Genomic DNA, 69373 nt, shown 5'->3' with positions numbered 1-69373 from the left:
GAAGTGGAGAGCATAGTAAGTGTAGTCCATAGGGCCATTGTGCTAATACCCACCAATCAGAGTTGGTAATGCCCCAGAGTCAACTGAATAGTGGGATGGCCACAAATTGAGCATATAAATAAATAAAATAAGCTGTACATGGAACATAGATGCCTGGAGGCCATGGTGGGTTGGCTGAAGCAGAGTCGGCTGAAGTTAAATCCAGCTGAGACAGAGGTCCTCTTCCTGGGTTGGCATGCAGAGAAACAATTGACACAGAGCCCATTTAAAACCGGTGTCTTCTGTCGGGAGCCTGGGTGTGATTCTGGATGAGTCCATTTCAGTGGTGGCCCAGATCATGACTGTCATTCACCTGGCATTTTTCCATCTGCACCAGACATGACAACTTCTGCCCTGTCTCTCAGCATCAGAGTTAGCCTGGGTGATCAATGTAGTGGTCACCTCTATATTAGACTTCTGCAACTCACTCTGTTATGGGCTCCCCTTGAGACTGCGCTGGAAACTCCAACTGGTTCAAAATGCAGCGGCATGGTTACTTACAGGGACCCAGAGGAGGGCACATATAACACCTGTGTTCACCCAACTGCCTGGACTCCAGATTGGAGACCGTATGAGTTTCATGTTTTTGGTGCTAGCTTTTGCAGTCCTAAACAGTCTGAGATCGGAGTATCTACAAATCTGCCTCTTCCACCATACTCCTCCCCCTTGAAGAGCATTGAGGTCACTGGAACAAAACCTGCTTAGGATCCCCAGGCCAAAGGAACTGATATTGGTCTCAACCAGGGCCTGGGCCTTCTCAGTCTTGGCTTCAGCCTGGTGGAACAGTCTGCTGAAAGAGATCAGGGCCCCGTGGATCTTAATCACTTCCGTAGGGCCATTCCTCCAGGGGTAGTCAAACTGCGGCCCTCCAGATGTCCATGGACTACAATTCCCAGGAGCCCCCTGCCAGCGTTTGCTGGCAGGGGGCTCCTGGGAATTGTAGTCCATGGACATCTGGAGGGCCGCAGTTTGACTACCCCTGCTCCAGGCCTACGGATTAGGCTCGTACAGAAGGTCAAGAAGGGATGGCCTCGCCGATGAAACAGAGGAGGACCTGCCCACCAAGGATTTCAAATCCCCCCCACTCAAATCAGACAGGGTCTACTGTGAGTTATAAAAATGGCTTAATGTTTTAACGTTGTATTTGGCTTTATTATGAGACGGATTGTTTTAAACGATGTTGTCACCGCTCTGAGCTTTTAGGAAGGGCGGAATATTAAAATAAAGTTGTTTTTGTTGTTGTTGTTGTTGTTGTTGTTGTTTTTGTTGTTATAGCAGCCAACCAATCCATAGCACATCTCATATAGGTGGAGTGTCCCTCTATTGAATCATCAAGGGAATTACAAGGTATGCCAACTTTTCAAGTCCTTGTTTGGTTCTTCTGTCCTAGACTGCTGTGGAGAAGTTCACTGCTTCCATGCAGGAGGTCTGTGGTTCAATTCCGCTGTGTGGTTAGATACTAGACCAGCCTTTCTCAACCTGGGTTTTGTGACGCTCTGGGGTTTCTTGATAGCCCCGGAAGGGTTTCCTGAATGGGTGGGGGTGAATTCCTTTTTTATATATTTTTAAAATTTGTTACCAGGTGATATGACCATATATGGTCACGTTGACCTCCCCCGCAAAATGGCCAGTGATGGGCCTGGAGGGGGGTGGGAGAGGGAGGGCCCCCAGGTGGACGGGTAGCTATGTATTCTGCACAGTGATGCCACTTCTGGGTTTCTCAAAGCCTGGAGAATGGTTCAGGGGCTGAAAAAGGCTGCACTAGACAGGCCTAAAAGGGATCCAGAGTTCTCCCTGCATCCTGTTGCTGGGTATGTGCTACCCGTGCTGATTGGCTGTCCCATGGGCCAATCATTTTGCTTGGCACCCTCCCTTTGTGGCTGTCTGTCCACTGCATCTTTGAGGATCATGGCCACTCGCTGCTAGATCCATCCCAGCTGCCACAGGGTGTGCCGATTACCAGACATTTGCTGAAATTAGCAGATGTTCATCAGATACATTTAGAAGGAAGGTTAAGTAAATATTGGATTGACTGCAACACAGAATTAAAGACAATCCAACACACATACAAATAACAAAAGCTAACTTTAACTGCCCCTTTCCAGGTGGTCCTCTTCTTAGTTACATGCAGCAAAGCCAACATCTGCTTAAAACAGGCCTTTGCACAGCTCTCTGGTCCAGAGATGTGAAATTCCAGCACGTTTCTAAATTCTCTTACCCAGGCCCACCTTTAACCCTGCAGCCCATGAAAGTCAAGTGGTCCCCAGAGACCCATCCAGGGATGACACTGATGGAAAAGGCCAGAATATTATATCACCCGCTCACTCAGTCGGCCCCCTCCCATCTCAGGTTCACAGGTTTTGTCCATGAGCAATTAACAAAGATAGTGAATGACCTTGGGGAGCTCCAGGGGAAGACCAATTTGACAACTGCAGCTTAAACCACTTCATATTCCAGGCGATAATTCAGAAGGGGAGGAGGGGGGATAAGCTACGCTTTGCTCCACACCAGCAATTCAGCACATGTCATGTAACCTGCACAAAAACAGGCACAGGTGTGAACTGATCCAGGTGTCTTATAGAGTGGCCTTAGAAACTGAGGTAAGCCAGGTGAGGTGGATTGCCAACTGTCGTGGTCCATCAAAGCTCATGTGCTTTGAAAGCACAGACTGCAGACTCACAGACTATAGAGCAGGGATGGCCAGATGGCCTTGGACTACAATTACCATGAGCCCCTGCCAATTGGCCATGCTGGCAGGGGCTCATGGTAAGTGTAGTCAATCAGTTTTATTTACAGTCATAGACCAACCAGTAGGAAACATAAAATTACAGATACAAAATCAATTATGAACGGATAAAAACTAAGAAATAAGAACAATTGTACATGGATCCAGTGTAAAAGTATTAGGGTATAGGGTTGGCCCAGCTCTGTCTTACTTTTATAGCTACCCAAGCAAATTTAGGAATAATTTCTGTTAGGTCTTTATTTGTGTCTGACAGTATTAGCTTAAGACGCTGTTTCCTCAGACCTCTTGGGAATTCTGCCAGCAAGGAGGCCAGTGAATCTGTATAGAGTCCACACTCAAATAGGACATGTTCAGCTGTCTCTGTTTGACCGTCGTCACAAACACACTTGCGTGTTTCTATCAGTAGCCCCTTGAACTTTCCTTCCAGAAAAGCGGAAGGGGGAGCATGATAACGGGGAAGAGAGAAAGTTCTCCTTTGTTCAGAATTTAGAAGATCGGTTAGATATGGCATCAGGACAGTCTTGCTAAGAAGGCCTTTTCCAAAATGTGGGTCCAAGATCTTATTAATATGGACATCAGGAGACCCACAGTTTAGCCACCCCTTGTAGAGGAACAATAGATGGGCTTCCCGGCTAGCTCAGTGGGTATCCCAGTGACCCCTTGTCTTCTAGACAGGAATCTAAAATGACCCCCAACCTTAGATCAGCTCCAAGATAGAACACCCAAGGGGTCTGTTGTTGTTGTTTTCCTGGCATATTCATCGTTATTTTATGTAAAGCTGGGTTCGGTCGAGGGAGCGATAAAGACATCTTCCTTGGGAATCTCCCTTTTTCCAGAAGAAAAGAGAACGCCTCGTCTTCTGGCATCATATGATCACAAGTCCCAAAGATCAAAATTCCAGTTTTCAAAATAACTAATACAGCTTGAATAGGCAAGATCTGTAAAGCCCTTATCGTTTCATCTGGTGTTCCCTCTGCAATCCCTCCTTCCCACCCTGTTTTTAACGGCCGTTTTCGTGTATGCGTAATTTATGGCATCGCTTGTGTATTTTCATTTGGTTTTATATGAACTCCCTATTTTTAAGCTTTGGTTTTCATAGTGGTTAACCTGATTATGCACGGTTCTGTTGGCCCTGGGGAGGGCAGAGAGGCACGGCCGCCGTGTCATAAATCAGTAAGAAATAAATAAATGGCCAAAAGCTGATGCCCGTGGGGAATGGATTTGCCTCTAGGAGAGCAAACAAGTCACCTCCAAAAGGAGGAAGGAAGATCGGGTATCTCTACACCTACGCAAGAGCACAAGGAAGCAGGAACAGTCCCTCTGAGGGAGAGGATCAGTCCTTCAATCCAACCCCATCCTCTCCCCCCTGGTGTCCAGCCAGGGGCCCCAGAAGGACCCACAAGCAAGGGGCCTCCAGTTATTCATAGACTGCCTCTGGACAGGGATGTTCTCTTGAATTGTCATGGCTGATAGTCAGTGAAGGGCCTATCCTTCTCGAAGGTCCTTTTTTACCTCACAGTCTGATGGCAACTGAATTCCCCAGTGCTGCAGGTGTCAGGATCAGTGCCTGCTCGCTGCCATGAATTAGTATATTGGCCTGGGTTTCTCCATGTTTGCTTAGCCTGCATTTTACCTTTCGCTTTTGGGTCTCTATGTAACCTCGACCCTCTATATTTTTATACTTGTCCGCTGTACCCTGCTATCATGATTTGCTGTGAACTATTTGTCTTTTGAACCGGCCAGCAAGGCCTGCTCTGTGTAACAAAAGTAGTTATCTTGTCAGTGGGCGCCGGGCAGCCCAAGGACGTGCAAGAAGTAACACTCCCTGGTTTATTGCACCTGGTGCTCCTCTCCCCCCTCCCTTGGGGCCCCATTCATTTGGGAACCACCCCACGGGGGGGAGGGGTTGAGCCTTCCCTCTGGGGGTCTCCTGACTTAAGGTGGCCACTGAGAGAATATTATTTGCCCTCTTGGAGGGCTGTACATGGCAGTCCCTTCCCAAACTCCACTCTTCCCAGTCTCCCACCCCAAATCTCCAGGAATTTCACAACCCAGAGTTGGCAAGATGATGCTGTGACCCCAAAGAGAGAAAGACTGGCTGCTGCTCTTGGCTGATCAAGGAGACACGGATGAAGGAAGTGCCAATTTTTTTATTGTAGAAAGCAGAGCTAATCATTTGCATGGGAGTTTTCTCATCTGGTGGGAAGCATTAAAATCGACAAGGTGAGCAATCATTGCTGAATCCACGTGAAGAAGAAAAAGATGAGTTGGTTTTTATACCCCGCTTTTCCCCTGCCCGAAGGAGTCTCAAAGCAGCTGACGTTCACTTTCCCTTCTTCTCCCCACAACAAACACCCAGTGAGGCAGGTGGGGCTGAGAGAGCTCTGGAAGAACTGATCTGTGAGAACAGTTCTAAGAGAACTGTGACTGGCCCAAGGGCACCCAGCTGGCTGCAGGTGGAGGAGCCGGGAATCAAACCTGGTTCTCCAGATTAGAGGCTACCACTCTTAACCTGAGCCAATTGGGAAGGACAGATTATAATAATTGTTATTATTATTATTACTGTTATTATTACTGCTGCTACTATTACTGCTACACCAAGATGGCTCTGTGGAGATTATTCCTCATGTATTAGGTTTTTTGCAAAGTCTAAAACGGCCCTCTGTTTGAAGAAGAAAGAGCAGCTTTCACCAAAACATCCCCGTGGATTGTGTAGTTTAACGCTTCCCAGTTCATCAGGTATTCGGGGACATTGGCATTGTTCCAGGCCATGCTCACCTCGTCAGGAGACAGCGCACGCCCCCACATGTTGACTTCTGAGATCTCCCCAACGTACGACTGGCTGGTGTCAAAGCCACCGCCGAACGAATCCTGCTCTTGGCCGAGGATGATGGATGCCTCATTGCTGACACAACACACTCTCTTCAAGCTCTTCCGGACCAAAGGTTGGCCGTTCATCCAGAACTCCACTAAACCGCTGGCGGCCTCCCAACTCACACAGATGTGGTCCCCACCAGTGCGACTGCTAAATTTTTCCGGAACATCGAAGGACACAGATTGAGATCTCACATAAAGAACGTATTTTCTGGGTCTCTCCACAAAAAGGAGGATCGCGTTGGCATCTCTCTTGGTGGCGTAAGAGAAGAGGCTGTAGCCGTGGGTCTTCTCCGTGAAGGACCTCATGCACACCGTGAAGCTATTCAAGGGATGTTTAATTGTGGCATTCAGGACGACATGGGCCGTGTTTGACGGCGCTGGGAAAACGAACGCCATGCCTTCGAGATCTGAGGAAGGGAAGGGAGTTAGAGATTTGTTTTATTTAACATCCGGAAGAAGTTCCTGACAGAGCGGTTCCACAGTGGAACAGGCTTCCTTGGGAGGTGGCGGGTTCTCCATCTCTGGAGATTTTTAAGCAGAGGCTGGAGAGCCATCTGATGGAGAGGCTGATTCTGTGAAGGCTCAAGGGGGTGGCAGGTTACAGTGGATGAGCGAGAGGGATGTGAGTGTCCTGCATAGTGCAGCGGGGTGTACTAGATCAGGGGTAGTCAACCTGTGGTCCTCCAGATGTTCATGGACTACAATTCCCATGAGCCCCTGCCAGTGCTTGCTGGCAGGGGCTCATGGGAATTGGAGTCCATGAACATCTGGAGGACCACTGGTTGACTACCCCTGTATTAGATGATCCAGGAGGTCCCTTCCAACACTACTATTCTATGATTCTGTGATTCTATGAACTGACAGAGACACCAGCATGGGGCCTCGAAGGCAAGTGAGAAACACAGGTGGTTTGCCTTGGGCTTCCTTGGTGGTCTCCCCTCCAAGGACTGACCCAGCTGAGTTTCTAAGATCTGATGAGATCCAATTCTACTATGCTGCTTTTAGGGTTGTGCAAGGCGGCGTCCGAATCAGCCGTTCCAGGCCGACGCAGCCAGCGCTGCCCCGCTGGGGGGAGAAGAGGCACGGGTGCCGGTGGATAACTCGGCACACACATACAGGAACCTGGAACGGCTGATTCGGACGTTGATACACACAACCCCAGCTGCTTTCCCTCTTCTTGGGATCTCACTAGGCATACTTAAAACCTTTCTCTTTTTTGTAGGGAGGCGGTCTGTCAGATTTCTTTAGGAAGAAGAAGAGTTGGTTATTATATGCCACTTTTCTCTACCCGAAGGAGTCTCAAAGTGGCTTACATTTGCCTTCCCTTTCCTCTCCCCACGACAGACACCCTGTGAGGGAGGGGAGGCTGAGAGAGCCCTGATATTCCTGCTCCGTCAGAACAGCTTTATCAGTGCTGTGGCGAGCCCACTCAGCTGGCTGCATGTGGAGGAGTGTGGAATCAAACCCGTCTTGCCAGATTAGAAATCCACACTCCTCACCACAACAGCAAACTGGCTCTTACATGATCCCTCTGACCTCAAAATTCCAAATCTCTCTTGGATGGTAGCAGCACAGGGGTGTGCAAAGAAGAAATCTCAGTCTATATTTACCCACCTCCATGTAGGATCTGGAGATCTCCTCGAATTAGGGGCTACTGCTTTGGAAGGTGGACCCTGCTTTCCTGACATTATACCCTGCTAGGGAAGCCAGCCCCCATGTAGGGCCTGGGGATCCCCCGGAAAGACAGCTTTCCAGATTACAGAGATCAGTTTCTCTGGAGAAAATGGCTGCTTGGGAGGGTGGATTCTGTAGCATTGTACCCCCTACTGAGACCCTTGTACTGCCCAGGCTCCATCTGCAAACCTCCAGGAATTTCCGAACTCAGAGCTCAGAGTCTTACCCAAACCCTTGCTGCGTTTCTTCACCCTTTGCCCAAACGGATATCTCAAAAACCTGCTTTTGCTGAAATCAGGAAGGGCAACGCCAGAAAGGAGGACTCCTTAATTTCTCTTGAGATAATTAAAATTAGGCAATTACTCCCCACCCCCATCTCACACACACACACCCCCAGCTCTTACATTTCTGTGGGACAGATTCTGGCTCGCTGGCCGAACGTAGGCAAGGGGAACAAAAATCTTCCTGCATGCTGACTTCTCTTGTGCCTTGGTGTAGCCTGGGAACTGTCATTCCTCATGTTCACCTTATGAAAGATTTTTTTTGGGGGAGGGGGTGCTGTGGCTGAAGCAGGGAGTAAGAGGGTCTTAACTCACCCACCCACTGCCTGGAACAGTTCGAGGGAGGCCAGTCCCTGGTGGGTCCTTGGGATGTCCTGAAATTATAGCTCGTCTCCAGGCAACAGAGATCAGTTCCGCTGGAGAAAATGGCTGATTTGGCGTGTGGATGGACTGCACAGCATTATACTACGCAGAAGTCCCTCCCTGCCCCAATATCCGTCCACCCCCGCTCCACCCCCAAAGTCTCCAGGTATCCCCCAACCCAAAGTTGGCAGCCTTAATATGTTCTTCAGTGGCCGAACCAGCCAGAACAGACCCACAACACATACATTTGGGGGGAAGGAGAAGGAGGAGACCCCTGCAAATCTCTAGCTTGCTCTAGATCTTTCCATGGAAGCTCAAAATGGATACACTAGTCTGAAGGAAAAGATTGAGAATCAGTGAAGACCTACGTCCCACCCAGGTGACACCCCTGCATGTACTGCTCCAGATGGCACCCACCTTCCCCGACCAGAGAGCCCAAGAGGCCGGCAAGGAGGATGAGAGAGAAGAGCATCGTCTTCATGGTGGCCGACCGCAGATTGGTCTCCAGGGAGATGGAGAAATGAAGCTCAGTCAGGTCTGCCCCAGAGTCTCCTTCGCTTCTTGTGGGAGCTCCAGAGCCCTTCCAAAATATACCCGTGAGCTGAGCAGGGTGTGTCTGGGAGTTTGGTCGGAAAAGTCCCTTCTGAGAAAGTATATTTTTCTTTCAGGAGACGCAGACGTAGATCGGCTTCCAGAAGATTAACATGCCCCACGCCCCAAGGAGGAAGCAGTCCCAGAGATTACCGCAGGAAGGACAGCACAGAATATGCTTCCAACCTGTTCACGGAGCTATACTTTGAAACTCCGCCTAAGGGGGCAAAACATACAGCAGCCTCTGCCCTGTGCAGGTAGCTCAACCTGGGAAGATACTGACAGTTAAATATTTGGGTCCTGAATGAGGGGTTCTTTGATGCAACAGACACCCTGAGACAATGGAGAAAGTCTAAAGCAACTTTATTGTGATGTGGCTGAAGAATCCTTCTTAATTACAAAAGTTACAAAAGCATTCTTCTTACTTCTTGGTGTAGTGGTTTGGAGTGCGGACTTCTAATCTGGTGAGCCAGGTTTGATTCCCTGCTCCCCCACATGCAACCAGCTGGGTGACCTTGGGCTTGCCACAGTACTGATAAGGCTGTTTTGACCAAACAGTAATCTCAGTGCTCTCTCAGCCTCACCTCCAAAACAGGGTGTCTGTTGTGGGGAGAGGAAAGGGAAGGTGAGTGTAAGCTGCTTTGAGACTCCTTCGGGTACAGAAAAGCAGCATATAAGAATCAACTCTTCTTCTTCTTCTTCAGCAATATCAGGGCTCTCTCAGCCTCACCCACCTCACAGAATGTCTGTTGTGGGGAGAGGAAAGGGAAGGCGAATGGAAGCCGCTTTGAGACTCCTTTGGGTAGAGAAAAGCGGCCTATAAGAACCAATGCCAAGACATCTTACATTTGTACTCCAGCTTATGTCATCTTGGCATCATTTCTATTCCACCGTTTAGGTAGTATAGCAACTCAGCACATCCTATAAGGATAGATTCAAATGGGCAGCCGTGTTGGTCTGAAGTCGCACAATAAAATCAGAGTCCAGTAGCACCTTTAAGACCAACAAAGATTTAAAGGCGTGAGCTTTCGAGTGCAAGCACTCTTCCTCAGACTAAGAACTCCTTGGCCAGCCGCCATCTTGGACCATGTGGCTGGCCACTGAATTCTTAGTCTGAGGAAGATTGCTTGCACTCGAAAGCTCACGCCTTGAATAAATCTTTGTTGGAAGGGTTTCCTGAATGGGTGGGAGTTTTATTTTCCACGTTTCCTCTTCTTATTCCTGGGGACCCTCCCAAGTTGGGACTCCCACATCAGGTTTTTTGGGATGGATTTCTGTCAGGGCTAGGGTGGTGCGTAGACATGCAGGGCCCTCTGACACTTGAAGGTGTAGGAATAGCTTGATCATTTTGTGTTCTGACACTAGCATGTGTAGGGATGCTTTAATCTTTACTCTCTGACGCTAGGATGCGTAGGAGGTACTCAGAGAAATCATTGATGTGTGTGTAGCACATAGGGATTTCTCTTCATTTACAGGAACACTCTGACACTTGTAGAGTTTGCACAGTTTGGTCGGGTATGTGTAGCACGTGCAGTGCGTGGTACGGACCCCGCACTTCCAGGGGCTGCACTGGGCCTTCACCCCCATGGATCAGGGCCACAGCCTCCCCCTTTCTTGTTAAGGACACTCGGAGTGACACACTTTTCCACTGTGGATCGCACAAGTATTAAGCCAAGTTGTGTCTGGGATGCTCGGCACAGCATGGAGCTGAATGTAGGCCTTATAGAGAGAGAGATTTAGTCACAGACATTCTAGTTTTATAGGAAAAGATTGCTCATATGTGGTTAACATTCCTCTTCTCGAGGAGGGCCCTTGAAAGAACAAAGCACGTCAGGTGGAAGAGTGTGAGACTCGTGTGTCAAAACAAACAAAATCCAGGAGGATTAAGCATCCATTAAGAGCAGACGGCCAGAGAGAAAGGGCAGCCGTGCCAACGTCTTAGAGTACACGGAAGGGACAAGGGTGTTTTCTTATAGGAAAGACAGCATTGAGTGATTAAAATCACACAAAACACACACACATATATATAGATATATAAGAATGGCTTCACTAGGCTGGAAACAGGGACATACCTGGTCATTTAAGGTGTTTTTGATAGAGGAGGCCATGTGAAGAGTTATATAACATTATATATATGGGGAATTTTTTACCAAAAATGGAAGGAGGTTAAAAAAGAGACTTTGTTCACTACATATGGTAATAAGTGTAACTTCCCTAAGGATGACTTGGAGCCATTTGATTTGGTCCTGAGGAAAAGGTGAAGGAATCCAGATATGGTTATTTGCCATTTGAGGGGATTTGATTGGATATTGGGGATGGAAGACCTTAGAACAGGGGTAGTCAAACTTTAAGCTGCTTTGAGACTCCTTCGGCTACAGAAAAGTGGCAAATAAGAACCAACTCTTCTTCTTCAGTAATATCAGGGCTCTCTTAGCCTCACCCACCTCACAGGATGTCTGTTGTGGGGAGAGGAAAGGGAAGGTGAGTGTAAGCTGCTTTGAGACTCCTTCGGCTACAGAAAAGTGGCAAATAAGAACCAACTCTTCTTCTTCAGTAATATCAGGGCTCTCTTAGCCTCACCCACCTCACAGGGTGTCTGTTGTGGGGAGAGGAAAGGGAAGGTGAGTGTAAGCTGCTTTGAGACTCCTTCAGCTACAGAAAAGTGGCAAATAAGAACCAACTCTTCTTCTTCAGTAATATCAGGGCTCTCTTAGCCTCACCCACTTCACAGGGTGTCTGTTGTGGGGAGAGGAAAGGGAAGGTGAGTGTAAGCTGCTTTGAGACTCCTTCGGCTACAGAAAAGTGGCAAATAAGAACCAATTCTTCTTCAGTAATCTCAGGGCTCTCTTAGCCTCACCCACCTCACAGGATGTCTGTTGTGGGGAGAGGAAAGGGAAGGCGACTGTAAGCCACTTTGAGACTCCTTCGGGTAGAGAAAAGCGGCATATAAGAACCAACTCTTCTTCTTCTTCATGCTAGGGCCTTCAGACCATGTTGGGTCATTCGCCATGGTGAAATAAAGTTGCAGTAGGGCGCGCCTGTGTCAGTTAATTCTTAATAAAAGTACAGCTGCATGATCACTTGAAATGTTTAAACTTATCAGATGTTCACCTTCAAATATCGCAGGACGAATTACTTTATACTTGCAGTTAACCCAAACTCTCCCTCCCTCTGAAAAACTGTGATGTGTTTTTTCAAAAAAAGAGTATTCTGCTGCCGCTTTTTAATAAAGTTTATTTGTTCACATCTTGGGGGTTTCTTCATTGTGTCTTAAAGAAAGGTTTCTCAGAACAAGGTTAAACGGTTCTGTTACCTTTAGAATATGGCTACCAGTAGAGCAGATGAGAGAATTGAGGATGGAGAAGCACAATTAGAAAATCAGGTTAAATGCACACATTTCAATGCCAACTACAGGAACTTGAAAATCAGATTAAAGACAGAGAGGTCTTCTTTGAAAGCCAATCTAAGAATAGAATAGAATCATAGAATCATAGAGTTGGAAGGGGCCACACAGGCCATCTAGTCCAACCCCCTTATTCTACATAAGGACAGTGAAGCCATAATAGAACTAGATGGCCTGTATGGCCCTTTCCAACTCTATGATTCTATGATTCTACATAAGGACAGTGAAGCCATAATAGAACGTCGGGCTCAAGAGCTAGACAATCTGTGAGCAGAACGCTTTGATTCGCTCAGAGACAAGGGTAATTATTCAACTGAAGCCCAGCAAACCAAAAAGCAACTTGAAGCAGCAGCAGCAGAGAAAAAGGGGACAGAATTAGAATGAAAACACATCCAAACCCAAGATGCTGCACAAAACTTTGCCATGCCAATTAAGGCCTGGCGTGCAAAAGTAACACACAAGGCATTGCCTTTGGAAAATCCAACCGTTTGAAAGACAGATAGGGCTCCAGATGGCTCCAGATGTATTAAGAGCAGCATTCCATGCACATCAAAACAACGAACATAATCCGCACAAGTCCACAAAATCTACAAAAACAAAATAATAGTTTTAAAACATGCTTAACAACAGGCCCAACCCTAATTAGAGACATTTCTTTTTTATATATTTTATTTATTTTTATTATATATAAGCATTTACAGAAAGACAGGAGAAGAAAAAAAAAGAAACAACCAGCTGTCAGAATAATCATTGACACATGTAAAAGCACAATCCGTTCTTGTCTTTAAAAGTACATACTCAGTTCCCATCGCGTAAGTTAAAAAGAAAAAGAAACAACCAGCTAGCCAAATAATTATTGATACATGTGAAAGTATAGTTTGCCATCCTCTTATAACGTCCATATTCAGTTCCCATCGCATATTAGTCCTAACCTAAAAGTTATTGCCGTCTTTCTTAGCAAAGTAATTGTTGATACATATGAAAGTATAATCTATTATTATCTTAAGTGATATAAAGTCAGTTCCCTTTGTATGTTGGCCCTAACCTAAGCGTTACTGCTGTCTTTCCCACGAAAAGCCAAGTAAATGCATTTCTATCATCAAAATCATTAACACCTTCTCCATTCTTAACATAGTAGGATCCCAGATATTCTCAGATCTCTCTACATTGTTCTTCTGACAGAATATTAATTAAATCAAAGTGTTTGTTATCTCTATTACCCCAGGTATTCAAATTGGGTGGATTCTTGTTCTACCAAACTTAGGCAAAATTCAAATCGGTAGCCATGTTGGTCTGAAGTAGCACCACAAAATTTGAGTGCACCTTTAAGACCAACAAAAATTTATTCAAGGTGTGAGCTTTCATGTGCATTTTTATTCAAAGTTTAATTCAAAGTTGCAATGCAAAGCATACCTCTCTATAGTTTCCTACAGGCACAATATTAATTTTTAAAAGCATTAAGAGTTGTGATTCCATAAGAGGTTGCGTTCAAAAAGTACTATGCATCTGTTATTAGATGCATAGGTGTTTAAATTGAGAAGTATTAATTTTTTAAAAAAATAGCGGGCATTGCAGGACCTTTAAAACATGGGAGAAAGGGGATTGGCTGCCTGGATTGATTGACAGGTGAAAGAGAGTCGCGTATAAAGCGCATTGTTCTCTTCCGCCAACACATTTTAGATGCAACTCCCCTCCACTCTTTCCAGCACTAGTTTTGTAGGGTAAAAAGCGCAAAAAGGTGGCAGACAAGAGCAAATCAGGAAAAAGGTGAGGAGGGGCCAGGAGGTGCAATAATATTTAGCACTATGCCATTCATCCGGCGCAATGCTATTTGTACCGATGTGCGGAAATGCCCTTTCTCTTTCGAGTTTCCCTGTTAAGAACTCAATTTGTCATTCAGTGACGCATGCCTTGTTCTCTCCCTCATCCAAACCACTAATCTATATAAATAAAGAACTTTAGCAGCACTGGAATTATTCTTCACCCTCCAAACCAGGAACCAGGAAGGGAAGAAGTTATTTTTTTAGATGCATCCCCCACCTCAGAAGGAAGAGAAGACAAAAATTTGCCCCATTTTTGGCTTGGAGGGAGAACCCCTGCAGGTTCTATTTTCCTTCCCACCATTCTTTGCATCGCTAATAAAACTTCCTCTTTGGGAGAAAAACTTTCCCTTCACTGTGTTTTCTCCTTCCCACTTACGTTTTTAATCTTTTTAATTTTAATGGGCAGCGAAAGCCTCTTTTCTTACCGTTTTCATAAGACCATTTTGTTCAAATATCTGTTTTGTTATTTGGTTTAAGGTTTGGGATTTTTTTTTTAAGAGCTTCATAAAACCTTGCATTTACACACTCTGCACAGCTTGACTCCCACCACCCAGAAAAGATACTCTCTGCACGCACAGAGGAACAGTCTTTCCCCCTTAAGAAAACAATCGTGCCGACATATTCTTGTGTGTCGAGACTCTGACGTCATCTCCCTGTGTCTTCTTCCTTCACTTTGTCCCACTCAGTGGGTAACATCCTCACTGCATCTGCACACAAGTAACTTTATTATTTTACAAAAAAAAAGCAATTGACATCCGATCAGCCTGGCCGTTATCAGCAGGCAGCTTTCATTAATTTAGCAGACAAGATTCTAGCCCTGGAATCTTAAAAGAACAATAACTTTGCAAAATTCTGTGCCCATGGTGGGAAGTAAAAAGCCTTTACTTCAGGGGTAGTCAACCTGCGGTCCTCCAGATGTCCATGGACTACAATTCCCATGAGCCCCTGCCAGCAACCGCTGGCAGGGGCTCATGGGAATTGTAGTCCATGAACATCTGGAGGACCACAGGTTGACTACCCCTGCTTTACTTAATACACTGTGCCTATAATGTGCACATTTAGTTAATTATTTGATTTTCTTTTAAGTCATTGGTTTCCATCACCTTTGCCTTTTAGATTTGTGTGTCTGCTCTAACATTGTTTATAGTTAGAACCTTTTGATTCTCTTAGACTGATTATGCACCAGGCTGATGGTGGCATGGCAGCGGGTGGCCCCCCCCCACTTACGCAAGAAGTTGCTCTCAGCCCCGCCCCCTCCCGGCCCTGGCTCGCGGTAGAGCCTCTGATGGCCCGCAGCAAGGCAACGCTGATTTTTCAGCATTCCCATTTTTGCCAAGGCAGTAAGACTTAAGCCTGTCTGCCAATGTCTGAAACGGTGATAACAAATGACTGTCGTGAACCCTTGGTTCCTGCCCCAATTGCTACATGCATGCGTTTATTATTATTTTCCCAATTATTATTTTCCCAATAGTTCCCGGAACTCCTGCCTGGCTCTGGCATCGCGGCTGAGCTCTGGAGCAGCACCCTCCCTTTGCCCCTCGCTTGCATTTCAAAGATCCCATCCTGCTTCCGCGGCACCTCGCTATCTCCCCTTCAAGGCTGTCTTCCCCGGATATCCAAAACAACAGATGTGTGAACAATTTTAACAACAAGCTATATCAAAGAAGGCTCTGGTCCTTCTTTCCTGTGTGATTGCCCGATTCTCACCTAATGCCAATCTCTGGTCTTGCCCCCTTTCCCATGGCCCAGGTATATAGGTCCTGCCACACACACACACACGGTGTCTCTGTCAAAGTCTCCTGTCTCTGAGCATATGCAAAGTACGGCCTCCGTTTGCTGACTTTTCCAAATAAAGACTTAAAGCTTCATCCTGAAACCCGAGAGTCTGTGGAGTGAGTACATTGGGGTTCAACTGCTTGGTTCCTGACAATGACGAGGCAGGCGGGGCTGTATGAAACCGTTCAGGCTCGCACTGCTAATGGAGCACCACCAAGGACAGCCTTCCCCAGTCCCTGAGGGGGCTGTCCCGAAATGGTCCAGCATTCCCAGGCAAACCTACGCTCCCCCCACAGAGTCTCCTCTCTTCAGCTTGACCGTATCTGAGGGGAAATGACTAGTTTCGCCTATTTAGATTTCTGCGAGTTTATTATTCCCACTAGCCTTGATATGACCGGAGGGAAAAATACCTGTTTTGTTCCATTAGCGACGACCCTCCGGCAGACTGAAAGCTAGCTAGAAAATCTCTAAGAGCAGCCTTTTGTCCACCTGGGGAGTTAACAGTTGACCATTAGCAGAATTCGAGTTAACACACCTCCTTCCCAAAGCAGTAATTTGAACACCCGTGAGGCACTGCTTTGCCGCAGGGGCGAACGATTAAGGCTGGCCATTACTCAGCTGATAACAACCAGTAAAGTTGCCAGCTCCAGAGAGGGAAATAGCCTGTGGATTTGGGGATGGGGTCTGAGGAGGGTGGGGTTTCGGGAGGAGCAACTTCAGTGAGGTCTGCCTTCCAAGGCAGCCGTATTTTTTTCAAATGAACCGAACTCTGTCACCTGGGGATTGGTTGTAATAATCGGAGATCTCCAGCCTCTCCCTGGAGGTTGGCAACTTTAAGAATGAGGCTTTGGGCCTACCGTGTTGGGGGCTGCAGATAGAAGAAGAAGAAGAAGAAGAAGAAGAAGAAGAAGAAGAAGAAGAAGAAGAAGAAGAGTTGGTTCTTATATGCTATTTTCTCTACCCAAAGGAGTCTCAAAGCGGCTTCCCCTTGCCCTCCCTTTCCTCTCATAGAATCATAGAATCATAGAATCATAGAATCATAGAGTTGGAAGGGGCCATACAGGCCATCTAGTCTAACCCCCTGCTCAACGCAGGATTAGCCCTAAGCATCCTAAAGCATCCAAGAATAGTGTGTATCCAACCTTTGCTTAAAGACTGCCAGTGAGGGGGAGCTCACCACCTCCTTAGGCAGCCTATTCCACTGCTGAACTACTCTGACTGTGAAAAACTTTTTCCTGATATCTAGCCTATATCGTTGTACTTGAAGTTTAAACCCATTACTGCGTGTCCTCTCCTCTGCAGCCAGCAGAAACAGCATCCTGCCCTCCTCCAAGTGACAACCTTTCAAATACTTAAAGAGGGCTATCATGTCCCCTCTCAACCTCCTTTTCTCCAGGCTGAACATTCCCAAGTCCCTCAACCTATCTTCATAGGGCTTGGTCCCTTGGCCCCAGATCATCTTCGTCGCTCTCCTCTGTACCCTTTCAATTTTATCGATGTCCTTCTTGAAGTGAGGCCTCCAGAACTGCACACAGTACTCCAGGTGTGGTCTGACCAGCGCCGTATACAATGGGACTATGACATCTTGTGATTTTGATGTGATGCCTCTGTTGATACAGCCCAAAATGGCATTTGCCTTTTTTACCGCTGCATCACACTGCCTGCTCATGTTTAGTTTACAATCCACAAGTACCCCAAGGTCTCGTTCACACACAGTGCTACCTAGAAGCGTATCCCCCATCCAGTAGGCATGCTTTTCATTTTTCTGACCCAGATGCAGAACTTTACACTTATCTTTATTAAATTGCATCTTGTTCTCATTTGCCCATTTTTCCATTGTGTTCAGATCTCGTTGAACTCTGTCTCTATCTTCCGGAGTATTTGCCAGTCCTCCCAATTTGGTGTCATCTGCAAACTTGATGAGTAGTCCCTCCACCCCCTCATCTAGATCATTAATAAATATGTTAAAAAGTACCGGGCCGAGCACTGAACCCCGAGGTACCCCGCTACTCACCTCTCTCCAGTCTGATGAAACACCATTGACAACAACTCTTTGAGTGCGGTTCTCTAACCAATTCCCTATCCACCTAACTATCTGAAAATCCAGATTGCAGTCCTTCAACTTATCCATCAGAACATCATGGGGAACCTTGTCAAAAGCTTTACTAAAATCCAAGTAAATGACATCAACCAAATTTCCCCGATCCAGCTAACCTGTTACTTGGTCAAAAAAGGAAACTAGGTTGGTCTGGCAGGACCTGTTGGAGACAAATCCATGCTGACTTCCTTGGATCACCAAATTGTCCTCCAGATGTTTGCAGATCGCTCCCTTTAATATCTGCTCCATTATCTTCCCCACAACAGAGGTCAGACTCACTGGTCTGTAGTTTCCCGGGTCATCCTTCCTCCCTTTTTTGAAGATTGGAATAACGTTTGCTCTTTTCCAGTCCTCCGGGACATCTCCAGTCCTTAAAGAGGTTCCGAAGATGATGGACAAGGGCTGTGCAAGTTCTCTGGAAAGTTCTTTGAGTACTCTCGGGTGCATTTCATCTGGACCAGGGGATTTGAACTCATCCAGTGCAGCTAAATGCCTCTCGACAACCTCTCTATCCATGTTAACCTGCCACCCAGACACTATCCTTTGGCTACAGCCATCTCTAGATGTGCCTAAACACTTTGACCTGTGGGAAAAAACAGATGTAAAATAGGCACTAAGCCTTTCTGCTTTCTCTGCATCTTTCGTTAGAGTTTGTCCATCCGCACCCAACAGCGGGCCTATTGCCTCCTTTACTTTACATTTGCTCCTCACGTAACTGAAAAATCTATTCTTGTTACAGTGGGCTTCCCTGGCCAATCTTAGCTCACTCTCAGCTTTGGCCTTTCTGATGATTGGTCTACAGTGCCTAGTAACCTGTAGGTACTCTTCTTTAGAGCTCTGTCCTTCCCTCCATTTCCTGAACATTTTCCTTTTCTTTCTTAGTATCTCTTGAAGTTCTCTGTTCATCCAAATAGGCTTCTTAGAGCTCCTGCAGTGTTTTCGTATTTCTCTCCCCACAACAGACACCCTGTGAGGTGGGTGAGGCTGAGAGAGCCCTGATATTCCTGCTCCATCAGAACAGCTTTATCAGTGCTGTGACTAGCCCAAGGAAACCCAGTGGGCTGCATGTGGGGGAGTGCAGAATCAAACCCTGCTCGCCATATTAGAAGTCCGCACTCCCAACCACTACACCACACTGCCATAAAAGCTAGCTGCAGGGGAGTGTTGTGGAGTAGTGGTTAGCATTTGAGAACAGGAGCTGGGAAATCCACCACCACCCCTCCCTTCTGATGTGAAACTTTCTGGTGACCTTGGACCATTCTTTTCCCCCCTTGTCCCTCTCAGCCTATCCTACTTCGCAGGGTTGTTTTGAGCATCGAACCAGGAAAGGAAAACTTGACATATTTTTCAGAGCTGCTTGGAGAGAGAGAGAAGTGTGCCAGAGCAGCCCTTTTCAAGCTTTTGACAGTGGAGGAACCTCTGAAATGTTTTTCAGGCTTCGAGAAACCCCAGAAGTGGTGACAGACCCCTTCAGAGAAGTGGGAGCGGAAGTAAGATGCAGGAGCCAGCCAGATTTAGGATGCTTTGGGCTGATCCTGCGTTGAGCAAGGGGTTGGACTAGATGGCCCGTATGGCCATCTTCAGGCCATCTATGATTCTGTGATTCTGTGATTCAATCGATCAATTGGTTCCACTGCAGAAAAAGAGCAACAGGGAGGTGGGCTCCTGTGACCTCTAGTGATCTCAGCAGCCATCTGAACTTCTGGGAAATGCCACATTACCCCTGGGGAGCTCTCATGTAACCCCTGAGTTCCCCAAAACCCCTGTCTAGAATGCCTTCATTTTTAACATTTTAAATTCTTAAAGGAGTAGTCCAGAGACCACAAAACAGCTGTCACGGTCAAATCCTCAGCCAAAAGAGTCAAAATCTACATCAGGATTTGACTCCAGTTGGGTTGCCCTTTTGGATTTAAGGGGCGTTTGGTGAAATATTATAGAAATACTTTCGTCTTTTCTCTTAGGGCTTTCTTATTTAAACCCATGAATTTATAAGCATAGCAATCAGGGCCATTTCATCGTCTTCTGTCTTGATTTAACAGAGGTCCCTCTGAGCAAAAGGCCCTTTCTTCGCCATCATTCATTGAAAGTATTGATTTCACTATTAAAAAATCTTTTAAAAAAACAATCTTGTGCTCTTGGATTTTGTTGCCTCTTAAAATCTTGATTTGTCACCAGAGGTTTCTGATCGGTCTGATTCAGCACTGAAAGTATCCCAGAAGAAAGGGATATTGGAGAGAGGGGCTTTGTTTTCTGACAGGGCCAGGTCTCAATTTCAAGACTACATGAGGACACAAAAGTTCATTTATGTTTTGGCTTTCTGGGCGGCAGGCTGAAATAAACGTTATTTAATCAGATATGCAAAGATGTGTGATAAAATAAAATGCTCTCCCCAAGATACGTGTCCTGGTAGTGCGGAAGCCTTGCTCTGCCAGTCTGGTTTGGTGGTAAATAAACCTGCCTTCTCTGTTGTGGCCCCCACCTTGGGAAACAGCCTAGAATCATAGAGTTGAAAGGGACTTCCTGGGTCATCTAGTCCAACCCCCTGCACTATGCAGGAAATTCACAACAACTGCCTGAAGATAATAGGGAAAAAATGTTTCACAGTCAGAGTAGTTCAACAGTGGAATGGGCTGGCTAAGGAGGTGGGGAGCTCCCCCTCCCTGGTGGTCCTCAAGCAGTGGCTGGACAGATACTTATCCTGGATGCTTTAGGCTCATCTTACATTGAGTAGAGGGCTGGATTAGACGGCCTATAGGGTCCCTTCCAACTCTATGGTTCTAGGATTCTAGGATTCTGAGTCAGAAAAGCTCCCACTAGCCTGGCTTTTCTGCACACGCTACAAAGCTGAATTATTATGCACGAGGTCTTTTCTTCACAGGCAAACAGAGTGTCACTGTACTAAATGATTCACTAAGTTACTTTGATAAATTATTAGGGACTGCAGTCTCCACTACTGAGTTTAGCTTGCTGAAAGTAGGATCCCGCTGAGGAATTTTTGCATCATTGAACATGTCGTGTTAATGCTTACACTTTGCTTTCGTTCTGTTTTGAGACTTCTGGCTGGGTCGACAACCCCAATTACTATGGCATTGTTCACTGAATAATAACAATAGCAGTAATAGTAACAGATAATGATGAAGATATATATAGACGGACAGACAGACAAGACGATGGATGGATGGATGGATGGATGGATGGATGGATGGATGGATGGATGGATGGATGGATGGATGGATGGATGGATGGATGGATGGATGGAAGATAGACAGATATACAGACATAGATAGAGGGTGGAAGAGAGAGAGGGTAGGTAGGTAGGTAGGTAGGTGATGATGATGGAAGATGGAAAGATGGATAGATGGATAGATAATAGGGTTAGGAAGCCATAGCAAGTGTGTAAAACAGTGGCCTGCCTTAATACTTTGCTCTGCAGATTTGTCAGTACCCTGAACAAGGCCTTGGCAGCACTGCTGGATCGGACAACATGGGAGGATGGAACACTAGACGGAGGTCTAGAGGGAACACTTCTGTCTGGGGCAGTGATGCTCTGTAGTCTTGGTGCTTGGGGGGCTCATGGAGTTCTGGCTGTGTTGGTGGACCTCCAGGGGACTTGGCCACTGTGTGACACAGAATGTTGGACTGGATGGGCCACTGGCCTGATCCAACATGACTTCTCTTATGTTGTTATGTCTGCGGCAGTGGTACTCTATATTCTTGGTTCGTGGAGGGGCCACAGTGGAAGGGCTTCTGGAGTGCTGGCCCTGCTGGTGGACCTCCTGGTGACCCCTGGGCTTTGGCCACTATGTGACACAGAGTGTTGGACTGGATGGGCCAGTGGCCTGACCCAACATGGCTTCTCTAACATTTTCTTATGTTCTTACCAGAAGGTGGTGCGCATAGTTTATGCCCATCATAGCTTTGCAGAGCCACTGCAGCCTTCCATCAGTCCTTAGGAGAGCCTCCCCTCCTTGGCCTTCCCCCAGAAGTCTGTGACCCTCCTGCCTGGACTCTCAAAGGTGCCAGAGACTCCAAAAAACGTGGGTGCAGAGGATGAAATCTTTTATTGGAGACTACATGTTTCTGAGCTTCATAAACAGATTGGGGCTGAGGGAACAAGCATCAGCAGGTCTATTCTGAAGGGAGTCTGAGGCTACCCCGAGGGGCTTCTTTCCCGGAAATCATTCTTAGCCCTGGGGCTTTACTGAGCAAGAGTAGCCATTCTGGGGAAGGCTATCGGCTGGTTCGCAGCGCAACAAAATCAGAGTCCAATGGCATCTTTAAGACCAACAAAGATGTATTCAAGGCGTGAGGTTTCGTGTGCAGGCACGCTTCCTCAGACAAAGAGTGTGTGCACACGAAAGCTCACACCTTGAATAAATCTTTGTTGGCCTTAAAGTTGCCATTGGACTCAAAGATTGGCTCTGGTTTCTTTAGCCACGCCTACAGGGGGCTCCCGTAGGGAGAATACAGGGAGGGCTTCACCACCACATAGCCCCGGATGTCGTAATTCAGGGACCGCCAATCAATCAGGTAGTTGGAAAGGCGGCCGCCGTTCTGAACGATGGCCAGCTCGTCTGCGGAGAGCACCCGGCCCCACAGGTACACGTCCGCGATCTCCCCGATGAAGGATTGGTTGACGTCAAAGCCACCGCCAAAAGAATCCTGCTCCTGCCCGAGGACGATGGAGGCGTCGGGGCTGATGGTGAACCCTTTCTTTGTCCCCTTGCGGGGCAAGCTCTCCCCGTTCAGCCAGAGCTCGACGATTCCTGTGACCGACTCCCAGCTGACACAGATGTGCTCCCACTGCAGCTTGGGGGCCGAGCGGTCGGTGACGGTGAAGGTCACCACCGAGTTCCCCACGTACAGGCTGTACTGGTTGGGCTTGGGCTTGAAGACCAGCAGCTCGTTGTCGGTCTTCTTGGTGGCGTACGAGAAAAGGCTGTAAGCGCGGGTCAGGTCTGTGAAGGCCCGCAGGCAGACGGTGAAGCTGGTCAGAGCTTGCTGGCGGGAGGGCCTCAAAACCACGTGAGCCGTGCTGGACTGTTCCGGGAAGACCACGGTCTTCTTTTCGAGGTCTGTAAAAAAGGACGGGAAGTAAACGGGAAGGGGGATTACCCCTACCGAATAGCACCGACAGCTGGCAAGCTGGCTGGCTCAGAGAGGATCCCTCATAGTCTCTGTGGAGGATCCCTGATTGGTCAGCACAGGCAAGGGTCTGCCACAGTGACATCAATCCAGTTCATCGAAGTGCAACGCTGCAGTTCCATGAACTGGCCTGAGGGGGGCCACTTCATGCACTTGCATGTGCCAGCCACTAGGGGATCCTAATGCACCCTGGTGTTCTCGTGTGGATATTTTCAGCTCGAAAAGGCAGCTTCTGGAGGGGGCCCAACATTTTCACCAAAAGATGACGATGCCGCGCTCCAGCAGTAATATCAGCGTTTCATGCCCTGTTGCCGAGGTTGGCTTGGCTGCATTCACAGGCTCTATGGGGAACGGCGTGAAGTGAGACTTGTGCTTTCTCAGCCCTGAGGGCCAGCTTGGTGTCGTGGTTAGGAATGAGGACTTCTAACCTAGCGAGCTGGGTTTGATCCCGCACTCTCCGACATGCAGCCAGCTGGGTGACCTTGGGCCAGTCACAGCCCTGATACAGCTGTTCTGACCGAGCAGGAATCTCAGGGCTCTCTCAGCCTCACCCACCCCACAGGCTGTCTGTTGTGGGGAGAGGAAAGGGAAGGCAATTGGAAGCCGCTTTGAGACTCCTCCTGGTAGAGAAAAGTGGCATATAAGAACCACCTCTTCTTCTTCAGCCGACTCTGTACCAATTGGCCAGCTGTGCAAATGCTCCACTGCCATTTATGCTCTCTATCAAGGGTTCTGCTACCTTACAATGTCATTCCAGACAATCAGGGACTATGTTGCACACGGTCTACCTCTACCTGAGTTCCTGGAGACCCCCACTGTAAGCATTGACAACATGGGCATCAATGAAACCATTAGGGATTCTAGACCCTTGGTGGGGTGCAGAGGGCAATTATCCACCCAAAAAAGGGAGTGAATGCCAGAAATTAATTCAACCTGCATACGTGACCCAGAAGTCGTGGGGTGACAATCTGTCTTCTGGGCAAAACTCTATGGTAGAAGCTAATTCTACCATAGAGTTTTTGCCCAAAGCCAGAGCATCACCCATCAATATCTCCAATTATGCATCTTTCTCTTCCAGTTAATGCAGGTGTGTCACATTAATTTCCCGCCCCTCCCAGTAAGTGTACCTCACATCTACCTCTGGGTGCCCCGTGGGTTCTGGATTCACGTGTAAAGGTTGTTTTGCAGTGACTCTTGCTTAAGACTCCTGTCCTGGGCCTATTCTCACTCCACATGTGTAACTCTAACTGCAGACTCCTCCAAACCGTGGTCTGCAAACAGGGTTATGGAATGAGGGAACCTTGTTTCAGCTAAGAATATCAGGGAGGGAATTCCCTGCTACTGCCACTCAGTGGTCAAAGGAGGGAACTACAAGGAGGTCAATCCAAAAATCTCTTAAGAGCAAACAGGCCACACCAAAATCATATGGTACTAATTTGGCTGCATTGTGGGATAGAGATGACTCAGAAGGTAGGTCTATCATTATGGTGGGCCATGCAGTTTGCGTCGTTACCCTGCAGTATTCCCTTGTCCATCCTACAGAAAGACAATTCCCAGGATGACTTGCAGTGAGAGACCTAAATGACGTGGGGACTCTCAATACATTTATGGGGGAGAAGAAAAGAAGGAGAAATATTCCTCTGACTTCCCCATTTCCTTTGGCACACCCATAGCTCAGCTTCTTGCTCCTCCCATCCACCCTCACTGTCTAATGCTAATTCTGCCCCCCTTGTCATCTTGTAGGACTGCCCCATATCACAGGGACCTGGAGCAACAATTTCTGCTGCAGAACATATATTGCTTTGGGCTGATCCTGCGTTGAGCAGGGGGTTGGACTAGATGGCCTTTATGGGCCCTTCCAACTCTATGATTCTATACCCGTGGTGGATGGGTGCCATATTGCAATTTGCATGCATATTGTATTATTTTCAGCTGGGGACTAGGGATGGATAGGACCTAAACATTCCAGTTCGGGGCAGCCAGAAACTGAACTCCAAATAAAACAAAAATGCCCTGGCCTGAAATGGCTAGTTCAGATCCATCTGTCTCCTGGTCACAGCTGGCCACAGGAAGGAGAAGGGTTAAATGGCTGCGAAGGGTTAAATGGCTGCTAGCTATGAAGGGTTGAATGGCTGAAAACCGTCAGTTTCACTGAAAATAACATGCAGAGTTATTAAATCGTGATTTCTCAGGCTGCCTGAAATAATTTTAATTTTGATCTGGAATGCTTGTCGGTATTGTGTTAATGTTTTCCATAATTGTTGTGTCTAATAACTAAATGTACTGAAAGAGAAATGCCCTGCTATGAAACAATGCGCGTTCCACAGTGCATGCTCCTTGGACCGTGAAATGGAATGGAACGAAGCTCTAAAACCAGCTTTCTTAACCAGGGTTTTGTGAAGCCCTGGAGTTTCTTGACGACCCCAGAAGGGTTTCCTGAATGGAAGGTTCTTGTGGCGCAGAGTGGTAAGGCAGCGACATGCTGTCTGAAGCTGTCTGCCCATGAGGCTGGGAGTTCGATCCCAGCAGCTGGCTCAAGGTTGACTCAGCCTTCCATCCTTCCGAGGTCGGTAAAATGAGTACCCAGCTTGCTGGGGGGTAAACGGTAATGCCTGGGGAAGGCACTGGCAAACCACCCCGTATTGAGTCTGCCATGAAAACGCTGGAGGGCGTCACCCCACGGGTCAGACATAACCTTATATATAGGGTTTTCGAGGCAAGAGACATTCAATGGTTTGCCATTGCCAGCCTCTGCACAGCAACCCTTGACTTCCATGATGGTCTCTTCTCCAAAGACTCCCCAGGGCTGATTCTGCACTTACTTTGTTTTTTCCATTGTGGATCCTGCTGAATTCAAATCAATTTGAACTCGGGTCTTCCTCTATCACCCCCCCTCCCACCAAAACAGAAAGTGTTCTGCACTCGATTGGGGAAGCTCAGAGCGTGGAGGGGAGCCAAGTGCAGCAGGGGTCTCTTTCTTTTCTTGAAGGGGGGAAGACTGGAGACAGCAGATGAGGGGGGGAAACAAGAGGCAAATCTCTGCTGAGAGAAGTTAGGACTTCTAGAGCGCAGTCACTTTAAGACAAGCCTTGCAACTGGGATCCGGGAAGTCTTTGAACTGATGCCATGGCCAATCATGGAAGACTGTTTTGCTCCAAGGCACGGAGAAGGAAGTTAATTCGCAAAAAGCAGAGAGCTGCACATTTACTCATGGCGGTTTTTGAAATATCAAGTCTTCTATCCACCCCAGGATATTGCGGGGGAAAGGTAAAGTCACCATAAATCAATCATGCATGTTGCAGAGGGAAAATTTAAAGCGCCCAAAATCAAAATGCAAATCAAATTCAGTATAAATGGGAGGGATTAATTTGAACAGACTAGGGGGAAAGCCCTGTGCAGATTACACCCAGGACGAACTGTGCTTAGCTGCTGAGATCTGACAAGATCAGCCTAGCCTGGGCTAGCCAGGTCAGGGCTCCTGAGCTCATTACAGGGAGGGAAATTACGATTTAGGCTGATCCTGCCTTGAGCAGGGGGTTGGACTAGATGGCCTCCATGGCTCCCTCCAACTCTAAGATTCTAGGATTTGTTCTCCTAATCAGTGGGCTTCCAAAGTCAGGTGAATCACACCCTTGACATTTCTGCCCAAAAGGAACCAGTTCAGATCTCGACAGGGGCGATACCAGCAGGCAACCCACCCCTCTTCGACTCATGCGGCCTTCGTTTGCTCCTGTCGCTCCACCTGGCACTTACCTTGCTGGGCCAGAGACCCCAAGGAGCTCAAAAAGATGAGGAGAAAGGTCTGTAGGAGCTTCATGGTGTCCAGATGCAGGAAGCCCACGCAGGGAAGGCAAGACTGAGCACCCTCAGATGTGTCTTCCTCAGGGGTTTCTTTGCTAGATGAACCTGACCCCTTGCTATGAGAGCTCTATACCGCTTCTGCAGAATTTATTCTTCTGTCAAGAAGGGCGGGACAAGGGTTTACAGGAAGCCCATCCCCAGAAGAATTTCCCCAGAAATTCACCAACTGCCCTCTTAAGTACTTAATGTACTTAACATAACACTTAATGTGTTTCTTAAGAATAGTGGACTCGAACCTGGAGAGCCAGGTTTGATTCTGCACTCCTCCACTTGCAGCTGGTGGGGTGACCTTGGGCCAGTCGCGGTTCTTGCAGAGCTGTTCTCTCAGAACAGTTCTCTTAAAGCTCTGTCAGCCCGCCTACCTCACAGGGTGTCTGTTGAGGGGAGAGGAAAGGGAAGGTGTTTGTAAGCTACTTTGGAACGCCTCCGGGTAGTAAAAAGTGGGGTATTAAAAAAAAAACCCAGCTCTTCTCTTCTTCTCTTCCTGAAGTGGTATTGGTTCTCAGGTGATTTTTAAAAACTCCTTGTAGCACAATCTTTAAAAAAAAAACAAGCCATCTCTCTCTTCACCTTTGGACTTCTCCAAGCTCACACCTTGAATAAATCTTTGTTGGTCTTAAAGGTGCTGACTAAGGTGACCAGATTTTAACATTGGTAAAGTGGGACACCATTGATCGGGGAGGGGGGTGTTCTTGATTAAAATTTGGTCTATATGGAGCAATAAAAATGTTCATAGATTGCATAGAACGCAAAAATAGTATTGCAATATATATTTTTAAATTTCAACATGAGTACACTTTGCCAGGTGCCCCCAGATGTCCCTCCTAAAGTGGCACAATCTGGTCACCTTATATTGGACTCTATTTTTCTTGTGCTGCTTCAGACCAAAACGGCTACCCACTTTTGTTAATTGTAAACAGAGGGGGAAGCCTGTCACATGGAAAGCAGGCCTAGGAAAGTCAAAAAGTGTTTGCACCTGTCTCTGCTGATTTGCCTCTGCTGCATATCTCTTATTCTTTTGTGTAGCCTAATTGCTAATTTCTCTTTCAGGAGAGGGAAGCTTGAACATTATCTCTAAGGCTGGCCTTGGATCAGCTGTGCCTGAGTGACCTCATGGGCCCCTGGGTGCTGGGCTGATTCGTGCTCTTCCCTGGGAGCAGGGGAGACCTGCCTTTTCATGGTTAGGACTTTTTCCTCTGTTTGGGGAAGGGACCTTTGGGGGTTAATGTTGATCAGTGTGTCGCCTATCAATCTAGGTAAAGGTAAAGGTATCCCCTGTGCAAGCACCGGGTCATGTCTGACCCTTGGGGTCTAGCGTTTTCATGGCAGACTCAATACGGGGTGGTTTGCCAGTGCCTTCCCCAGTCATTACGCCTATCAATCTAGTTTCAACTAAAAATTAGCCATTAGGCTACAGAAAAGAACAAGAGAGGCAAAGCAGCAAATAGTGACAAACTGTTCGACTCGCTCAGGCCCACTCCCCATTGGACAGCTAACAGGCTTCCCCACCCCCACCCCCCACTTACTACCACTTACAGCGCTGCTGCTATTGATACGTCATTGATACCTGGCAAACGACAACGTCAAACAGCCATGGCAAGAAGCTGGTAACCAGACAAACCTTTTGAATTTAGGCAGAATTTAGTCAGTGGGTGGACAGAATGTTGGCACCCGGCTCTTGTGGGCTTTCCTTGCCTGCCCAAGGAAATACCGATCGCCACTTTGGGGTTGGGAGGTGAATTTCCTCCTGGCAAGACTGGCCAGGGATTCTGGGGGCTTTGGGGAGGGGCATCATCTAGGCATGGAATTGTGGTCCCTGTGGGTGGGCGGGTGGTTGTGAATTTCCTGCATTCTGCAGGGGGTCGGACTAGATGACCCTGGAGGCCCCTTCCAACTCTATGATTCTGGGACGCAGTCAAGTTAATCCCTTTTCAGTCACACATACCCAGAGAGAGGAAAAGAGGGGGCATCCGTACTCCCCTAGAGCAGGGGTAGTCAAACTGCGGCCTTCCAGATGTCCATGGACTACAAATGGAATTGTAGTCCATGGACATCTGGAGGGCCGCAGTTTGACTACCCCTGCTTTAAGAATAGCCTACAGGGGGGCATCAAGGGAGACCTGTATTTAGTATAGTTCGATCAGGAACTTCCTGTCCTTTCCCTCCATGCCCTGATTGGCCCCGTTGGCAGCTTCAAATGGAATTGTAGTCCATGGACATCTGGAGGACCACAGGTTGACTCCCGCTGCCCTAGAGAGTGCTGTATCCCCTTAGTAACACTGGTGTAGCAATGGGTGCCTGTTTTCTAGCCCCATTTGTGCCCTAGAGTCACGGAATCATAGAGTTGGAACGGATCACCGGGGTCACCTAGTCTACCCCCTGCAGAATGCTGGAAACTACTATTAATTGACTAAATATTGGTGGTGGAAAAGGGGGGGTGGAGGTGGAGAGAGTTGTAACAGGAGTGGAGAGATTCAGGGAAGCCAAGCTGGGCAGGAAATGCAGGGCAGCCTCCCCACATGGGCAGAGATAAAGGGATTATGAGACCTGTTTCTCCACAGGTACTTCCTCAATCTATGGGTTGAATATTGTGAAACAAGACCTTGGAATTGAAGCACTGACTCATGATCTGAAGAGCTGCCTTCAGAAAAGTGGGTAGTTGTGAAACAAAGGTGTTTCTTCTGCAGAAACACTTTGCAATGCTTTGGTTAGCCTGGAATCTCCTTGATTACCACTCAGTCATGAGAATCTAGATAACACATCCTGCATACCATCGCTATGGACTTAGGAAAGTTCCGCTGGGTGTGAGGCACCTCTGTATCCCCCTTTTCTGGTTGGGAAAGATCAAGAACATTTTGCAAGAGCGGTTCCTGATAATATACGTTTTTTTTAAAAAGCCAGGATAGTTTTTGAGTTTTAGATGCTGTTTTTTGCAGTGGAGGGGCTCGAGGTCTCCTGGCTGCCGAAAAAATGGTGCCCACCAATATCTGAGATAGATCCAAAATCATTTTTAAATAACTCTGCAAAGGGTAGAAAGAAAGAGACGTCATGTTGGATCAGGACAGCTTGGAGTAGAGGTTAAAGCATGGCAGCCTCTAATCTGGAAAGCCAGGATCAGGGGTAGTCAAACTGCGGCCCTCCAGATGTCCATGGACTACAATTCCCAGGAGCCCCTGCCAGCATTTGCACTGAGAAACCGCTTGAACTGTCAGGAACTTCTTCCGGAGGTTTAGACGGAATTACTTTTGAATTGATTTTATCCCATTGGTTCTGGTCCGTCCCTCCAGAGGTCCGTCCCTTGAGAGCCAGTTTGGTGTAGTGGTTAGGAGTGCGGACTTCTAATCAGGCATGCCGGGTTCGATTCTGCGCTCCCCCACATGCAACCAGCTGGGTGACCTTGGGCTCGCCACGGCACTGATAAAACTGTTCTGACCGAGCAGTGATATCAGGGCTCTCTCAGCTTCACCCACCCCACAGGGTGTCTGTTGTGGGGAGAGGAATGGGAAGGCGACTGTGAGCCTCCTTCGGGTAGGGAAAAGCGGCATATAAGAACCAACACTTCTTCTTCTTCTTCTTCCAGGGCAAGAGAGAACAATTCTGCTCCATCCTCTATATGCAGAAGCAAAAATAATGAACTGGGAGGGGTGGGTCCCAGTGAAGTAACAAACATAGAATAATACAGACGTCTGAAGTGCCACAAGCTAAGTTTAGCTATTGTATGACCTTATACTCTGTCAAGAGATTCCTTAATAAGGTGAAGTTGGTCCTCAAATATTAAAAAACGTCCCTTGAAAAAGCTGTAAGGCGAAACGCGTCGAGACTTGTGTGAAATAAGAATAAAAGAATTACTGAAACTGAAGAGAGAAGACTCTATATAAGTCTAATTCTGATATTTTATTGCCATATTGGTTTCCCAGTGCATCTGTATTATTCCATTCTCTATATGGCAGCCTTTTAAATACTTGAAGATGGTAGCTCCCCCAACCTTTCCTCATATATCTTGGTCTTGGTCTTGATGTTTTCAGCTGGTAAGAGGGTAAAGGTATCCCCTGTGCAAGCACCGAGTCATGTCTGACCCTTGGGGTGACGCCCTCCAGCGTTTTCATGGCAGACTCAATATGGGGTGGTTTGCCAGGGCCTTCCCCAGTCATTACCGTTTACCCCCCAGCAAGCTGGGTCCTCATTTCACCGACCTCGGAAGGATGGAAGGCTGAGTCAACCTTTAGCCGGCTGCTGGGATTGAACTCCCAGCCTCATGGACAGAGCTTTCAGACTGCATGTCTGCTGCCTTACCACTCTGCGCCACAAGAGGCTCTTTTTCAGCTGGTGCTCGAGGATAATAAAGGGCTGGGGACTAGCTGTAACTTAATTCTGACAAGACAGAGGTTATTTGGGTTAACAGAAAGGCAGATCAGAGAATCGAGATTAGGGACAGGCATGAACCACACGGCAAACCAAAATTCATGCCAAATACTGGCCAGACCAAGAGGCGACGTTCGGCTCGTGTGTGGTCTCCGAAGGAATCTCCGGGCTTTGGGAAATGGCTCAGGGTAGTTCAGAAAAAGAAACCCACCCAGACACTAGACAACGGTGGGGGTGGTGTTTCCCAGCTTCGGGAACATAGATAGGAGCCCTCCAAAGCCTGACAGGCGGTGCTACCTGCCAATCACAGAGTTCCCATTCGTTGCAATGGGACTCAGATTTATGTAAGTGTCAGGTGAGTGTGCATTCCCTTGGTTGGTGGTGTGGTTTTGGGTGGAGAGGGCATATTCACCATGGGGTAAGGAACTTTGTTACTGGGTGTGGGGGGGGAGGGTTGCGTAGCTAGCTCACTCAGTCAGGCTCCAAGGGGCTTTGCTTTGCAATCTGTGTTGCAATTTGGGGTTTGTTCGTTTGTTTGCTGCAAAGGGTGGAAAAACTGAGCTCAAATTCTTCTTTCACATAACATATTTGTTCAGCAGGAGTTCCCTTCCTCTTAAAAAAAAATCTATTCCCTCCCCTTTTGGGATAGCTCTTTGTGCGTTGGGGGGGGTTCTTTTTTGGGGGGGGTTCAACTTAGTTCTCTGCCATTTTATTGCACACACACGCACACACACACATACACAGACAAATACACCCGGGCTGCTTTTTGTTTTGGAGTGATCAGTGTTTGTCTTTACTGGGCTAGCCCCTGACTTGACAGCTCTCCATTCAAAACCCTCTCCTGAGCTGCTTCTCCTTGGGGGACATCTCTCTTTGTCAGCCTGCCTGCTGTCGTCCTGCAGCCACCCTGCCTTGGGGAAATTGGTCCAGATCAGTGTAACTGGGATGACGACTGCCTGGCTCTCCATTAGATTCTGCCCCCCAGCCCACCTCTCCTTGGGGGTGAGCTGCCTTTGACCTCCTGCCTCCATGCACCCACCCTGCCTTGGAGGCCTTTCTCCACGTCTCTGAGAGCAACTTGGAGTGATTTTTGTACTCAGCTCTCCATGCCTAGTTTGAAACCTCCCCCACTGACCTGCTTCTCTTCAGGGGGGGGGGGGGCATCGATCTGTGCCTGTCTTCCTGCTTCCTTCTTTGGCAACTTGCCCGCTTGATCCGTTGTCCTGGGCTGAGGTTGGGCTGGCTGCTAGCTTGGTCAGGGGGTGAAACAGTCACATTCATGGCCATGGGAGGATGTTGTCACTTCCCCCTACGCCAAGCGGTTGTGGGCGATGGGCACAGCCTTCCCCCTCGCAGCAGAGGATGCCCCCAGCACATCATCAGGGGTCTTGGCACCCACTTTCCCTGTTCCGTCCAAATCCAAGGGGCTCTCTCCTGCTGCCTGGGAGTTTTCAGTGTTGCTGTGTTGTGGACAAACTGGAGCCTGTCCAGAGGAGGGCAACGAAGATGGTGAGGAGTTTGGAGACCAAGTCATATGAGGAAAGGTTGGGGGCCCTTGGTCTGTTGAGCCTGGAGAGGAGACAATTAAGAAGAAGAAGAAGAAGAGTTGGTTCTTATATGCCGCTTTTCCCTACCCAAAGGAGGCTCAAAGCGGCTTACAGTCGCCTTCCCATTCCTCTCCCCACAACAGACACCCTGTGAGGTGGGTGAGGCTGAGAGAGCCCTGATATCACTGCCTGGTCAGAACAGTTTTATCAGTGCTGTGATGAGCCCAAGGTCACCCAGCTGGCTGCATGTGGGGGAGCGCAGAATCGAACCTGGCATGCCAGATTACAAGTCCGCACTCCTAACCACTACACCAAACTGGCTCTTAAGAGGTGATATGATAACCATCTTCAAATACTTGAAGGGCTGCCGGTTTGTCCCCACCAGAGGAAGGCGCATCGGCCGGTAGTGGGAGGCGGAAGAGACCCACTCCCTCTCAGCAGGGAATGGAGGGGGGAGAGGAGGCCACGCAGAAAGAGGCTCCAAGCACTATGGGTGGGACAACAAGGCAACCCACCCTCCAAGTGGTCATGCCAGAAGAAAGGGCAAAGGGCAAAGGAAACAATCACTCGCCTCACTGGCAAGACGGTTGTCATGGGTGGCCAACTATTCTCCCCCCGTGGAGGACATGGCTTTTTTCCAGCTAGTGCAAGACACGGCTGCTTGGTAGAATCATAGAATCATAGAATCATAGAGTTGGAAGGGGCCACACAGGCCATCTAGTCCAACCCCCTGCTCAACGCAGGATTAGCCCAAAGCATCCTAAAGCCTCCAAGAAAAGTGTGTATCCAGCCTTTGCTTGAAGAAGCAAAGGAGGTGAGGAGGTGATGGTACCCCATCACCTCCTCGTGGACCGTGGACCGGTGAGTGCTGCCCGTCATGCACACCTCCGTGGTGGAACTGGTCAAGGCTGAGCTCTTCAAAGCTGACAGCAGGCCTCTGGAGCAGTTGGCACCATGGCTACTTCTCACACGCCGCCCCCTGGTGGTAACCGAATCAACTGCAGAATAGGACCAATGGGTTCAAATTACAGGAGAGGACGTTCTGATTAAATATTAGAAAGGGTTTACTGATCATGAGGGCTGTTTGTAGATGGAATCTGCTCCTCAGAGGGTGGCAGGGTCTCCTTCATTTATGATGCTTTAGGATGCTTTGGGCTGATCCTGCGATGAGCAGGGGGTTGTACTAGATGGCCTGTATGGCCCCTTCCAACTCTATGATTCTATCATTGTAAGCTTTTAGGAGGAGATTGGACGAGCAACTGTCAGGAAGGTGTGATGATTTTTAAGGCCCCCGAAAAGTGGGGGGTGGGGATGGACTGGATGGCCCTTTGTGGTCTCTTCTGCCTCTCTGTGATTCTGATTCTGCACGATTCTGATTCTGACTCTTTTGTCTAAGAGACCACACGCTCAATTTGACTTTGTGTGGTCGCGTGGAATTTATAAATGAGCTGAGGAAGACTTGCGAAACTGAATCGTATTCTCCGTGCTAGTTTCTTCTTACTCACTCTGTTCCATGATATTAAAGTGAAGATATTTTTCATCTTACTCTGTTTTATGCTGTGAAGATGAACCGCCTCTTCCAGATCAAATGAAAGATTAAAGTCAACTTTATTGGAATATATACGATTGTTGAGCCACATGGTTTTCTTCTTGGAGTACTGCATTAACCCCTGTGATTTCCTTTTGTGTCTGTGGTTGCTTAGTTACAGGCACTGAGGGAATTCCCTGTTTAAAGCTACAAATGTTCCTTTTATCTATTTCAGGTTTTCTTAAAGCCCCCCAACATGTCTGTGTGTTTAGATTTCACATTTTTCTGCAAACCTGGGGCACTTTTCAGGCTTGTGGAACTGTTTTGCCCATTCACAGATGTCTCCCAGTGTTAACCTGCATTATTTCCAGGCCAAACCTGTGCTTTCAAGAGGCATCTTTCACTGGAGAAGATACTTCCAGGAAAAGAAAGAACTTGGAGACCAGATTTTATGGGATTTTATTAGTGCATATTTTATTTTATGGGATTTTACTAGTACATAAGCTCTAACAAGGATTTTCTCTTTTAATCACCTTCCGAATACCCAGAGTGTAGCCCAGCACAGAGAAATATATTGAGAGCATGTAGATTACCTGAACCAAAAATATCCTTGCCTACACTAAAGCATTAATTTTACTTAAAACAGCATGCAGCTTCAGCAGCGCAGAGCATAAAAAGCAACGTAAGAACACAGCAAGCAGCATATAAATCTCACCAGTCCAAAAAAGGACATTCAAAGTTCTCTATTTCTTGATAATGTTATCCGTTCAGTCGTGTCCGGCCCTCGGCGATTCTATGGGAAAGTTTTCACCATTCGTTTCTTGTCAGTGACGCTTCTTTCAGTTGGTTCATGGTCATCCCTGTATCGGCTTTGATCGTGTCGAGCCAGCGGATCCTTTGGGGCCACGTTTCCTTTTGCCACGGACCATGCCGAGCATTAATGATTTTTCTAACAAGTCTGATCGCATGATTTGTCCAAAGTAAGTGAGCTTTAGCCGTAATGTCTTGTCTTCTAATGCCCTAGTTGGTTTGCTCCTCTCTAAAACTATCTTGTTGGTAACTTTTCTCTATTCCTTACTTTCCCCCAAAAAACTGTCCCTTCAGGAGTTCCTGGTAGCTAGCAGTAATGGATACTGTAATGCAGGGGTAGTCAAACTGTGGCCCTCCAGATGTCCATGGACTACAATTCCCAGGAGCCCTTGCCAGCATTCGCTGGCAGGGGCTCCTGGGAATTGTAGTCCATGGACATCTGGAGGGCCGCAGTTTGACTACCCCTGCTGTAATGTATAGTGCTAAGAGCCTCTTGTGCTGCAGAGTGCTAAGGCAGCCGTCTAAAAGCTTTGCCCATGAGGCTGGGAGTTCAATCCCAGCAGCCGGCTCAAGGTTGACTCAGCCTTCCATCCTTCCGAGGTCGGTAAAATGAGTACCCAGCTTGCTGGGGGTAAATGGTAATGACTGGGGAAGGCACTGGCAAACCACCCCGTATTGAGTCTGCCATGAAAACGCTAGAGGGCGTCACCCCAAGGGTCAGACATGACTCGGTGCTTGCACAGGGGATACCTTTACCTTTTTAATGTATAGTGCTACATAATGTAAGCATGTATTATATGCAAGCGATTATAGAGGTATAGCATGGATACATGGCAAACCTTCATGACTTATGGTTATATGGAAGTAGCATTCAAAATACATGCCCAAGCAATTTCAAGCAACGAAGCAGGAGAAGGCGGCCTTGGTGCTGTGCCGTTGTGCTTCGGTCTGTGTTCAGATCTGTCCCAAAACCTTCCTCCCCCACTTTGCTATTCAGCAGCTGTCAGGTTGTGAGGACACTGATAGAAACTTACATTCCTTTCTCATGGGAAAGAAACTTCATTTTATTTCTTCATTGTGTGGCCAGTCAGCTGTTTTCCTTTAGAACTCTCTTTCAGAGTTTGAAGTCTAACTCAGCTGGCAAAAGATTCTCTCCCTGGCCTGGCTCCTGATGCTAAGTGGGAATCTCGCTAATCATTAACCTGATCTTGCCTCCCTCCCCATCTGATTCCTCTTAAGGAAATTAAGTTGCAGTTAAGCTAGGAAGATGGCTTAAGCGAGGTTCCTTCTCTCCCTACATTTCTCTGTCCACCTCCTTCAGGGTGCGTATTGAAATCTTTCATTATTAGAAAAGGTAGGTATACTAAACTTATCATTCTCGCTATACCTAGTCTCAAAAACTAACCTGCCCTTCCCTTGTTCGGGGCATTTTTGCAGCGATCCTGTTGTTTGCATATCTCAGAGGGGTTTGTTTGCAGGAGTTCTAGATTTTGAACTTTGTGGTCAACTTTAACCTGAGGTCTTCGCCAACGTCTCTATTGGTTTTGGCTGGATGGGACAGCGGAAAGTTTCACTCCACTTCTGAAAAACGGCTTTAGGTCTCTTTTGTTGGTTTTAGGGTTTCCGTAGTCTAACACAGCCATTCTCAACCCTTTTTGGGCCATGGCCCTTTTAGGAGCTCTTCCCAGGTTCCAGGGTTCCCTGCAGTAGTCTGGCCACTTGTGCAATGACGTAGGCTAAAAAAAGGCCTAAGTTAAGAGTGAAATAACTATTTTATTTATTTACTAGCTCCAAAGCCCGTTCCTAAGAACGGGCCTTGAAGGGTAGCCTCCCCTGGCCCCTGGCCAGGCAGCTTAAGGTGGCTTTGGGCCGCAGCTCACAGTCAGATCAAGTAAGGTGGGCGGGGGCTGGCCAGCTCATTAGCAGGGCTGGGACAGAGTTCCTTAGCAGGCAGCCAGCAGGGCAGGAGGCCCTCGTCAGCAAGCCCAGCCTAGCAGGCCAAGAGGCCCTCGTAAGCAGGCCCTGCTTAGCAGGCCAAGAGGCCCTCGTTAGCAAGGCCTCCACCACGACCCTTTGCCCAGGACCCTCTCTCTTTACCTGCTGCTGGCTCCAGGCACTGAGGCACATCTGAGAGCAAAGAGGCTAGAGTCCAGGGACGGAGGGTGGGAGCAGCAGGGGCAGGGCCAATCAGGGCAAAGCTGGCTGCACCCTGATTGGCCCTATTCTAACTTGGACAGCCGGACAAGTCCCACCCCCTAGGCTGTTTCACAAATATATAGAGGAACAACAATAGATAAGGATTTATTTTCTCAGATTTGTAGACCACCCTCCCATGTGGCTCAGGGCGGTTTACATGAAACGTCGTGGGGTATTCCATAGAACATCAACATATATCATAGTCATAATGTCACTCATCATTCATAGTTCCAACAGTGGTTCTAAAATTTAACAGAATTGCAGCAGGTTCGATTGAACAATACTTTAACAGGAACAACAACTTTAACAGGAACCTCTAGGGAGGTCAGGTTGGTTCAGGTCATGGGGGGGGGGGGAGACCAGCGAATGTTGATGGGTCAGTCAGCCTCAAGCAAATGCCTGGTGGAAGAGCTCCCTTTTGCAGGCCCTGCAGAATTGTGGGAGTTCGGGCAGGGCCCTGATCTCTTCAGAGAGCTCGTTCCACCAGGTGGGGGCCAGGACAGAGAAGGCTCTGGCCCTGGTTGAGGTCTGACAAGCTTCTTTGGGTACCTGGTCTTATGTACATGCAGGATGGATTTCTAGAACATTCGACCAAGAGACACATGTGCTTTCATTTTTTCCTTGAATGCGTTAATTCAAGTACATACAAAGGTAGGGATCACATGATTTCTTTTTCTTTCCTTTGATGGAGGTTGAACTTTCTAGCATTAATGACTTCATATGTGACAAATACATGATTTCATTGGTTCAGTCACCAGGGCCCCCTATAGACCCGTTGGGGTCCCCTTCTCACTTTTTTCCGTCCGTGGCCTCCTTCCAATGTGCCAGGGCCCGCCAGAGGGCCATGTGTCTCCCATTGAGAATGGCTGGTCTCACACAAAGGTTTGGCTGACTTCACTGTTAGTATATAAGTGGTTAGTATACACTACAGACATATGGAGACCCACAGCTTGACCATCCCTGGCATATAAGATTGCCTTTGCAGATTTCCTTAAAACGTTGCCTTTTCAGCAGCTGTCACCACCGCACAAGGATCTTCAGTGTGTGACCAAAGGTAGGCTATGGAAGCCATTTTTTGCAGCCATTTTGTTCCATCTTCTGTGGCAGCCATTTTGTAGCAGCCATTTTGCTACTACATTTACCACGCCATGTCAGAATTCCCAAGGTAGCTGGAAAAGATTGGGGACCCCTCATTTAGACTCTTCTGGTTCTCCTTCTCCTACTAGGTGGCTGTGTACAATGTCAAAGTTCAGAGCTGTCCATCAAATAAAAGCTTTTAGGTTTCAACCAAAAGCGGGCTCCAAGAACAGATAGTCTTCAATCTCAAAGTGGCAGTAGATGCCCATTGAGTCATAGATTTTAGGTCTCAAAGGTGGGCTCCAAGACCACATAGCCCTTGATCTCAAAGTTCAGAGCTGTCCAGTCCACCAGAGCGTTTGGCACCTTCTCACTCCATATCTTCTTCAGTTGCTCTGGAGACAAGACAGTATCCCATAGATACACCTCTGCCATTTCCCCCACAAAGGACTGCTGTTCGTCAAGAGAACCGCCATAAGTATCTTGGTCCTGGCCCAGCATCATAATTAAATCTGTTTTGAGAACATAGCCTTTTGATAGTCCTTTCCTGGGCAAGGCCAGGCCGTTGACCCAAAACTGAACGATCCCTGTAGTCGAATTCCACGCCATACAGATATTCTCCCAGTGCCTGCCGAGTTCTGTGTTCCCAGACAGGGTGTATGAGACAGATTTCCCACCCACATAGAGGTGGTACACCATAGGGCTGTGCTTGAGGATAAGGATTTCATTATGTTCCCTCTTAGAAGAACAGGATAAGAGGGAGAGCTCACGGGTCATATCGGTGTAGAACCTGAGGCACACGGTGAATTGGTGGAGCCGCTCCGGCAACTGGGGCTTCAACAGGACGTAGGAATTGGTTGAAGGCATTGGGAACACAAATACCTTCTCATCCAGACCTAAGAGATAGAATCACAGAATCATAGAATCATAGAGTTGGAAGGGGCCACACAGGCCATCTAGTCCAACCCCCTGCTCTACGCAGGATCAGCCCTAAGCATCCTAAAGCAAATAGGGAAGACAAGTTTTCAGAGAAAAGATAGGGAAGACAAGTTTTCAGAGAAGCCTAATCAGGCTTCCCCCCACCTTGAATAAATATGTTGTTGTTGTTTAATTATAATGGTATTGAGTTGAATGCTTGGCTATTCAAGAAGTTCCTGTTTTGAATCTCAACTCTATTACCACTTGGCTCAAATCTATGTGGAATAATAAAATCAGCCCTTTCAAGTGCAAGCACTCTTCCTCAGACTCAAGAGTGAAAGCTCACGCCTTGAATAAATCTTTGTTGGTCTTAAAGGGGCTATTGGACTCTGATTTTATTGTGCTACTTCAGACCGACACGGCTACCCATTGGAATCTATCTATATGGAATGTAAGTATTTGAGAGTCCACATGCACGTTCTCAAGTCTGTTTCAGCAACCTCTGGAAATAGCTGGGTTTTATACCCTGCTTTTCACTATCCAAAGCAGCTTACAAACACCTTTCCCTTCCTCTCCCCACAACAGACACCCTGTGGGGGAGATGGGGCTGAGAGAGCTCTGAGAGAACTGTGCCTAGCCAAGCTCACCCAGCTGGCTGCCTGTGAAGGAGCGGGGAATCAAACCTCGATCTCCAAATTAGAAGCTGCCGCTGTTAACCACTGCAGCACACCGGCCCTCCCCATGAACTGACTCCCCACCATGATGATGGTCAAAAGCCAAACTGGGCCCCTGTGGTGCTTAGAAAATATTGGTTCTCCATCGCTGTGGGGACAGCGAATCAAATCGGGGAACCTGTACACGACTTCTTAATCATTATGACTTCCAGGTTGATCCATCTCTAAGCTGACAAGAGTTATTAGGATCGTCAACTCCAGGTTGGGAAATTCTTGTAGATCTGTGGGTGGAGCCTGTAGAAAGGAGGGTATTGTACTATGCCATCTACCCTCAAAGCAGCCATTGCCTCCAGGGGAGATGATCTGTGTAGTCTGGAGACCCTTTAGAACAGGGGTAGTCAACCTGTGGTCCTCCAGATGTTCATGGACTGCAATTCCCACGAGCCCCTGCCAGCAAACGCTGGCAGGGGCTCGTGGGAATTGTAGTCCATGAACATCTGGAGGACCACAGGTTGACTACCCCTGCTTTAGCATTCTAGAAGATCTCCAGGCCCCACCTGGAGGAAGGCAACCCTTGTCAGCTTCCAGCTGATAACCTCTCAGAAACGTGGGGTTAGAGACATATCTGGTTGAGGCTGGGTGGTGGTGACCCCAGGGCTAAGATTGGGTCCCCCCTCCCGTTAGGGGTTTGGGCCAGTATTAGACTGTGCCTGAGCCATGAAGTGATCAACCTCTTCTGATACCATCGCTTCCATAGCTCCCCCTCCTCAGGGCCAATATTTCCTTGCTCTTTCCAAGGAGAAGTTTGGACTGGGAACAGAGAAGGAAGCTGCTTACGGGCAACCCAAGTGCACTGATAAAGAAGAACACCACCACCACTGCAAAACATGTACAGGGGGTTGGACTGCTCAGGGGTGGTCAACCTGTGGTCCTCCAGATGGCATTTGCTGGCAGGGGCTCATGGGAATTGTAGTCCATGGACATCTGGAGGACCACAAGTTGACTACCCCTGGACTAGATGATCCATGAGGCCCCCTTCCAATTCTAGTATTCTATGATTCTATGTTATTGTTGGGCGGCTGCCTTTCAGCCCTCTTTTATTCACAGCTTAAAAACAGGCTTGGGCCCCTCCCGTCGCCACCCCCATCACTTACTTGTCTGCGCCAGAGCTCCTGAGAGGCCCAGGAAGACGAAAAGCCAAAAACTGGGTTGTGCCATTCTATCTCTGGCGAGAAGAGAGCCGCTGAGCAGAACGTTGACGCACCACCGCGCTCTCCCTACCAAAATGTCTGCTCGAAAGCCCTGCCCAGTGTCTGCCGTCTCCTCTGTAGTCAATCTGTTTTTTAGGGTTGGCAAGGAGAGATTCTGCCTTTCTGGGTAATTCAGCAGAAGACCTTCCAAGTCCAGAAGCCAAGTCTGGCCGAGAGGTCACGGGAAGCCACTTCAAAGCAAACAAGGGAAGGTGACCCCGTGAGGGCACGGCCCAGCAGTGTGGATTTAGCTCCAGGCATGGACCAAAGGCTACTTACAGCCAGCTTTGTTGGCTCAGCTGTGCCTGGAAGTGCCATCTGATGCGCAGAAGTCAGCAGGGAGAGACTCTCAAAAAACTTCTCTGCTCAGAGCACAAGGGCCACAGGGGACTTGGATGTGAAGAGGCCTGGGTTCCAATCCTCCATTGGCCAATGAAGCCATGTGAGGCTAGTCACTATCTCTCAGCCGAATCTACCTTACAGGGATGACGATAAAACAAATGGTTTCTATTGCATTTTTTATTTTATTTATTTATATTTAAATTTATTGATTGCCACTCCCAGACATGCTGGCTCAAGCCGTTTTGCAATAAAAGTCATAAAACCTGGATAAAATTGACACTAATAGCAGCATAATCTCATGTATTCCCTCCCAGTAACCAATCCAGACCCAGAGGGCCACTAGAGGTGGGACCCAGATCTTCCTAGCCCAGCCTCAACCAAATGCCTGGCAGAAGAGCTCTGTCTCACAGGCCCTGCAGAACTGTGATAGCTCCATCAGGGCCCTCAGCTCTTCTGGGAGCTCATTCCACCAGGTTGGGGCCAGGGCCAAAAACAGAATATAGAATTCCGTAATCCAGGTTGTCACATGTGGGTTTTTAGGACCATGTTCAGCTTGTGACATCTAGCTTATTGAGGAAATATTTTTTTAGATTATCATCATTCTACAAAAAACTAGGAACCCCCTGCCAGGCTGAGCAGACAATATTGACTTAAATGGGGATAAGTTGCTGATTCAATACAAGACAGCTTAATGTGTGTGTCATGCGCCTTTAATTTCATCAATTGAAGTGGCAGGGAAAAACTCAGCAGCCCCATGCACTGTGACTGTACAAGGGCCAAAAAGCACCTGGGGACCCCTGCTCTAACTCCTCCCTCCCCCAAATTGCCAGAAGTATTTTTGGGATACGCAAGATATGCATGATTCAACAGTAAGACCGGGGTAGTCAAACTGCGGCCCTCCAGATGTCCATGGACTACAATTCCCATGAGCCCCTGCCAGCGTTCGCTGGCAGGGGCTCATGGGAATTGTAGTCCATGGACATCTGGAGGGCCACACTTTGACTACCCCTGGTTTAAGAATAGCCTACAGGGGACATCAAGGGAGATCTGTATTTAGTATAGTTCAATCAGGAACTTCCTGTCCTTTCCCTCCAGTGTCTGATTGGCCCCGTTGGCGGCTTCTTGCCCCTTTGAGCACTCTTCCTCTCCCACTGCCTGGAAAAGCAGTCAGTTAGATAGTTAGGGCTCTCTCCTTCCTCCCTTCTTTTCAAGCGTCTTTCTCTCCTTGGTAAAAGGTCTTGTCCTTCTTTTCCTTTGCCTTCTCTGCTCACTACACCCAAAGCAAATGAAACCAACAGGCAAAAAGGTTGTGTCTTCTTGAGATTTATTAAATGCTAAATAATTGTGCAACCGTATCTAGGATTCAGTTAATCTCAAGAAGACACAACCTTTTGCCTATTGGTTTCGGTGTCTTTCTACAACGTTTCTCTGCTCACTAGGCATCACAACAAGGCTCCGGGATGCTTTCCCACCCTCCGCTTGACAGGCGCTTTTTCGGGGCGAAGGGGAACGGGAGAGTTGCGCGAGGCTCCCTGGCTGGCTGGCTGCCGCCTCCGGGGCCGGCCCTTTGCAGAGGCTCCCCGCGGTCTGTGGCTTGCAAGAGGCGCTGCGGCTGCTGGGACTTAACCGGACGAACCTCCGCCTGCCCCGCGCTCCTCCTCGGTCCAGGTCAGGGGCTGGCCTGGGCTGCGCGCGGCTGGGGCGTCCCCGGGAGGCTGCTGCAGGAGGCAGGGCGAGCGGCCATTGCGGCCCCCGCTTGCTTGCCGGCCGCCGGGAGGGTTCGGGACTGGGGGAAGCCTCAAGGTCAGCCGGGACGAGGCTGGGTATTTTTAGGCGCTCGCCCGCGATTGGGCAGCGGGGAGCGGCGAGGAGGCGCCTGCTGGAAAGATCCTGCAAAGCCCGGGCGGCCAAACGGGGGCTGGGCAGTTGTCCGCGGACTACAATTCCCATGAGCCCCTACAGCTGGCAGGGGCTCGTGGGAATTGTAGTTCGTGGACTAAAGGAGTGGGCGGGAAGCGGTGGTTGGCCTCTGCGGCGGGAAGGGGGAAATGCACAGGGGAGGAGAGACGTTTTAGAGCGGGGGTAGTCAAACTGCGGCCTTCCAGATGTCCATGGACTACAATTCCCAGGAGCCCCTGCCAGCGAATGCTGGCAGGGGCTCCTGGGAATTGTAGTCCATGGACATCTGGAGGGCCGCAGTTTGACTACCCGTTTTAGAGGCAGCGGAGTGCGGGGGTGGAGAATCGGGTCGGATTCCCGGCTCGTCGACCATATGCAGCCAGCAGCGTGACCTGGGGCCAGCCCTAGTTTTTTGCAGAGCTGTGCTTGCAGAGCAGTTCTTTCAAGGCTCTCTCTAGCCCAGCTGCCTTGCAGGGTGCCTGTGGTGTTGGGTGGCCTCGGGTGGGGAGGAAAGCGATATACAATTGCAATGATTCATAACGGTATAGAATGCTGACCTCGGCACGCCTCCACTGTTTTGTACAGCCAGCAGCAATTGCTGGCTGCTGTTTTGTGTGTGTGGCTCTTGTAGGAATTTGTGCAGTGTCACCATCGGTCAGCATAGCGTCTCTTTGCAGGATTCAAGTGGGTAGCCCTGTTGGTCTGAAGCAGCACAACAAAACAAAATCAGAGTCCAGTGGCACCTTAGTCTGAGGACGACTGCTTGCACTTGAAAGCTCACGCCTTGAATAAATCTTTGTTGATCTTAAAGGTGCCAATATACTCTGATCAGAGCCTCTTGTGGTGCAGAGTGGTAAGGCAGCAGACATGCAGTCTGAAGCTGTCTGCCCATGAGGCTGGGAGTTCGATCCCAGCAGCCGGCTCAAGGTTGACTCAGCCTTCCATCCTTCCGAGGTCGGTAAAATGAGTACCCAGCTTGCTGGGGGGTAAAGGGTAATGACTGGGGAAGGCACTGGCAAACCACCCCGTATTGAGTCTGCCATGAAAACGCTAGAGGGCGTCACCCCAAGGGTCAGACATGACCCGGCGCTTGCATAGGGGATACCTTTATCTTTACCTTATACTCTGATCTCTTTCCTGGCTTTGGCTCGCAGTGTCCAGCTGCAAGTGCATTCACCCGTGAACCACCTGGGCGGCCAGCTTTTCTCCCCTAGTTCTTCTTGCTGGCCTTCAGGCGGCCTTGGTGAAGTTGTTGCATCTCAGAGGGATGCTAAATGCGCAAGGAGGGGGGCCTGCAGAAAAAGGTGGCAAGGCCTATGAGGTGAGGCCAAGAATGGACTCTGGCTCTGAATGAGCAGCCACCCGAGGGCCTCCTGAGGCAAACTTGTAGGACCAACAAAGATTTCTTCAATAATAAATATTCAATTTATTGAAGAAATCTTTTTTTGGGGGGGGCCTTAAAGGTGCCATTGGATACAGACTTCAGGCCAACACAGCTATCCACTTGAACCTATCATAATGCAAAGCCTGCAATTAAAGGGGCTCTTTCTAGAGTTCTGGAAAATAGTATTGTAAGTTTGTTTGTTTTTAATAGATTGTTCCAATGAAAGAATTTTGCAGATGGTGCTGTTTGGGGCGCTCTTTTTAAGGTCATTGTTTGGATCTCTGGGGCTGAAGACAGCCGGAATCAAGACATCACGGGTGACTTTTCACATTTTTCACAGTCAGAGTAGTTCAACAGTGGAATAGGCTGCCTAAGGAGGTGGTGAGCTCCCCCTCACTGGCAGTCTTCAAGCAAAGGCTGGATACACACTTTTCTTGGATGCTTTAGGATGATTAGGGCTGATCCTGCGTTGAGCAGGGGGTTGGACTAGATGGCCTGTATGGCCCCTTCCAACTCTATGATTCTATGATTCTATGACTCTGAAACAAGACATGTGAGCCTGTCGGTAGCTGTAGAAAAGAGCAAGAATCCAGCTGCACTTTAAAGACTAACACAATTGGGGGCAGGGGAGGAGGTTTTATGAGTCACTGCTTCAGATAGAGCAGGGTTCTAGCTGTATCTGAGAAAACAAGCTGAATCTCACAAAAGTTCCTTCCCTGCCTCAAATCTTGTTAGCCTTTAAAGTGCCGCTGGACTCTTGCTCTTTTCTACTGCTACTGCTCTCCAAAAATACTAGAGCTTGAGTGAAGCTGAGGGGCAGTAGGTTCAGGACTGTTGATCCTGAATCCAGTGATCCATCTAGTCCAGCATCCTGTCCCAAACAGTTCCTCTGGATGCTCAAAAACAGGGTATAGAAGCCATGGATTTCCCCTGATTTCCCTCTGCCTCCAGGCAGGAGGAGAAAAAGAAATACTACTTCAGGAGAAATACTACTGTTCAGGAGAAAAAGAAATACTACTTCACACAGAGAGTGAATAAAATGTGGAAGGATCCGGTGATGGCTGCAGGAATAAACAGATTTAAAGAGGGATCAGATCTGTCAGGGACTACTAGCCATGGTGACTGAAGGGAGCCTCCATGTTCAGAGGCACTAATCCTCTGTATCCCGGTGCCAGGAAGCAACATCAGGGGAAGACCTCAGTTTATAAGGCCAGTTGCTGGCCCTCCAGAGGAACTGGTTGAGGCCCCTGTGTGAGGCAGGAGGCTGGATTCAATGGACCACTGGTCTGACCCAGCAGGGCTCTTCTTATGTTCTTATCTCCTCCTACCTGGAAGCGGAGGGACATCAGGGGAAATCCGTAGCTTCTATGCCCTGTTTTTGAGCATCCAGAGGAACTGGTTGGGACAGGATGCTGGACTAGATGGATCGCTGGATCCAGCAGGTCTTTTATGTTCATAAAGTCTTGTGCCAGTAAATCCTTTGGCTTGCATCTTAACCTGTCAGATTACTGCTCAAGGCATACAACTTGAGCAAGGGCCTTCTCAGTCGTGGCACCAAAATGGCCGCACTCCCTCCCCATGGATATTTGTCTGTCCCTTTCCAGCCTGGCCTTTCACTGGGGGAAGCCTTTTCTTGTTCCGTCTGACATTCCCTCGATGACAGCTCCTTCATGTCCTATGTTTGGACGGCTCATTTCTGTTTTAATATCTGTATTTTACTTTTGCTTTTAAATGGTTTTGTGGTGTCTTCTTAGAACACCCTTCTTTTAATGTTTGACAGCCACCACGGTGGCCCTGATCGAAGGCCAAAGGCGGAGTAAAAAGGTATTAAGTCAGTACGGCCGGGTCGTAAAAGGAACAGCTTCACGGCTGAAGGAGGCGCTCCAGGAATGCCGACGGTCTGAAGGACTTCCTGGGCTGTGTGCCAGGGAAAATGGCGTCCCCTCAGAACGCTGGCGTCCCTTGACAAAACACGGGATTTACACAGATTCTCAGGGGAATTAGGCCTCAGCAGCAGGTTTTGTCCGGGGCTCGTTGAACGCGGAGCAGATAATCCTCTTGTTTTTTTGTCCTCCGTGGGAAGAGGCGCTGACTCAGGCGTTTGAGAGAGGACGTTCCACTTGGTGGTCTTCCGCCCGGGGACTCATCCTGCCTCAGGGCTTGGCAGCTGCCTGCTGGAAGTTTGGAACGGCCTCACGAGGTCGGCGGTGGTTGTGGAAGTGTCCCCAAGTCCCCTGGTTGGCCTGTTGAGGTGACCTTCTGTGACTGGTTGCCACAGGCCTGAATTGTGTGAATCGTGCATTTCTGTCTGTCTGTAAGGCGACACTCCAAGGCTGGCCCCACAGAGTCTGAAGGTCACACGCAGTCCGGGACCACGTCTCCCAGTGTGCCCCTAGAAGAACTTTAAGATCTCGAAGGAGACTCCACAACCCTCTGAGGCAGCCTATTCCACCTACAAACAACACTCCCCATCAGAAAAAGCTTTCTAATACTTAAGTGGAACCTCCTTTCCTGTAACTTGAACCCGTCTCTAAAGCTGTAGGAAACAAATTGCCTCCCCCCTTCAACATGTCTACCTTTTATGTAGTTACCCCTTGCCCTCCTCTCCTCCTTTCCTCATAAGGCAGATACGATACGTTCATTTTTAAAAGACACCCCCATTAAGCAGAGCTTCTACCTGAAATGATTAGAAGTTTACTAGTAAAGTTAAAGGTATCCCCTGTGCAAGCACCGGGTCATGTCTGACCGTTGGGTGACGCCCTCCAGTGTTTTCATGGCAGACTCAATACCGGATGGTTTGCCAGTGCCTTCCCCAGTCATTATCTTTTACCCCCCAGCAGCAAGCTGGGTACTCATTTTACCGACCTCGGAAGGATGGAAGGCTGAGTCAACCTTGAGCCAGCTGCTGGGATCGAACTCCCAGCCTCATGGGCAGAGCTTTCAGACTGCATAACTGCTGCCTTACCACTCTGCGCCACAAGAGACGCTTTGCTACTAGTTTACTAATAGTGCCGTACATAATCTCACTGCCAGGTATTTTGTGGTTGGCGCCACTTTTTCTGGCAGCCATTTTGTATTTGCCCCCTCCACCCTGGGTCAGGACCTCCAAGGTGCCTGCAGGCTCCAAAAGATTTGGGGCACCCCGGGCTATCCCCATGCCACAGAGCGAACAACGCAACTCTTATTCCCAAACATCATTTATACGCCTGACATTCACCGCTCCCCCGAAACCTAAATATCCCAGAATCCTTTGCGCCGTGCATGGATTCCGTGATGTGGAAAGAAAAGTGTTCCCCGAAGGCACAAAAGGATAACGATGTTACATCAAAACATAACTCTTGTTACGGCGCCTTACAAACGAGCGGATTAAACCGAGCGGTTGTAAAGGGGGTTGTACGACATCAAAGTCTGAGCGGTAATAAATCTGTTCTTCTCAAAAAGGCCACAAGTCTCCTTGGTTTTGGTTTCCCTGAGGGTAGGACATTTGGAAACCCAGTGAGGTGGGTTGTGAAGGAGCCGTCCCGTCGACCATGGAGTTGCTCTAGTGAAGGCGTGCCTGTTGGTGTGGTCGTAAAATGGAGTTTCTGTGCCGCTTAAAGGTTTACAAGGAGATAAGTGCTCGGAGGCGGCTCGCGATACAGGTCAAGTACTTCCAGATGGCTCGCGCACAAATTACACCACTTGTGGCCCGATCAATGCGTGCGCAAGGTGCTTTAGCTAACAACAGGACGCCAGGAGTCTCTTTCCCGAGGGATTTGTACTTGGAAGTTAGACCCGGGGCAAGCTGCGAAAAGGGCAGAGTCTGAGGGAAGGGTGGCTCCGTCGGGGAAGAATATACGTACGCCCAACTTGCTCATTGCTTAATGATATTTAAGCCAGTCTGAATTGCCTCAGAGCATTGTGCTTAAAAGTCCTGCCTTTGTGTGCTTAGCAGAGGGTCAGAGGTATATCTCTTCTGCGTGGCAAAAAAAAACAAAACCCAAAACATAACACTGCTTTTACATGAATGCTCTTTTCGCAGGGGTAGTCAAACTGCGGCCCTCCAGATGTCCATGGACTACAATTCCCAGAAGCCCCTGCCAGCATTCGCTGGCAGGGGCTTCTGGGAATTGTAGTCCATGGACATCTGGAGGGCCGCAGTTTGACTACCCCTGCTCTTTTGCATGTCAAATCACCTGTTTTCTGTGCAGAAGTCCAAGGAGAAGTTACTGGCGCTGCTGGTGTAGGAAATGGGGAAAGCCTTTGTGGGGAACAAAGCCACCATCAAGCAGAAGAGGAAGAGTTGGTTTTTATACCCCGCTTTTCACTGCCTGAAGGAGTCTCAAAGCGGTTTACAATTCCAATCCCCACAACAGGCACCCTGTTAGGTAGGTGGGACTGAGTGGGGGGCTTTTTGCACGCCTTCAAAATAGCACAATGGTTGCCAATTGAAAACGCTACTGATTTGCCGTTTTGCACAACGTCGTCGACAATCTGCCACACACCTGAAACCAATCTGCAAAAAGCGCTTCCTTGTAGCGCTTTCAGGGAAATCCCCAAAAGTGGATTCACCCTCCGGAAAGCGATACGCTCCTGCAACCAATCTGCAACACTAGCGAAAAAGACCTGTGCGTTAACATTGTTGCGGTTTCTACAAAGTCCCTCCCCCTGGCTCTCTCCTCTGATCTTCCGGCGAAGCGATCGCCATTTTTTTTTTCTCCGAGCGAGCGGGGATAAACGCACCAGCGAGCCTCTTTCTGTTTAGAGGCTTCCCTGGCTTCAGTCCCTCCCCTTTAGTCACTAAGCACAAACCACAGAAAAGCACGTTTGCTGAAATAAAGTCCCTTTATTTTTTACACATTAATTCAGCCAAAAATCGGGCCCGTGAGGGGGGGGGGGGGTTCACTCGGAGGAAGCGTGGCAACGATCAAACGACAGCTCAAACACACCAGGCAGCTGGATGGGTCTCTCCGTTGCAGCGAATCTACCCAGATTCGTTGCTATGGGTCTGTTTTTTTTTTTTTTTAAACCTTTCTTAAAGGGAAAGGGGCTGTTTGGGAGCATGCTAACGGCTGCCCATTGGCTGCTTGACGGCCAGGGGCGGGACGAGCTTGGCAATAGCGCTTCCTTTCTAGCGATTTCTGCCGAGACCGGAAGCCTGTGGGAAACGCTACAAAACGCAACTGGATTCCACTACAAAGGCAGGTATGCATAACGACGAATTCCACTACTTTAAATGGCGATTTTTCATTCAGTGACCAATTTGCAACAAAGATCCCGGTGCGTAAAGCCCCTGGGTTCTGACAGGACTGCTCTGTGAGAACAGCACTATCAGGGCTGTGACAAGCCCAAGGTCACTCAGCTGGCTGCATGTAGAGGAGTGGGGAATCAAACCAGGCTCACCAGGTTAGAAGCCACAGCTTTAACCACTACACCAAGCTGGTTGTCAGTAGGTGGTATGTCATTAAATGGATCCATTGATTTTACATGGGTCAGTTTTTCAACCCCTTGTGATCATGGATGTCAGACTTTGGTGCTGGGTGGGAGTCCTGGGCTGTCTCTTTCTCCGAGGTTCCTTTAGGAGAGTTTGCTGTTGGGGGACAACATGGTGTTTGTGAATGTGCATCTTACTATAATAATGAGTTTAAAGTTCAGAAGTTCCTATATCGAGATCTGCAAACTTCAATGGACTCCGGGGAATGGTAGAGGACAGGAAGGCCTGGAGGATCATTGTCCAGGGGGTCGCGATGGGTCGGACACGACTTCGCACCTAACAACAACAAATATCGAGATCTCTTTGTTTCACATTTTTACATCATACTGTGGCTTAGCCACACAGCCTCTGTTATCTTGAAGAAGAGTTGGGTTTTATACTCCGCTTTTTTACTACCCAAAGGAGTCTCAAAGCGGCTTACAATCTTGCCTTCCCTTCCTCTCCCACAACAGACACCCTGTGAGGGAGGTGAGGCTGAGAGAGCTCTTTGAGACGCCTTTGGCTGGTGAAAAGCAGGGTAGAAAAAACAACTATTCTTCTTCTAGACCAGGCATTCCCAACCAGGTGTCTATGGACCCCCAGGGGTCTGCAGGAGCTCTGGAGGTGTCCAGCAGCCTTTCCCCTCCTGCCTTAATGGACTCAGCTACAAGGCAGGGAACTCGCTGCTTCCCATTGCTTCCCCCACTCCTGAGCATGAATGAGTCCTCTGGTGGTTATGTGCCTGCATGCCTCGTTCCGCCTTAAACCACCTTGTCTCACCTCCCGCACACTCAGTGCTCCTTGAGCCTGCCTGTTAATGCGGGTGGTGATGCCACTTCTGGGGGCGTGGTCAGGAGGCGTGGCCAGCTGACCTCACTTCCAGGGTTCCGCAAAGCCTGAAAAATTATTTGGTCTGAAAGTTGGAAATGGCTGCTCTAGACAATGGTTTCCTGATCCCGTGTTGGAGTTTATTGACACGCATTGCTGCTTTGATCAGCTCTCCTTTTGTTTGGCTGCGGAACACCCGGGACGTCGACTAGAACCTTTCTCTCGGATGTATTTTATACTAATTACCAGGGCATTTATTTTTTAAACGGCATTCTTCTTTTCCTGTCCCTGCTAACTAAAGCAGCTGAGTCCCCCATACCCTTTCAGCACTGCGCTGTCTCATTCTCCTGCATGAGCATGTTGATTTAGTCACTGAGGCTTGATGACTGCGTGGTGTAGCAGTTAGATCAGCTGAGGCCAAGTGGTTTGTCTAGTCCAGGCTCTCCAGATGTCAGTGGACTACAATAACCATGATCCCCTGCCAGCATTAATAGGGGCTCATGGTAATTGTAGTCCATGGACATCTGGAGACCCACACCTACCGCCAACAGCACTTGGCTGGATTCCCCCAAGCAGTCCCCAAATGCCATGGCTTCTCTGGTCTCCTTCCCCAATTCTGCTTTTAAAAGAGACTATTTTGAGCACCTGGCTGCTGTGCTGCTTGCTTTAACCTTCTGTTCTCCCCAATACCTGCAAAGACAACAGACGGAGATCCTTTTCTGATCCTCAGCACACCTTGTGGTCGGCTTTGTTTCTCTCTCTTGACGTTCGGCGTCCAGATTCTGTTTGGAGAAGGCTCCCACCCAGCCGCTCCCTTTGGCTGCGCTGAGGGAGAGGCGGAGATGACAGGTCTGCTCCCAGGATCCTTAGAGCCACAGAGGTGTCGCCACCGTCACCAGCAGCACCCATTGGTGCAAGGCCTGAGCAGGGGGTTGAGTTTTATGGCCCCACCTGTTCCTTTCGCTTTTAGGGAAGCCTTCCAGCACACCGAAACAGGTGGCTACCAGCCAGGCTTTCTCCAGCTATTGTGCCTCTCTCGCTTCAGGGGCCATGGCCTCGGCCGCACCGCCCAATTTCTCCTGGGTCGCCCCCGGCAAGCTGGCCGGGCTGGCCATGCCACGGCTCCCGGCGCATTATCGGTACATGTACGAAGCCGGCATCAGGCATCTGATCTCCCTCACGGAGCGCAACCCGCCTTACCACGACACCTGCCCGGGCATCCAGATCCATCGCATCCGCATCGCAGACTTCTCCCCACCTTCACCTGAGCAGATTCAGCGGTTCCTGCAGGTTGTGGAAGATGCCAATGCCAAGGGAGAGGTAAGGTCTAGTCCGTCTTGATTTCGTGTGTTCAGGTGGCCTCTGTCACTCTGAGCATGCCCTAATTTTTCTGTCCCGTTTTAACTCTTCCGGAAATTATTGGAAAGGTTTGTCTTGTCTAGAGTTCCCCAAAAGGGTACCCATCAATATTTCCTTGGTGTCCCTCCCGTTTTTCAGAAAGTGGGTGGAGCCATTATAAGGCGTGGCTTTTTACTGGCTGTCAGTCTAATGAAAGGGAGAGGCAGCATTACAGCTAGCTTTTGCTCCATTGTACTGTTTGGCTCTGTCTCCTGAGGCAGCCATTTTGGGGTGGTGCTCTCTGATCCTGCTAAAAATTCCATTGGTTCCTGCAGGTTGGGGACCCCCAGTCTAGACTCTAGTGGGCCTGTGCATTAGTTACACCATGCTAGTCGGATCACGTTAGAACTTGGTTTTGGTTTGCTTGCAGGATTGGGGAATTGTGTGTGTGGGGGGCTTATGTATTGTTTTGTATTTGTTGTTAGCTACCACAAGCCAGCAAGTCTGAAGTGGCAGGATACAAGTATAATTAATAAAGAAAATAACAGCCTCGGACTCCCTGCCCTGTTGCTGGCCCTCCAGAGGGCCCCTGGGTGAGGCAGGAGGCTGGACTGGAGGGACCCTCCCTGGTCTGACCCAGCAGGGCTCTCCTGTGTCCTTATGAGGGGAAGGCCTCGGCCTCCCTGCCCTGTTGCTGGCCCTGCAGAGAGACTGGCTGGCCCCTGTGTGAGGCAGGAGGCTGGACTGGAGGGACCCTCCCTGGTCTGACCCAGCAGGGCTCTCCTGTGTCCTTATGAGGGGAAGGCCTCGGCCTCCCTGCCCTGTTGCTGGCCCTGCAGAGGGACTGGCTGGCCCCTGGGTGAGGCAGGAGGCTGGACTGGAGGGACCCTCCCTGGTCTGACCCAGCAGGGCTCTCCTGTGTCCTTATGAGGGGAAGGCCTCGGCCTCCCTGCCCTGTTGCTGGCCCTGCAGAGGGACTGGCTGGCCCCTGGGTGAGGCAGGAGGCTGGACTGGAGGGACCCTCCCTGGTCTGACCCAGCAGGGCTCTCCTGTGTCCTTATGGAAGGACTCGGCAGGAGGCTGGACTGGATGGATCACTGGTCTGATCCAGTAGGGCTCTTCTTATTTTATTATGAGTTCTGAGCAAAGAACTCACTGCAGAGTCTGATGGTCAGGGCAGACCTGGACATAATGTGGGGGCGCTACCGAGGTTCCAGCTATCCCAATTTACCAGGGACAATACGTAGTTAGGGGGCTCCGCCCCTCCTGATCACATTTCCCACTTTCGTCTTATTTTTGTGCTTGGCGAATACCTTTCTAAATTGCCAGCCGAATTTGCTAGCCTCATTCTCCGCAGCCGCTAGGAATTAATTCTCAAAGCCAGGGCTGAATTAATCTTGTTGCTTGCATTCATGCGCATAAACCCAGAGCGCATGAGCATTGAGGCGCCACAGGGGACACAGCTTGCCATTTCAGACGGGAGTGGTGCTTGTTTGGAAAGGCTGATACTGTAGGAAAAGGATCTTTTTTTTCCTTGCACATCTTTAACTAAGAGAACAAACACCCTCTAGGCTTTTTAACCAGTGGAAGGAAGAGTATCGCAGAGCAAATGAATGCAGCACACAGTGGGTGGTGAAAAGCTTTTGGCAATATCTAACAGGGTGGATAAATGAAGCAGGGATGAGAACGTGCCTATTTTCATTTGCAAAATATTACAGGGCTTGGCGTTTAAAATTCCTCACCCTATAGTTATGCCCCTTTCTCATAACATGAGCTGGGATGGCAGAGTGGATACAGTGACCAACTGGGATCTTGGACAGCCTGGGTTCTAATCCCCACTTCTGCAAGGGAAGCTCAGTGGGTGACCATGAGCTTGTCATAAACTCTTAGCCTAGCCTACATCGCAGGGTAGTTTTGGGGACAAAACGGGAGGAACGGCAGAATGACGATTCAAGCCACTTCTTGACTCTGCCAGAGAGAAAAGCAGGATATGTCAATGCATAGGAATGCATCATAAATAAGTAACACACATGCACACAAATCCTGTTTCACAAAAGGCACATTCATTTTGATGCATTTGTTATCTCAAGGCAGGTGCCTAGTCACTAGCTTCGGTTTGGGGCTGTTTTTTTTTTTTTTTTAAGAATTAACCAGATTTATGGAGAACAGCAAGCCTATCAGCAGAACTTCCACACACAGAGACAATAGAAAAAAGTTCTAGAACCAACCTTTATCCACTTGTAAAACCCAAAGTCATGTTTTTGTCATTTAACATTTGATTTTTATTCCCCACTTTTCACTACTCGAAGGAGGCTCAAAGCGGCTTACAATTGCCTTTCCTTCCTCTCTGTATATGGCAGTATAAGGCGATGGAATTAGCCAAATTTGTGAAATTAACAAATTATGTAGAGGAAAATTGGACCTCAGACTTTAACTGGGATTCATCCCAGTTAGTCTGAAGTCCAATTACTTCTGCATCATTCATTAAATTCACAAATTTAGATAATTCCGTCATCTTATACAGCCATAGAATCATAGAATCATAGAGTTGGAAAGGACCCCAGGGGTCATCTAGTCCAACCCCCTGCACTATGCAGGACACTCCCAACCCATTCCAATTCTATTATAGCCACAGTTGATAAACATCTAAAAAGCACTCCAACTTACCGATCTAAATTAATAGATGCCCACAATTAATGAATTTCTGGTTTCAATCACATCTTTTCCCCTAATTTTTTCAATATTTCCTCATGAATATTTCTCCAGGAATTTTTAGCTTAATCACAAGACATTTTCAGTATTATTTTTAATGCAGTTCTAACGTTTAGTTGTTTTCTGGTTCCCTGTCTTGGAGATGCTGCTTGAGTGGACGGGCAGCCTAGAAATGCTCTAAGTCAATAAAATTGCCTCGCCTTGATCCCAAAACCATAGGGCTGTGTTTCTCCTCCCCCCTCAGGCGGCGGCGGTGCACTGCATGCTGGGATTTGGCCGGACTGGAACCATGTTGGCCTGTTACCTTGTGAAGAGCCAGAAGATCAGCGGCGTGGACGCCATCCACAAAATCCGTGAGATCCGGCCCGGCTCCATCGAGACGTCTGAGCAGGAGAAAGCTGTCATCCAGTTTCACCAGCGCATCAAATAGCCTTTCCCTTTGGGGGAAGGGTTGAGGGGGAGGGCCGCTTGGCTGCCATTACTATACTACTGGAGAGCCTTGTGAAAAGTGACCCTCTTTCTCGACTCTCCTCCCCATTGCTGGGACAGACTTTCTGCCTGGCCAAGGAAGGGCTAAAGTTATTGTTTGGGGAACCTGATTTGGGGTTCCTTGGGATGGAATTGGGACTAGCGATCGCGGCTGGTATCAACAGGGGATTCCCGACACAAGATCCATGAGAATGCACACAAGTGAGATTTCCTTCCCTTGCTGGGAGGAATGGCTGCCGTAGGGCAGGGGTGGCCAAACTGTGGTTCTTCAGAGGTCCATGGACTACAATTACCATGAGCCCCTGCCTGGAGAGCCACAGTTTGGCCACCGCTACCATGGGGAGAGGGGTGCTGCTTTAGAACAAGGGTGGAGGGTCCTTTTCTGTTACCCCTGGCTTCAACCTGTTTACTTGCTGGCAGCAGAGGACAGGACTTGGAATAATGGGCTTAAATTACAAACAAATTGATACGAGCTGGATATTAGGATTTATTTATTTCACAAAATCATAGAGTTGGAAGGCACCTGCAGGGTCATCTAGTCCAACCCCTTGCACAATGCAGGAAATTCACAACTACCTGCCCACCCACAGTGACATCAATTTCATGTCTAGATGATTCCCCTCCCCCCCTAAGAAAGCCAGAATCCCCGGCCAAGAAAGCCAGAATCCCTGGAGGAAATTCACAGAAGAATGTTACCCAGAGGCGTCCAAAAATAAGGAGATATTCTGCCCCTCTGATTCCCTGGCTGGGCCCGGATCTCCTCCGGGACCTCATTCCGCCATGTGGGGGCAGGACAGAGCCAGACATAGTTTCTCAGGGCCAGGGATCATTAATTTGGCAATTGGCTCAAGCTTCCGTGGCAGAGGAAGGTTCAAATTAGATCCTACGTTTTCTCCCATTGTATTTTTCACTACAAAGTTATAGTTGGACAGTTGGAGGTAGTACGTTTGCCAGCCTTCAGGAATTTGGCCGATGTCCAGATGACAGGGATCAGTTCCCCTGGAGAAAATGGCTGCTCTGGAGGGTGGACTCTATGATATGTATTTCCTGTAGTCCTTCCCCCTCCCCAAGCCTAGCCCTCCCCAGCCTGTACCCTAGAGGTGACATGCTGGGGAAGTTGGCATTGAACTGGCACTCCAGATGTCCATACACTACGATTCCCAGGCAAGGGCTCATGGGAATCATAGTCCATGGACATCTGGAGAGCCACAGTTTGGCCACCCCCTGGCATAGAAAATGTCCTCCCTGCTAGAGTACATTGGATAAAATGACCAGAAGGGGGTGCTTGTGGGTTGCATAATTTTTGTGTTGGAAGGCTGCCTGGGTTTGTGGAGTTCCCTTAATTGCCAGCTAATTTTTAAAATAAACCAATTCTGTTTTCTCCTTCTGGCTGTTTCCGAATTTTCTACATAAGGCGGATTTAAATGTGATGTTGGCAAAGGCAAAAGTACTCACCGGTGTGTCTTTGTGCCACCAGCAAGTGCTTTTACCCCAGCCAGGATCATTTTGAAATCACGCCTTTCATTGAAATTTTCGTGAACGGAGCATAAAATCCCAGAAATGGTATCCAAGCCCATTCTCCTCCTCCTCCTCCTCCTTCTTCTTCTTCATGGGAAGAAACTGAAGAGAGAAATGGTTGTAGGGAACCATGAATGCTTCCCTCTCGAAAATTCTGATGGTCATATTATATATTTTATTTATTTTTAATTTTATTTTTTACATTTATATACTGCCCTCCCCAAAGGCTGAGGGCGGTTTACATAGAACTTGTTGTTGTTAGGTGTGAAGTAGTGTCCGACCCATCGCGACCCCATGGACAATGATCCTCCAGGCCTTCCTGTCCTCTACCATTCCCCGGAGTCCATTTAAGTTTGCACCGACTGCTTCAGTGACTCCATCCAGCCACCTCATTCTCTGTCGTCCCCTTCTTCTTTTGCCCTCGATCGCTCCCAGCATTAGGCTCTTCTCCAAGGAGTCCTTCCTTCTCATGAGGTGGCCAAAGTATTTGAGTTTCATCTTCAGGATCTGGCCTTCTAAGGAGCAGTCAGGGCTGATCTCTTCTAGGACTGACCAGTTTGTTCACCTTGCAGTCCAAGGGACTCGCAAGAGTCTTCTCCAGCACCAGAGTTCCAAAGTCTCAATTCTTTGACACTCTGCCTTCCTTATGGTCCAACTTTCATAGCCATTCATTGCAACTGGGAAGACCATAGCCTTGACTAGACACACTTTTGTTGGCAGCGTGATGTCTCTGCTTTTTAGGATGCTGTCTAGATTTGCCATAGCTTTCCTCCCCAGGAGCAAGCATCTTTTAATTTCTTTGCTGCAGTCCCTATTTGCAGTGATCTTGGAGCTCAGGAAAATAAAATCTGTCTCTACCTACATAGAATTTAGAACTATACAAAAACTGTGTGTGTGTGTGAGAGAGAGAGAGAGAGAGAGAGAGAAAGAGAGAGACAGTGTTTAACACCTTGTGGTGTTAAAATAATTGATCAAGGGGTAGGTGGGTGGAGACTGCACGCATCCTGATTGGCCCAAAGTCTGGACAAGCCCCACCCCCACAGCCCGGCCAGGGGCAATCTGGTGATATTGCAGATACATACATACACACACTCCACATGAGTTTGACCTGAGGATTATTCTTTGAACTTCACATGAGGTAATAAGATGGTCATTTAAGGCGAGGAACCATTTTGAGAAATGTTGCTAGTCTCGTCAATGAACGTGAGAGGAAGGAATCTGCCCCCCCCCCCCCCAAAATTGTACACTGTGCCACCACACATCAACTTTTACTACAGGCAAAATCCTGAGAGAACCAAGGGAATGGCAGAAGCTCTTTAGGAATTTAGTTGGCGAAGCCTCCTTTTTGGCACCTCTGAATCCCTTTGTCAGTTTTGTGTGGAGAGAACCTCCAAGTTGGCTCTGAATTTCACTTTTGCTGAAATTTCAGTGGAAGCCTAAATTTAAAGCCATCAGATGATTTGGGCTGGACTGTCATGGATGACCAGGTTTGAGGGACAGCCAACCTCCAGGTGGGGCCTGGACAGCTCCTGGTACTACAACTTCTCTCCAAACAATGATCCATTCCCCTGGATAAAGTGGCCGCTTTGCAGGGGCGATTCTATGTGGTAAGTTGCTCTTTGGGTTTTTGGTGCTGCTGAGTTACAACCGACTCTTGGTGACCCGAGGAACAAATTTTCAAGGCAAGAGATGAGCAGAGGGGGGGTTGCCTTTGCCTTCCTCTGCATAGCGACCCATCTTCTTTGGTGTTCTCCCCATCCAAGTACAGGCCGTGAGTGACACTTCTTGGCTCCAAGGCTCTGAGAAGATTGAGCTAGGCTTGGGCTACCCGGCTATGAGAAGAACATGCCATAGGCCTGAGATTTTTCTCACAGCAGTCCAGCCATCTTCTCTGGTGGTCTGTTCTCACGGCAGCCAAAAATGACAGCCAAAATCTCAAAAGAGAATTTCCTTGCGTGCGTTTAGGAATATCCTTCTGCTGGCTCTAAGAGAGCCACCTTGGTGGTTAAGAGCGGCAGCTTCTAATCTGGCAAACTGGGTTTGATTCCCCACTCCTCCCCCACATGCAGCCAGCTGGGTGACCTTGGGCTAGTCACAGCCCTGATAGGGCTGTTCTCACAGAGCAGTCCTGTCAGAGCTCTCTCGGCCCCACTTACCTCCTAAGGTGCCTGTTGTGGGGAGAGGAGGGGACGGTGATTGTAAGCTCCTTTGAGACACCTTTCAGGTAGTGAAAAACGGTATAAAAACCAACTCTTCTTCTTCTAGCACAGTTTCTTAGTTTGACAGAGGCCAGAAATAGGGCAGCACTTGGCTGTGGCAGTTCTCCCTCCTTCCAGAACTTTTTACAGCTGCTTCCTGACCTTTTAAAAAAAATCTCAGGGAGGTGAAACCGAGCTGGAATTCTGGATTCCGTTCTAGGAAGTTCGCGCAGCCCAAGTGCACTCTGAAAGCACACCAGCTTTTTCAACTCCCTTTGAGACTGTTACACAACTGCTTGGCGTTTCGTAAGGGGTTCGGTGTTCGGAGAACCATCCCCGGCCCAAAATAACTGAAGTCCTTCTGCGGCAAGCTGGCTTTCAACTAAGATTAAGAGGAAGGCATCAAAAGAACAAATGGGTGAAAGAGTCTGCTCCCGCCCACCCGGAGCAACTTGTAGCCCGAATTTTTATGGCGAGAGAGCACGCTGGTACACAGGGCCGGAGTGGGAATCATCAGTCAACTGGAAACAGCAGAAGTGCAAATATAAATGTAATATTCACAACGGGACTTTGTTTGCCCATTTAAATTGAACTGTTTTTTTTGTTTTAGAAGTGTTCACGCAGCACCTAGATGCTCGGATCTCACGTTCCGTTCAAAACGACGAGGTAACATCTGCTCGACGCGGCCTTATCTGATTAAGCCCATTTTGTCCTTTGCAAACATCAAACTACCATCTCATTAGCGACAGGGGTAGCGTTTCATCCAGTGACGCAGAAGGATACCCCCAAGAGGTCTCCACACAGTCAGGGCTGCACTGTTTCTGAAGAAATGTGCGTGAACACTTAATCAATGTAGGAAATAAAAATTCTGAATTCCTTCGCAAATAGAACAATAGAAGGCCAGCTGGCTACATGTGGGAGAGTGGGGAATCAAACCCGGCTTGCCAGATTAGAAGCCGTTGTACTTAACCACTACCATGAAGAGAAGCTTGACAGAAAATTCAGGTTCTTCTCCGTATCATGAGTGAAACAGTCATGAAATGCAACCGGTTGCTTAATACTGCTAAATGCCCACGGATCCCAAAAGTGAATCATAAAATCATAGAGTTGGAAGGGACCTCCTGGGTCATCTAGTCCAACCCCCTGCATTAAGCTGGACACTCACAACCCTATTACTCATCCACTGTAACCTGCCACCCCCTTAAGCTTTCAGAGAATCAGCCTCTCCATCAGATGGCTATCCAGCCTCTGTTTAAACATTTCCAAAGATGGAGATCCCACCATGTCCCGAGGAAGCCTGTTCCACTGAGGAACCGCTCTGACTGACAGGAACTTCTTCCAGATGTTTAGACAGAATTTCTTTTGCATTAATTTCATCCCATTGGTTCTGGTCCGTCCCTCCGGGGCAAGAGATAACAACTCTGCTCCATCCTCTACAGGGCAGCCTTTTAAATACTTGACGATGGTTAAATATAAATGTCTCTTGTCTTTAACAGTGGGCAGAGGAAAAGCAGTATCATATTACTTTGTAAGCGGGTTCCCCCAAAAGCAAGTGAACAGCATTGGGTTCCACTTTGAGATGTTTGAGAGCTTAAGGGGCCGTGGAGGAGCTGGTGCTGATTGGCTGGGGCGCCCTTGTGTCACAGAAGGCTCTGGTGCAGTCAGAAGGGTCTCTGGTTGCTATTGGAGATGCCACTCAGATCCTAGAGAAAGAAAGGCCGAGGCCATGGAAGGAAAGCTCGTGAGTGTGATGGAAGAATGAAGGGAAGAAGACAGGGAGAAAAGAAAACCGGGAAAGAAAAAGGAGAGCAACATACAGGCTGGACCCACAGAGGGGAGAAAGAAGGGTGACTGTGAGTTGATTTAGAATCGTCTGCCTTTCCTCGAAGAAGAAGAAGAAGAAGAAGAAGAAGAAGAAGAAGAAGAAGAAGAAGAAGAAGAAGAAAGAAGAAGAAGAAGAAGAAGAAGAAGAAGAAGAAGAAGAAGAAGAAGAAGAAGAAGAAGAAGAAGAAGAAGAAGAAGAAGAAGAAGAAGAAGAAGAAGAAGAAGAAGAAGAAGAAGAAGAAGAAGAAGAAGAAGAAGAAGAAGAAGAAGAAGAAGAAGAGGAGTTGGTTCTTATATGCCGCTTTTCCCTACCCGAAGGAGGCTCAAGGCGGCTTACAGTCGCCTTCCCATTCCTCTCCCCACAACAGAAACCCTGTGGGGTGGGTGAGGCTGAGAGAGCCCTGATATCACTGCCCGGTCAGAACAGTTTTATCAGTGCCGTGGCAAGCCCAAGGTCACCCAGCTGGCTGCATGTGGAGGAGTGCAGAATCGAACCTGCCATGCCAGATTAGAAGTCCACACTCCTAACCACTACACCAAACTGGCTCTCCACTACACCAAATTAACCAAGCAGGAAAGCAAGATATAAAAGTATTAATGATGATAAAATCAACAATTGAGTGAGGAAGCATAGCATATTTATAAAGCATCAGTACCACAACATGCTCCAGGTTCCCTGTTATTTAAAGGGCTTCAAGAATCGTATTTATTATCAGCAAGCTGGGGACCTGTGAGACTCATGAGAGAGGGAAATCCCACCCACCTCCCTGCTTGCCCACCAGGCAGGCCAGTTGACAGTCAGTCCCTCTGACAGCAGTGCTACTAGAACTCCTGTCCTGCATGGTGCAGGGGGTTGGACTAGATGACCCTTTAGGTCCCTTCCCAACTCTATGATTCTATGAATAGTCCAGAAGGGATGTTGTTGTCTGCTTCTCCTCCTCCCCTACCCCCCAACCTCAATCCCTGCAGAAAGAAGAAGAAGTTCGTTCTTATATGCCGCTTTTCCCTACCCGAAGGAGGCTCAAGGCGGCTTACAGTCGCCTTCCCATTCCTCTCCCCACAACAGACACCCTGTGGGGTGGGTGAGGCTGAGAGAGCGCTGATATCACTGCCTGGTCAGAATAGTTTTATCAGTGCCGTGGCGAGCCCAAGGTCACCCAGCTGGCTGCATGTGGGGGAGCGCAGAATCGAACCTGCCATGCCAGATTAGAAGTCCACACTCCTAACCACTACACCAAACTGGCTCTCAGTTTGGGAGATCTCCACTGATCACTTTAAACCTTCCCCCTCCATTTGGGGGGAAGCCCACATCTTTCTTCAAATGTCCCCCAGATTTGCGAAAGAAGCCCCCATCCGAAGCTGGCCGCATGGTTTTGGTCTATCGATCCGCACGGTTGGCCATCGTGCAAAATAGGATAAAAGAATTTTTGAATGCTCAGCCCACTTTTCAGCGGCCAGGATGGGTCGGTAGCAACATATTGTCTGAGTCAGCACACCGCTGTTCCCTTGGCACAGGGGGAAGCGAGTCCACGCTTGCGCCCCTCTGACTAGAGAGCGTTGGCTGCAGATGGTTCTCAGCAAGTCTTGGCAAAAAGCAACGTTCCACCTGCGTAGCCCTGGGGTCTTGGAGAACGAGGCTCACGGGCCTGTCAGGATGATCAACGGGCAGCCTTCTCACCCCCTCGCCTTTAGCCTTCAGTGGGCTAAAGCAAACTGACAGGCGTCCTTGTCGGCAAGAGGAACCCGTATAGTTTTATTCCCCTTCCCCGGTCTTCCTTTGAGGCCCCAGGGGTTAATTTTTTTTTCCAAAGTAGGCAGGTGACTTTGAAGAGTGACTTGCAGGGAAGGAATGACGGCTGCTCGGTTCTGTGCCTAAAACAGTGGCTTTGAATGCTGCAGTGTTGGGGGGGGGGAGCCAAATGGCCTGCATGTCAAATGAAGGCAAGGCTGCACATCCAGAAACTGAAAGCCCATGTCCGAATCGCTGCTCACCGGCGCAGCCCACTGAGTCAAGCCAAGCGAGCAATTATTTCTCGTCTCGACTGCTGTGCCGCTAAATTGCTTGAAAATCGTCGGATGGATCATGATGGAGGAGTAGGAATCTGGATGGAATCTGCTGGAATCAGGTGGTGCCTGGGTGGAAACTGATGGCACAGGGGAGGAGCTCATTTGGACCCAGCCAGGATATGGGTGGAGCCTGGGTGGAAACTGATGGCACAGGGGAGGAGCCATGATAGAACCTGCCAGGATATGGGTGGAGCCTGGGTGGAAACTGATGGCACAGGGGAGGAGCCAGGATAGAACCTGCCAGGATATGGGTGGAGCCTGGATGGAAACTGATGGCACAGGGGAGGAGCCAGGATAGAACCTGCCAGGATATGGGTGGAGCCTGGATGGAAACTGATGGCACAGGGGAGGAGCCAGGATAGAACCTGCCAGGATATGGGTGGAGCCTGGGTGGAAACTGATGGCACAGGGGAGGAGCCATGATAGAACCTGCCAGGATATGGGTGGAGCCTGGGTGGAAACTGATGGCACAGGGGAGGAGCCAGGATAGAACCTGCCAGGATATGGGTGGAGCCTGGATGGAAACTGATGGCACAGGGGAGGAGCCATGATGGAAACTGATGGCACAGGGGAGGAGCCATGATAGAACCTGCCAGGATATGGGTGGAGCCTGGATGGAAACTGATGGCACAGGGGAGGAGCCAGGATAGAACCTGCCAGGATATGGGTGGAGCCTAGGTAGAAACTGATAGCACAGGGGAGGAGTTTGTTTGGATCCTGACAGGAAATGGGTGGAGCCTGGGTGGAAACTGATGGCACAGGGGAGGAGCCAGGATAGAACCTTCCAGGTAATGGGTGGAGCCTGGGTGGAAACTGATGGCACAGGGGAGGAGCCAGGATAGAACCTTCCAGGAAATGGGTGTAGCTTGGTGGGAAATGATGGCACAGGGGAGGAGGTGGGATGGAATCTGCTAGGACAGAGGTGGAATCTGGGAGGAAACAAGGAACAGTGGTGGACTTACGACTGAGGTGGAGTCTCAGCAAAAACTGATGGCACAGGAGAAGAGCTTTCCCATCACCTTTCCTGGCACAGCAGCCCAGGAACCCCTTGGGAGTCCCCCATCCAAGCACTAACTCCCGGGCCAACCTCGCTTAGCTTCCAGGCTCTGATGAGATAAGGCTCAGCACGGCCATCCAAGCTATTCACCTGGTAAATGACATCCTATTAAACTCCTATTAAAAGGACAGGAAAATCCCCCCAGGCCATTTGGCACCCCTAATTACAGATGGAACCTGGCAGACGCTGAAGCTGATATGGCTTTTCAGACTCCGTTGCCAGTTACTTGGCAGGGAGGCCTGCAGACCCAGTAAAACAACGACTGGTTCTCTCTCCCCCAACCCCGCCTCCGTCAGCCATGAGCATCCCAGCTAGGGTCCAAATAACTCAGTAGGTTTGGACACCACTCAGCTGGGGCTCCTCCAGCCCCGCTCACTTTCCCCACAGCTGCAGGGAATGAAGTTATTTCTCAGCTGCTGTGGGGGCCTGATTTGGATGGACAGGGCTGTGTGGGGGAGATGGGGGGTGGGGGGGGTTCAACCTCCCCTCCAGCATTGTTTCCCCTGACCTGGAGCCCTACATTGTCCCCGTTTCCTCCCCTACACAGAGGGGGGGGGGCTTTCATACATGCTAAACAATTTAGTGACAGTCTGCAAGCAGATTTTGCCATTTCACACAGTCAAATCCAAAGCTGATTGAAAGTGTATTATTCGGGGTGTGAGAAAGGGTCTTTCACTGTAGAAGGAGATCTCGGTTGATTCTGAACTTCTGTTGTGGATCCGGCTGAATTCAGAACGATTTGAACTCGGGTCTTCCTCTATCTACCCCCCCCCCCCATTGAAACAGAAAGTGTTTTGCTTTTGATTGGGGAAGCGCAGAATGGGGAGGGGTACAAGGAGTCTATTTATTTTCTTGAAGGGGTGGGTGGAGGAGAGGAATGGAGACAGCAGAGGAGAGGGAAATAACAAGAGGCAAATCTCTGCTGGGAGAAGTTAGGGCTTCTGGAGCGCAGTCACTTTAAGACAAGCCTAGGAACCAGGAAGTCTTTGAACTGATGTCCTGACCAATCAGGGAAGACTGCTTTGCTACCAGGCGCAGAGAAAGGAGTTGATTTGCAAAAAGCAGGAAGCTGCAAACCTACTGATGGTTTTTCAAATATCGAGGCTTCTATCCACTTCTGTATATTGCTGGGGAAAGGGAGAGTCACTCCGAATTAAGCATGCATGTTGCAGAGAAGAAATTTAAAGCACCCAAAAGCAGAGTGGAAATCGAATCCAGTGTAGACTGCAGGGATTTATTTGGACTGGGAGTGGATAAAAAGCCCCGTGCAGACTACACCCTAGACTCCTGAGGGCCTTCTGTCTTGGCAAAGAATACTCCCCCAATTAGGGTTGCCAGCTCTTGGTAGGGGAAGACTTTGGGGGTGGATGTGGGAGTGGGTGGGATTTGGGGCAGGGAAGGACCTCAGTGGAGTTTAATGCTATGGAGTCCCCCCCCTCCAAAGCAGCCATTCTCTCCAGGGGACCTGATCTCTGTCTCCTGGAGATCAGCTGTAATTCCAGGGGACCCCCAGGCCCCACCCACTGGCCTCCCCATCCCCGACAAAGCAAGGAAACAGCAGGGGGCGACTTCCATCCTGACCCAAATCAAAGCCTGCAAAGCTCTCGAGAAACCAGTCCCTGCAGCTGCGATCTGGCAGTGGAGAACACAAGTCAAATGGTGGGAAAAACACCCTGACTCATGTCCAAACGTCTCCCTAGCAAGGCTGTAATCCAGGCTTTCTGAATCCAGGGGTTCACGAAACCCTGGGGTTTCCTGACGGCACTGGAAGGGTTTCCTGAAGGGATGGGAGTTAATTGATTTTAAATTTTAAAAATATATATTTTAAACATTTATCGGGTGATATGACCGTATATGGCAGGGGTAGTCAAACTGCGGCCCTCCAGATGTCCATGGACTACAATTCCCAGGAGTCCTTGCCAGCATTCGCCAGCGAATGCTGGCAAGAGCTCCTGGGAATTGTAGTCCATGGACATCTGGAGGGCCGCAGTTTGACTACCCCTGGTATATGGTCTCGTCGACCCACCCACCCCTCCCAAAATGGCCAATGATGGGCCTGGAGGGGGTGGGAAGGGTAGAAGCCCGCGTGGGCGTGTGCACAGCTCTGCTTTCCTGATCATGCCACTTCGGGGGTTTCCCTGAGGATGATCTAGGGCAGGGGTAGTCAAACTGCGGCCCTCCAGATATCCATGGACTACAATTCCCAGGAGCCCCCTGCCAGCATTCGCTGGCAGGGGGCTCCTGGGAATTGTAGTCCATGGACATCTGGAGGGCCGTGGTTTACCTACCCCTGTTCTAGGGGTTTCTCAATGCTAAAATAGTTTCAAAAGGCTGCTGCGGCCAAAACCAGGGGCCCCGATGCCAAGGAGCGGCTGCGGGAAAAGGAGAGGAAGGCCGGGAGCCGCAGTCCCTTCGCCAAGCAGCCCACTAAGCACTGATCGACTTTGTGGTGGGAGAAACAAGAAAGCAGCTTAGTGGGAATCTTCCTGACTCTTACGCCTCTCGCCTGAGCTGTGTCCTCAGCCAGCTCGCAGCTAAGAGAGAGCCCGGGAAAGGTGGTGACGTAGGGAGGCCAAGGCAGGCCGGCCTTTTCCACCCACTGTCAAAGGTCCTTGGGGGTCACCCGCCGAGGCCCGGCCTTTAAATAGGGTAGTTGGTGCTGGGCTGGGTTGCCAGCTCCGGACTGGGAAATACCTGGAAACTTTGGGGGTGGAGCTGGGAATGGGCAGGATTTGAGGGGAGGGACCTCAGAGGAGTATAATGCTATGGAGACCTGCCCCTCTTTAGCATTATGCAGCACTGAGGTCCATTCCCGCCCCTAACACCTACCCACTGCTGGCTTCATCCGCCAGCCATGTAATTCCTAACCCAGAGCTGGCAGCCCTATGAGCATCTCAGGACCCCGATGGTAACATTTCGTATAGGATAAAAATTTACCGGGTGTGAAAGAACTGAGCAAAGATAATCCCCCCCCCCCCTTTCTACTACTGGATGTCCGGGGAAACCAGCGGACCCGATGGGCAGTTGACTCAGGACTTTTTTTTACACAAGGCACAATCGACTTGTGTGATTCGCTTCCACAAGATACAATGAGTGTAACAGCCTGGGCGAGCACAACCTCGTCCGCCTTGGTTAACACATGGATTGGATACGACCCATTAAGAGCAGGTTGGCCATGTGGAGGCAGGCCATGGCAAATCACCTCAGAAGAAAAAGAAGAGTTGGTTTTTATATCCCATTTTTCACTGCCTGAAGGAGTCTCGAACAGCTCATAATCAGCTTCCCTTCCCCTCCTCGCAACAGATACCCTGTGTGGCTTAGAAAGCTCTGAGAGAAACTGCCATGCGAGAACAGCACTATCAAGACTGTGACTAGCCCAAGGTCACCCAGGTGGCTGCGTGTGAAGGAGCGGGGGAATCAAACCTGGCTCGCCAGATTAAAAACCGCTGCTCTTAGCCACTACACCACACTGGCTCTAACCAGGCGGACTCTGAAGGTCCCTTGTTTAGAAACCCTACAGGGGTGCCATAAATCAGCTACAACTTGATGTCATCTTCCACCAATGTGTCATTTTACTTGTAGGTCAAGATTAGTGTACCCCACTCTGGTTCCTACTCTTCGGTCCATACAGTCGAGTGAGTGCAACAAAACTCATAGTGACTCAATTTATTAACAAGAAGTCAAATTTATTGCATTTGCTCAGAGCCATAGCAAACATCACTGGGGGGGGGGGGGGAAACAGCCCAATATGGCATAAAACAATCACATTATACATTGCAGCCTGTAAAATATTCCTTTAAAAGACCTAAAAACATCTGTACCATAAATAAAAATGGAGAAGGATGAAGGGAGGAGCTGGGACTCATTGCCTACCTGATTGGGCCTCTGGGGAGTCACTCGCCCTGGAGCCCCAATCTGGCTGGGGATAGCACGCCCCTAACTGCCTCCGCTTCCCTGATTGGCCCTCAGGGATGGCACTCTCCCCCCCCAGGACCAATCAGATAGGGGACATGCCATCCCCGACTGCCTCCCCCTCTGCCTTCTAGCCGCTGCTTCCAACAAGCTGCTGACCCTCTGATGGGCCCTCGGGGGGGGGAGGGCCTTCCCCACTTGGGCTACCCACAGGAAGTGATGCGCAGTCAGGAAGCTCCATGAAGCCTCTGATTCACCCTTGCTGGGAGGGAGCCTTACCCTACTCACCCTGAGGTCTCCCGCTCCTCCCAGTACTCCAAGCCTCCACGCGGGGCCAGGAACACACAAACATCCTGCCGGAAGTTCATGTGTCAATCAGCCATGCCGGGAGGGGATTGGTTGGTGAACGCGGTGGGCAGGCCAAAGCGCAACAAGACTAAAGCGCCTTGCTCCCTTTTCTCGTGTTTTCGGCAGCGAGTGAGGACGGCAAGATGCCGAAAAGTGCCCAGAGACATTTGAGACAGCGGAGAGGTGTGGAGTGCCGGTGAGTCGCGATTATTTCTCGTGCTTTGCCATACGGTAGGCTTCACGTGATAACGCCCAATGCGTGGAAAAGCCCTAAATTTAGCTGTTTGTAATGTGACCCAACGGCCTCTTGTGGCGCAGAGTGGTAAGGCAGCCGTCTGAAAGCTTTGCCCATGAGGCTGGGAGTTCGATCCCAGCAGCCGGCTCAAGGTTGACCCAGCCTTCCATCCTTCCGAGGTCGGTAAAATGAGGACCCAGCTTGCTGGGGGGTAAGACGGTAATGACTGGGGAAGGCACTGGCAAACCACCCCGTATTGAGTCTGCCATGAAAACGCTAGAGGGCGTCACCCCAAGGGTCAGACATGACCCGGTTGCTTGCACATGGGATACCTTTACCTTTACCTTTAATGTGACCCATTTCTTCCAGGCTGTGAGTCATATTACAAGCCCGGAGTAACCCAGTCGTCCTGGATGTCTTGTTGAAATGTTCCTGATCCACTGCAAATCTTGGGCAAGAAGAGACCTGGACGCCACCAACGTGAGAAGAAGATATGAGGACACCATCAACCGATTTCAGAATGAGGGAGTTCATCGCACACTCTGTCCTTCTAGCTATCAAACACAATGAAGGAGGAACGCCAACAAGACGAAACCAGCTCATTGGGATATTTTATGGGAAGCTGGCTCTTTCTTTCTTTCTTTCTTTCTTTCTTTCTTTCTTTCTTTCTTCTCTTTCTTCTTCTTTCTTTCTTTCTTCTTTCTTTCTTTCTTTCTGCTTAGATTTCTAGAC

The 69373-nt window shown here is 48.9% G+C and overlaps 5 protein-coding genes across 8 annotated transcripts in view; 2 read left to right on the top strand and 3 right to left on the bottom strand.

The window, feature by feature from the left end:
- The window catches only part of LOC143830657 (C-reactive protein-like), a 3830-nt gene extending 2961 nt beyond the window's left edge, over positions 1 to 869 (top strand). Inside the window, exon 2 of the mRNA XM_077323477.1 lies at positions 1 to 869. This exon is cut by the window's left edge and continues 1259 nt beyond it. The gene's annotated coding sequence lies outside the window, so the exon portion shown is untranslated.
- Positions 870 to 5434: 4565 nt separating this feature from the next.
- On the bottom strand, positions 5435 to 8461 carry LOC143839298 (C-reactive protein-like). Its single transcript, XM_077341168.1, has 2 exons — positions 8398 to 8461; positions 5435 to 6069 (listed from the first exon to the last, which is right to left on the bottom strand). Exons 1-2 carry the CDS (start codon positions 8459 to 8461, stop codon positions 5435 to 5437), a joined length of 699 nt encoding a protein of 232 aa, XP_077197283.1.
- A 13252-nt stretch (positions 8462 to 21713) lies between these two features.
- Positions 21714 to 26751, bottom strand: LOC143830653 (mucosal pentraxin-like). Its single transcript, XM_077323465.1, has 2 exons — positions 26570 to 26751; positions 21714 to 22746 (listed from the first exon to the last, which is right to left on the bottom strand). The coding sequence occupies exons 1-2, from the start codon at positions 26631 to 26633 to the stop codon at positions 22112 to 22114; spliced, it is 699 nt and encodes a 232-aa protein (XP_077179580.1). The 5' UTR covers positions 26634 to 26751; the 3' UTR covers positions 21714 to 22111.
- Positions 26752 to 36161: 9410 nt separating this feature from the next.
- Positions 36162 to 56865, top strand: DUSP23 (dual specificity phosphatase 23). 4 transcript variants are annotated; one of them, XM_077323451.1, is made up of 3 exons: positions 36162 to 36245; positions 51989 to 52263; positions 55238 to 56865. In XM_077323451.1, exons 2-3 carry the CDS (start codon positions 51994 to 51996, stop codon positions 55421 to 55423), a joined length of 456 nt encoding a protein of 151 aa, XP_077179566.1. In that variant the 5' UTR covers positions 36162 to 36245; positions 51989 to 51993; the 3' UTR covers positions 55424 to 56865. The 4 variants fall into 4 exon arrangements, with proteins under 4 accessions (XP_077179566.1, XP_077179557.1, XP_077179548.1 ...); XM_077323442.1 differs by having other exon boundaries at positions 36164 to 36277; XM_077323433.1 differs by lacking the exon at positions 36162 to 36245 and adding an exon at positions 39466 to 39565.
- Positions 37200 to 41413, bottom strand: LOC143830635 (serum amyloid P-component-like). The gene is made up of 2 exons (XM_077323411.1): positions 40943 to 41413; positions 37200 to 39092 (listed from the first exon to the last, which is right to left on the bottom strand). The coding sequence occupies exons 1-2, from the start codon at positions 41004 to 41006 to the stop codon at positions 38479 to 38481; spliced, it is 678 nt and encodes a 225-aa protein (XP_077179526.1). The 5' UTR covers positions 41007 to 41413; the 3' UTR covers positions 37200 to 38478.
- Positions 56866 to 69373: the final 12508 nt, after the last annotated feature.

This window comes from Paroedura picta, chromosome 1 (assembly GCF_049243985.1).
Source record: "Paroedura picta isolate Pp20150507F chromosome 1, Ppicta_v3.0, whole genome shotgun sequence".
Lineage (NCBI taxonomy): Eukaryota > Metazoa > Chordata > Lepidosauria > Squamata > Gekkonidae > Paroedura > Paroedura picta.
Note: the sequence above shows the minus strand (reverse complement) of the source record. Positions and strands in the feature narration are given on the sequence as shown.

Coding starts and splice junctions, on each gene's coding strand:
- LOC143830635 (XM_077323411.1), bottom strand. CDS start 41,006: ATGGCACAACCCAGTTTTTGGCTTTTCGTCTTCCTGGGCCTCTCAGGA. Junction 39,093..40,942: donor AGGAGCTCTGGCGCAGACAA/GTAAGTGATGGG, acceptor TCTATCTCTTAG/GTCTGGATGAGAAGGTATTT.
- DUSP23 (XM_077323424.1), top strand. CDS start 42,841: ATGCTTTCCCACCCTCCGCTTGACAGGCGCTTTTTCGGGGCGAAGGGG. Junction 43,049..51,988: donor CGCGCTCCTCCTCGGTCCAG/GTCAGGGGCTGG, acceptor CTCTCGCTTCAG/GGGCCATGGCCTCGGCCGCA. Junction 52,264..55,237: donor ATGCCAATGCCAAGGGAGAG/GTAAGGTCTAGT, acceptor CTCCCCCCTCAG/GCGGCGGCGGTGCACTGCAT.
- LOC143830653 (XM_077323465.1), bottom strand. CDS start 26,633: ATGAAGCTCCTACAGACCTTTCTCCTCATCTTTTTGAGCTCCTTGGGG. Junction 22,747..26,569: donor GGGGTCTCTGGCCCAGCAAG/GTAAGTGCCAGG, acceptor CCTTTTTTACAG/ACCTCGAAAAGAAGACCGTG.
- LOC143839298 (XM_077341168.1), bottom strand. CDS start 8,461: ATGAAGACGATGCTCTTCTCTCTCATCCTCCTTGCCGGCCTCTTGGGC. Junction 6,070..8,397: donor GGGCTCTCTGGTCGGGGAAG/GTGGGTGCCATC, acceptor TCCCTTCCTCAG/ATCTCGAAGGCATGGCGTTC.